At 40.7% G+C, this 58,743-nt stretch overlaps 1 protein-coding gene and 2 long non-coding RNA genes across 3 annotated transcripts; 1 reads left to right on the top strand and 2 right to left on the bottom strand.

Annotated features, from left to right (window-relative positions):
* Nucleotides 1-10,098: 10,098 nt before the first annotated feature.
* LOC137164754 (uncharacterized) lies at nucleotides 10,099-11,489 on the bottom strand. The gene is made up of 3 exons (XR_010923185.1): nucleotides 11,473-11,489; nucleotides 10,792-10,974; nucleotides 10,099-10,416 (listed from the first exon to the last, which is right to left on the bottom strand). It is a non-coding gene; the product is annotated as an uncharacterized lncRNA (long non-coding RNA).
* Nucleotides 11,490-11,647: 158 nt separating this feature from the next.
* Nucleotides 11,648-16,605, top strand: LOC137164753 (uncharacterized). The gene is made up of 4 exons (XR_010923184.1): nucleotides 11,648-11,710; nucleotides 15,301-15,452; nucleotides 15,956-16,062; nucleotides 16,160-16,605. It is a non-coding gene; the product is annotated as an uncharacterized lncRNA (long non-coding RNA).
* Nucleotides 16,606-30,146: 13,541 nt separating this feature from the next.
* Nucleotides 30,147-51,650, bottom strand: STYK1 (serine/threonine/tyrosine kinase 1). The gene is made up of 10 exons (XM_067565686.1): nucleotides 51,628-51,650; nucleotides 42,182-42,291; nucleotides 38,985-39,122; nucleotides 37,615-37,881; nucleotides 36,958-37,139; nucleotides 36,250-36,333; nucleotides 34,590-34,798; nucleotides 34,285-34,325; nucleotides 32,927-33,023; nucleotides 30,147-30,529 (listed from the first exon to the last, which is right to left on the bottom strand). Exons 1-10 carry the CDS (start codon nucleotides 51,648-51,650, stop codon nucleotides 30,325-30,327), a joined length of 1,356 nt encoding a protein of 451 aa, XP_067421787.1. The 3' UTR covers nucleotides 30,147-30,324.
* Between the last annotated feature and the right edge of the window lie 7,093 nt (nucleotides 51,651-58,743).

Below are 58,743 nucleotides of genomic sequence, written 5' to 3'. Positions count from 1 at the left end.
TTTTAATTTTAATTTAATTTTTAATTTTAATTTTAATTTTAATTTTAATTTTAATTTTAATTTTAATTTTAATTTTAATTTTAATTTTAATTTTAATTTTAATTTTAATTTTAATTTTAATTTTAATTTTAATTTTAATTTTAATTTTAATTTTAATTTTAATTTTAATTTTAATTTTAATTTTAATTTTAATTTTAATTTTAATTTTAATTTTAATTTTAATTTTAATTTTAATTTTAATTTTAATTTTAATTTTAATTTTAATTTTAATTTTAATTTTAATTTTAATTTTAATTTTAATTTTAATTTTAATTTTAATTTTAATTTTAATTTTAATTTTAATTTTAATTTTAATTTTAATTTTAATTTTTTAATTTTAATTTTAATTTTAATTTTAATTTTAATTTTAATTTTAATTTTAATTTTAATTTTAATTTTAATTTTAATTTTAATTTTAATTTTAATTTTAATTTTAATTTTAATTTTAATTTTAATTTTAATTTTAATTTTAATTTTAATTTTAATTTTAATTTTAATTTTAATTTTAATTTTAATTTTAATTTTAATTTTAATTTTAATTTTAATTTTAATTTTAATTTTAATTTTAATTTTAATTTTAATTTTAATTTTAATTTTAATTTTAATTTTAATTTTAATTTTAATTTTAATTTTAATTTTAATTTTAATTTTAATTTTAATTTTAATTTTAATTTTAATTTTAATTTTAATTTTAATTTTAATTTTAATTTTAATTTTAATTTTAATTTTAATTTTAATTTTAATTTTAATTTTAATTTTAATTTTAATTTTAATTTTAATTTTAATTTTAATTTTAATTTTAATTTTAATTTTAATTTTAATTTTAATTTTAATTTTAATTTTAATTTTAATTTTAATTTTAATTTTAATTTTAATTTTAATTTTAATTTTAATTTTAATTTTAATTTTAATTTTAATTTTAATTTTAATTTTAATTTTAATTTTAATTTTAATTTTAATTTTAATTTTAATTTTAATTTTAATTTTAATTTTAATTTTAATTTTAATTTTAATTTTAATTTTAATTTTAATTTTAATTTTAATTTTAATTTTTTTAATTTTAATTTTAATTTTAATTTTAATTTTAATTTTAATTTTAATTTTAATTTTAATTTTAATTTTAATTTTAATTTTAATTTTTTAATTTTAATTTTAATTTTAATTTTAATTTTAATTTTAATTTTAATTTTAATTTTAATTTTAATTTTAATTTTAATTTTAATTTTAATTTTAATTTTAATTTTAATTTTAATTTTAATTTTAATTTTAATTTTAATTTTAATTTTAATTTTAATTTTAATTTTAATTTTAATTTTAATTTTAATTTTAATTTTAATTTTAATTTTAATTTTAATTTTAATTTTAATTTTAATTTTAATTTTAATTTTAATTTTAATTTTAATTTTAATTTTAATTTTAATTTTAATTTTAATTTTAATTTTAATTTTAATTTTTTAATTTTAATTTTAATTTTAATTTTAATTTTAATTTTAATTTTAATTTTAATTTTAATTTTAATTTTAATTTTAATTTTAATTTTAATTTTAATTTTAATTTTAATTTTAATTTTAATTTTAATTTTAATTTTAATTTTAATTTTAATTTTAATTTTAATTTTAATTTTAATTTTAATTTTAATTTTAATTTTAATTTTAATTTTAATTTTAATTTTAATTTTAATTTTAATTTTAATTTTAATTTTAATTTTAATTTTAATTTTAATTTTAATTTTAATTTTAATTTTAATTTTAATTTTAATTTTAATTTTAATTTTAATTTTAATTTTAATTTTAATTTTAATTTTAATTTTAATTTTAATTTTAATTTTAATTTTAATTTTAATTTTAATTTTAATTTTAATTTTAATTTTAATTTTAATTTTAATTTTAATTTTAATTTTAATTTTAATTTTAATTTTAATTTTAATTTTAATTTTAATTTTAATTTTAATTTTAATTTTAATTTTAATTTTAATTTTAATTTTAATTTTAATTTTAATTTTAATTTTAATTTTAATTTTAATTTTAATTTTAATTTTAATTTTAATTTTAATTTTAATTTTAATTTTAATTTTAATTTTAATTTTAATTTTAATTTTAATTTTAATTTTAATTTTAATTTTAATTTTAATTTTAATTTTAATTTTAATTTTAATTTTAATTTTAATTTTAATTTTAATTTTAATTTTAATTTTAATTTTAATTTTAATTTTAATTTTAATTTTAATTTTAATTTTAATTTTAATTTTAATTTTAATTTTAATTTTAATTTTAATTTTAATTTTAATTTTTTAATTTTAATTTTAATTTTAATTTTAATTTTAATTTTAATTTTAATTTTAATTTTAATTTTAATTTTAATTTTAATTTTAATTTTTTTAATTTTAATTTTAATTTTAATTTTAATTTTAATTTTTAATTTTAATTTTAATTTTAATTTTTTTAATTTTAATTTTAATTTTAATTTTAATTTTAATTTTAATTTTAATTTTAATTTTAATTTTAATTTTAATTTTAATTTTAATTTTAATTTTAATTTTAATTTTAATTTTAATTTTAATTTTAATTTTAATTTTAATTTTAATTTTAATTTTAATTTTAATTTTTTTAATTTTAATTTTAATTTTAATTTTAATTTTAATTTTAATTTTAATTTTAATTTTAATTTTAATTTTAATTTTAATTTTAATTTTAATTTTAATTTTAATTTTAATTTTAATTTTAATTTTAATTTTAATTTTTTTAATTTTAATTTTAATTTTAATTTTAATTTTAATTTTAATTTTAATTTTAATTTTAATTTTAATTTTAATTTTAATTTTAATTTTAAATTTTAATTTTAATTTTAATTTTAATTTTAATTTTAATTTTAATTTTAATTTTAATTTTAATTTTAATTTTAATTTTAATTTTAATTTTAATTTTAATTTTAATTTTAATTTTAATTTTAATTTTAATTTTAATTTTAATTTTAATTTTAATTTTAATTTTAATTTTAATTTTAATTTTAATTTTAATTTTAATTTTAATTTTAATTTTAATTTTAATTTTAATTTTAATTTTAATTTTAATTTTAATTTTAATTTTAATTTTAATTTTAATTTTAATTTTAATTTTAATTTTAATTTTAATTTTAATTTTAATTTTAATTTTAATTTTAATTTTAATTTTAATTTTAATTTTAATTTTAATTTTAATTTTAATTTTAATTTTAATTTTAATTTTAATTTTAATTTTAATTTTAATTTTAATTTTAATTTTAATTTTAATTTTAATTTTAATTTTAATTTTAATTTTAATTTTAATTTTAATTTTAATTTTAATTTTAATTTTAATTTTAATTTTAATTTTAATTTTAATTTTAATTTTAATTTTAATTTTAATTTTAATTTTAATTTTAATTTTAATTTTAATTTTAATTTTAATTTTAATTTTAATTTTAATTTTAATTTTAATTTTAATTTTAATTTTAATTTTAATTTTAATTTTAATTTTAATTTTAATTTTAATTTTAATTTTAATTTTAATTTTAATTTTAATTTTAATTTTAATTTTAATTTTAATTTTAATTTTAATTTTAATTTTAATTTTAATTTTAATTTTAATTTTAATTTTAATTTTAATTTTAATTTTAATTTTAATTTTAATTTTAATTTTAATTTTAATTTTAATTTTAATTTTAATTTTAATTTTAATTTTAATTTTAATTTTAATTTTAATTTTAATTTTAATTTTAATTTTAATTTTAATTTTAATTTTAATTTTAATTTTAATTTTAATTTTAATTTTAATTTTAATTTTAATTTTAATTTTTTAATTTTAATTTTAATTTTAATTTTAATTTTAATTTTAATTTTAATTTTAATTTTAATTTTAATTTTAATTTTAATTTTAATTTTAATTTTAATTTTAATTTTAATTTTAATTTTAATTTTAATTTTAATTTTAATTTTAATTTTAATTTTAATTTTAATTTTAATTTTAATTTTAATTTTAATTTTAATTTTAATTTTAATTTTAATTTTAATTTTAATTTTAATTTTAATTTTAATTTTAATTTTAATTTTAATTTTAATTTTAATTTTAATTTTAATTTTAATTTTAATTTTAATTTTAATTTTAATTTTAATTTTAATTTTAATTTTAATTTTAATTTTAATTTTAATTTTAATTTTAATTTTAATTTTAATTTTAATTTTAATTTTAATTTTAATTTTAATTTTAATTTTAATTTTAATTTTAATTTTAATTTTAATTTTAATTTTAATTTTAATTTTAATTTTAATTTTAATTTTAATTTTAATTTTAATTTTAATTTTAATTTTAATTTTAATTTTAATTTTAATTTTAATTTTAATTTTAATTTTAATTTTAATTTTAATTTTAATTTTAATTTTAATTTTAATTTTAATTTTAATTTTAATTTTAATTTTAATTTTAATTTTAATTTTAATTTTAATTTTAATTTTAATTTTAATTTTAATTTTAATTTTAATTTTAATTTTAATTTTAATTTTAATTTTAATTTTAATTTTAATTTTAATTTTAATTTTAATTTTAATTTTAATTTTAATTTTAATTTTAATTTTAATTTTAATTTTAATTTTAATTTTAATTTTAATTTTAATTTTAATTTTAATTTTAATTTTAATTTTAATTTTAATTTTAATTTTAATTTTAATTTTAATTTTAATTTTAATTTTAATTTTAATTTTAATTTTAATTTTAATTTTAATTTTAATTTTAATTTTAATTTTAATTTTAATTTTAATTTTAATTTTAATTTTAATTTTAATTTTAATTTTAATTTTAATTTTAATTTTAATTTTAATTTTAATTTTAATTTTAATTTTAATTTTAATTTTAATTTTAATTTTAATTTTAATTTTAATTTTAATTTTAATTTTAATTTTAATTTTAATTTTTTTTAATTTTAATTTTAATTTTAATTTTAATTTTAATTTTAATTTTAATTTTAATTTTAATTTTAATTTTAATTTTAATTTTAATTTTAATTTTAATTTTAATTTTTTTAATTTTAATTTTAATTTTAATTTTAATTTTAATTTTAATTTTAATTTTAATTTTAATTTTAATTTTAATTTTAATTTTAATTTTAATTTTAATTTTAATTTTAATTTTAATTTTAATTTTAATTTTAATTTTAATTTTAATTTTAATTTTAATTTTAATTTTAATTTTAATTTTAATTTTAATTTTAATTTTAATTTTTTTTAATTTTAATTTTAATTTTAATTTTAATTTTAATTTTAATTTTAATTTTAATTTTAATTTTAATTTTAATTTTAATTTTAATTTTAATTTTAATTTTAATTTTAATTTTAATTTTAATTTTAATTTTAATTTTAATTTTAATTTTAATTTTAATTTTAATTTTAATTTTAATTTTAATTTTAATTTTAATTTTAATTTTAATTTTAATTTTAATTTTAATTTTAATTTTAATTTTAATTTTAATTTTAATTTTAATTTTAATTTTAATTTTAATTTTAATTTTAATTTTAATTTTAATTTTAAAATTTTAATTTTAATTTTAATTTTAATTTTAATTTTAATTTTAATTTTAATTTTAATTTTAATTTTAATTTTAATTTTAATTTTAATTTTAACCCTAATTTTAATTTTAACCGAATTTTAATTTTAACCCTAACCCAAACCCTAACCCTTTAATTTTAATTTTAAACCCAAACCCTAATTTTAACCCAAACCCTAATTTTAATTTTAATTTTAACCCTAACCCAGACCCAAACCCTAATTTTACCCCAAGACCCAAACCCTAATGACCAAACCCAAACCCTAACCCTGCAAACCCAAACCCTAATTTGCAAACCCTGGGACAACCCTAACCCTAACCCCAAACCCTAACCCTGCAAACCCAAACCCTAATTGCAACCCCAAACCCTAATGCTGCCAAACCCAAACCCTAACCCTGCAAACCCAAACCCTAATGCCAAACCCAAACCCTAATGCTGCAAACCCTAATGCTGCAAACCCTAACCCTAATGCTGCAAACCCTAATGCTGCAAACCCTAATGCTGCAAACCCAAACCCTAATGCTGCAAACCCAAACCCTAATGCTGCAAACCCAAACCCTAATGCTGCAAACCCAAACCCTAATGCTGCAAACCCAAACCCTAATGCTGCAAACCCAAACCCTGCAAACCCTAACCCTAATGCTGCAAACCCTAATGCTGCAAACCCAAACCCTGCAAACCCAAATCCTAAGGGGCCAGACCATGAGGCAATGGTATTAGGCGTATTGTCCCATCCCACCCATTTACCCCTTCCTGCACACTTTTGCACCATGTTTTGAAATCAGCAGAGACACACAAAGCAGTCATCTCAAAGTACATTTTTTATTTGGCAACACAACATTACAATACATCCACCATTGAACACTCTTATACAGCTGATACACATTAACATGTTAGGGTTACGTGACATCTTCAATTACCCTGGTCAACCTGCGGAACAACACATACACCTTCCTGTCCACTTACTCATTTGAAAACACGCTCTGCTCCCAGTACACAATCACACCCCACTACCACCTTTCCCACCGTGCAGTACAGCACACCACAACTAGCCTGCACGTTCCCTCCCCACCTCTTACATGGCCATAAAAGTTAAGTCAAAGACTGTCCGGGACAGCCCCAACCCTGGTGCGGTGCAGCGAAACAGCCGAAAGGCTGACAAATTGCAACAAACGTCAGCCTTGGGGCTGTTTGACTGCACCGCACCAGGGTTGATAATCATCACAGAGATGATTGACAATTGAAAATGCTACGAGGTGGATGACTCATAAGTCATCCGACCTAAATGCAAACCTGACTGATTACAAAAGTGCAAACAATACAGCAAAACATTCAATGTATTAACACATTACTATATCTATCTACGAAAGTTGTCAGATGACTGTCTGTCATACTAAACACAGATATAATGTGTTGACTATATCTATCTAAGTGACCCCCCCATGACAAAGACACAAGTGATGTAAAACACCCAAAACGTTACACATGACGCTACAGATGTCAACCACTTCAGCATGTTACAAATATTAATACCCCAAATACCAGTATCCTCAAATACTTGTAGATATTACAAATCTCTACACAATGACAAGCCCATTGCTCCATTACAACCTAGCCCTGAAATTCAGAAGACACTTCATATCAAACCCAGAAACACACATTATACATTTTAGCTCCCAAAAAAAATAAATATGAAAAGAAAGACACTGCAGTCTTCTCCTACAAACACTCATGTCACAGGGCGATCTTCAGCTTCAAACTCCTTACCCCTGCAATGACATAAAACATTTCTCAACACCTGCAACCACCACAGGGCTGCTGCAAAACATATCAAATACAACCAAATACACAACTGTGATACCCACTGCCATGCACCCAGTGGAAGACCTTAACTGTGCCACACACAAACATCAACATCAATACACATACACACCTAGCAAACTACTCAAGCGATCCATGACCACGGAACAAACTTCATCCTCAGCACACTTTCATTTCACCTGCTCTTTCCCAGAGTTCACCACATCATCGTACAGAACCTAGAAAGACAAGACACATCATGACAAAACCCTTGAAATTGCATAACAGACTCCATGCACAACCACTCAAATCCTCTCCAATTATAAATATGAAACCACACTTTCAAATATGCCCTTATCCCTTTCCCCACACTCCAAATAGGATGCTCACGTCCTCTCAAGGCAACCAGCACCGAGGGGAGGACACCACAGGGAGGGACCAGACACCTGTGATTCAAAGCCATGGCGGGAGGAGGGGACCTCGAAGAACGGAGCATCTCCACTGACCCCACACCCCCTGGCCCCGGGAGACAAAGTCTCCCCCCCCCCACCACACACACACACACACGGCCCCTCAACGAGGGCTCGGACCCGCCAACCCTTCAGCAGATACGTATCTTTTACGTGCGGAGAAGGGCAGCCTCGCCCCAGGCATCGCACTGGGACGTCTTGACCGAGCAGGAGCGCGTCCGCACGCACGCAGCGATGCCAGGACGCACGGACATCGGCTTCACGACCCTCGCCGTCACAGGGCGACTCGTTACCGGAGGTGGCAGCTCTGCAAATGAACAGAAGAGAAACAAATTTTCACATAAAGTTCTGCTCACGAGGCACAACACGCAAGGTAGGCAAGGGGAACCAAGGCGTCGTTCAGACAACACACCCCCGGCCAAACATCACCGTCCCCTCGGACTGCTCCCCACCTCCCATCGCTAAGTGGGATGCTCACGTCCTCTCGAGGCAACCGGCACCAAGGGGAGGACACCACAGGGAGGGACCGCACACCTGTGATTCAAAGCCGTGGTGGGAGGAGGAGACCTCGAAGAACGGAGCATCTCCACTGACCCCATGGCCCCTGACCACGGGAGAGAAAGGCTCCCCACACACCGGGCCCCTCAAAAAGGGCTCAAACCCGCCAGCCCTTCAGAAGATACATATCTTTTACGTGGGGACAGCGCCGGCCTCGCCCCAGGTATCGCAGTACGACGTCCTCACCGAGCGGGAGCGCATCCGCACGCACGCAGCGACGCCGGGACACAAGGACGGACGGACATCGCCTTCACAACCCTCGCCATCGCAGGACCACTCGCTACCGGAGGTGGCGGACTCTGCAAACAAACGGAAGGGGAACAATATTCACATCATGCTCCGCTCACGAGGCTCCACGTGGCACAATACGCAAAGTAAGCGACGCGAACCAAGGCGTCGTTCACACAACACACCCCCGGCCAAACATCACCGTCCCCTCGGACCGCTTCCCACCTCCCTTCCCTAAGTGGGATGCTCACGTCCTCTCGAGGCAACCGGCACCGAGGGGAGGACACCACAGGGAGGGACCGGACACCTGTGATTCAAAGCCGTGGTGGGAGGAGGGGACCTCGAAGAACGGAGCATCTCCACTGACCCCACACCCCCTGGCCCCGGGAGACAAAGGCTCCCCCCCACCACACACACACACACACACACACACACACACACACACAGCCCCTCAACCTCAACGAGGGCTCGGATCCGCCAACCCTTCAGCAGATACGTATCTTTTACGTGCGGAGAAGGGCAGCCTCGCCCCAGGCATCGCACTGGGACATCTTGACCGAGCGGGAGCGGGTCCGCACGCACGCAGTGATGCCAGGACATCGGCTTCACGACCCTCGCCGTCGCAGGGCGACTCGTTACCGGAGGTGGCAGCTCTGAAAATGAACAGAAGAGAAACAAATTTTCACGTGAAGTTCCGCGCACGAGGCACAACACGCAAGGTAGGCAAGGGGAACCAAGGCGTCGTTCAGACAACACACCCCCGGCCAAACATCACCGTCCCCTCGGACCGCTCCCCACCTCCCATCGCTAAGTGGGATGCTCACGTCCTGTCGAGGCAACCGGCACCGAGGGGAGGACACCACAGGGAGGGACCGGACACCTGTGATTCAAAGCCGTGGTGGGAGGAGGAGACCTCGAGGAACGGAGCATCTCCACTGACCCCACGCCCTGGGAGACAAAGGCTCCCCCCCACACACACACACGGCCCCTCAACCTCAACAAGGGCTTGGACCTGCCAACCCTTCAGCAGATACGTATCTTTTACGTGCGGAGAGGGGCAGCCTCGCCCCGGGCATCACACTGGGATGTCTTGACCGAGTGGGAGCGCGTCAGCACGCACGCAGCGACGCCGGGATACAAGGACAGACGGACTTCGCCTTCACAGCCCTCGCCATCGCAGGACCACTCGCTACCGGAGGTGGCGGACTCTGCAAACAAACAGAAGGGGAACAATATTCACGTCATGCTCCGCTCACGAGGCTCCACACGGCACAATACACAAAGTAAGCGACGCGAACCAAGGCGTCGTTCACACAACACACCCCCGGCCAAACATCACCGTCCCCTCGGACCACTCCCCACCTCCCTTCCCTAAGTGGGATGCTCACGTCCGCTCGAGGCAACCGGCACCGAGGGAAGGACACCACAGGGAGGGACCGCACACCTGTGATTCAAAGCCGTGGTGGGAGGAGGGGACCTCAAAGAACAGAGCATCTCCACTGACCCCATGCCCCCTGGCCCCGGGAGACAAAGGCTCCCCACACACCGGGCCCCTCAACAAGGGCTCAGACCCGCCAACCCTTCACCAGATACATATCTTTTACGGGCAGAGAGGGGCAGCCTTGCCCCGGGCATCGCACTGCGACGTCTTGACCTAGAGGCAGCGCGTCCGCACGCACGCAGCGACGCCGGGACACAAGGACGGACGGACATCGCCTTCACAACCCTCGCCATCGCAGGACCACTCGCTACCGGAGGTGGCGGACTCTGCAAACAAATGGAACGGGAACAATATTCACGTCATGCTCTGCTCACGAGGCTCCACGAGGCACAATACGCCAAGTAAGCGACGCGAACCAAGGCGTCGTTCACACAACACACCCCCGGCCAAACATCACCGTCCCCTCGGACCGCTCCCCACCTCCCTTCCCTAAGTGGGATGCTCACGTCCTCTCGAGGCAACCGGCACCGAGGGGAGGACACCACAGGGAGGGACCGGACACCTGTGATTCAAAGCCATGGTGGGAGGAGGGGATCTCGAAGAACGGAGCATCTCCACCAACCCCGCAGCTCCTGGCCCCTGGCCCTGGGAGACAAAGGCTCCCCCCCACGCCTGGCCCCTCAACACGGTCTTGGACCTACCAACCCTTCAGCAGATACATATCTTTTACGTGCAGACAGCCGCAGCTTTGCCCCATGCATCACAGTGGGGCATCTTCACCGAGCACAAATGCCAGACACGTAAATACAGCAATGCCAGGACAGACAGATGTCCTCTTCACAACCCTTCCCGTCACAGGGCGACTCACTACCGGACATGGAAGCCTATGGAAACAAACACAGAAAGAACAATTATGAACAAGTTTTGAAGCTGATCTTCACTCACACGGCTCCACTCAGCTGAATATTCAATAGAAGCAAGGGGAATGAAGTCACATTAAGAGAAAACACTGCATTTGGTAGGGACAGGTCCAGTAATGTTCAATTGGAAAGACTCCAACCCATACAGAAGACTGCTATGCTTTCAAAAGAGTCCAATGCTATTGACATATTACTGATACAGCTTCTGGTAAAAACACATTTATAGTGTCAGAAATAACCCACAATTTTTTCCCCCAAAGAAAAACTACATAATGCATTAATCAGGCACAGTGTGCCCCACCTGAAAACATGGAAAAGTACACTACACACAACTAAAGAAACAAATACATTACACTATCTACAAACACATCCCATATTCTAAAATGACAAAAATAACACATGCCACCTTAAACTGCTAACCCACAACAATACTTTCCAGGATACCAAGTTCCATACAGATACCTTGTTGCATCTCCTTGGAGCACCAAGAGGCTGAATGACTGCCTCTCACAGGAGGCCAGCTTAAATACCCCTCAAGCTCCACCCCAATTTCCCAGCATACCTTGCAAGCCAAAGGAAGCTATAAAAAGAAGCTCATGGCACCCAGAAACCCTTTCATTCATTCTTACATCAGCAGCAGCAAGATGTGCTCACCTTCATTGCAATTCAAATTGACAGAGGATTCAAACATTCTCACCAGGTAAGACTATGGTTATCTTATTTCATAATTCCTAAAATGAAGACACTGCCAGCAGGGTGGGGTACTGTCAGGGGTTGCCACAAGGGTTTGTTTGGACTACAAAGGGGCATTTGGAGGGTGCTGGGGAGGGGGGAAGATGCCTATCACCTGACTCTCAAGATTGAGGGCAGTGTCACTCCGGATCATAGTGGCAGGGGAGCTGACACAGGCCAGGCACACAGGTCAGTCAGTACCTCCTTCCAAGCCTCTCCCTGTCCCTAGTGCCTGCGTTGGTAATATCCAGCAGCTGAACCTGCACAGCAGGAACCAAGATACAAATCAGCTGCACATGCAGGATAGGGACCCATCAGGGAGCACACCAATCAGGACTCTTTCTGAGGTGCAACAGCTACTCCACAAACTCCCAGACATTGCCTCTTATTTGATACATCCACCTGGACAGAGGATCAAAAAAGAGGCCATGTCCAGGAAAACCCAGACCAATGGTAACCCTTCCAGGCTGACCAATTCTCCCAGCATGTCAGAGACACTCCCATTTGAAATTCAAAACAATCCCCCTTCAAATGTCCTCACTTGCATTAAAACACAGTTCTGTGTAAGATAATGTGTTAGCTACACTTATACTCCAGCCTCTCTCTCTAAAGCACAGAGGCAAAATGACAAATGTACATATGCGGCTGACACACAACACTGCATTTCATTTACTAGCCCTCTGCTCTTAACACTACAAATCAGGGACTACCAGCAACTAGGGTGACCAACTTTCTAATCTGTGAAAAAAAGACCCTGAGCACCAGAACAGGCTCCACTACTTCCCCGGGGCCCCTTCTCTACAGATCTCATCCCCTCCAGGCTCCACCACCACCATCACCCCCTGCTCTCTCCACCTCCTGCCCCTTGCCATCTGACCAGGGCTCAGGGTGGGGCTGACTGGGACCTGGGAGGCGACGCCAGGCTCCTGTGGATTGGGGCAATAACTGGGGCGGGGAAGGAGAGCTGTAACTGGGGCAAAACACCACGGGGGAGCCACACTCTAGGGTTGGGGGAGTGACTGGGGCAGGGGATGGAGACCTGCACTCCAGGGATACGGCCTGAGTGGGGCAGGATGGGAGAAGGGGAGCTATGCTCTGTGCGTGCAGGGGAAGGGGTAGGGCAGGATGGGGGAGAAGAGCTTTGCTCCGTGGGCACAGCGCAGTGACTGGGGCAGGATGGAGGAGGGGGGGCAGTGTCTGGGGAAGGCAGGACTGGGGAAGGGAAGCAGTGACTGGGTCAGGACGGGAGAAGGGGAGCTGTTCTTTGACCTTGGATGGCAGTGACTGGGGCAGGACAGGGGTCGGGGAGCCATGCTCCAGGGATGCGGGATTGACTGGGGCAGGATGGGGGAGGGGAAGCAGTGACTGGGTCAGGATGGGAAAAGGGGAGCTGTGCTCTGTGGGTACAGGGGAGTGACTGAGCAGGATGGCGGCGGGGGAGCCACGCTCCATGGATGGGGGTGTGATTTTGGCAGTAGACGGGAGGGGGTCAGGCATGACAGGGGAGAAGAGCTTTGCTCTCTGGGTGCAGGGGAGTGATTGGGGCGGGATGGAGGAGGGAGACCAGTGTCTGGGGGAGGCAGGACGGGGGAGGGGGAGCAGTGACTGTGGCAGGATGGGAGAAGGGGAGCTGTGCTCTGTGTGTGGAGAGGAGTGACTGCGGCAGGACAGGGGACGTGGAGCCACGCTCCATGGATGGGGGAACGATTTCGAAAAGACAGGGGATGTGGAGCAGTGTCTGGGTCAGGATGGGAGAAGGGGAGCCGTGCTGTGTGTGTGCAGGGGAGTAACTGGAGCCGGATGGGGTAGGGGGAGCTGTGCTCTGTGGGTACAGGGGAGTGACTGGGGCATGGTGGGGAAAGGGGAGCTGTGCTCTGTGGGTAGAGAGGGAGCAGTGACTGGGGCAGGACAGGGGAAGAGGAGCTATGCTCTCTGCATGGAGGGGAGTGACTGGGTCAGGCCGGGATGGAGGAGCAGTGTCTGGGGCAGGCAGGATGGGGAAGGGGAAGCAGTGACTGGCTCAGGACGGGAGAAGGGGAGCCATGCTCTGTGGGTGCAGGGGAGTTACTGGGCAGGACAGGGGACGGGGAAACCACACTCCAGGGATAGGGGAGTGATTTGGGGAAGACAGGGGAGGGGGAGCAGTGTCTGGCTCAGGGTGGGAGAAGGGGAGCCGTGCTCTGTGGTGCAGGGGAGTGACTGGGGCATAATCCAATGTGGCCCGAAAATTCCCTGGCTCACACCTTAATAAAATGTGCTGTGCACATCTATAATAATTGTGTATTATCTAATGCAAAGTATGTCACATTAGAGGTGTTTGGAATGCTCATGATGCACTGGTCATTATTGTTATAGTATGTTGCTTGCAATTTGATAGCTATAGTTATGAGGCTGCATGATGTAATATTCCCAAAGATGTGTCCGCATGGCTTAAAACATGTCCAGACAAAACTCTCCAGGAGCAGAAGGGCAGCTCATCAAGGTGTGTATAGGACAAACCCAGATCAGTGTTCCAGGAACAAAGGACTGGCCTGGGCATCAATGGAGGAGGATCAATTGGACTCTCGAGTGAGTCACCTCCCTTCCTTCCGTCAGTTTGGAACTATGAGGAGGTAATACTCACTGACTCAGAACATGAATGAGGCCATATAAGGACATTGTTTGTCACATGACTCGGGGGGGGGGCAAAACCCCAAAGGAGAGAAGGACTATTATAAAAAGGGGAGTCAGTTGCCATGCTCTCTCTTCCAGCTCGATCACCAAATAACTGAAGTGCTGACCAGCCAGCCTGTGGTGAGAAACACCAAAGTTTTTAAAGTTGCTGAAAGTGTTAAGCTTAGTTTAGAATGCATTTTGCTCTTGTTTATTTTGACCAAATCTCACTTACTTTCCTCTGACTTATAATCACTTACAATTCTTCTGCATTTAATGAATTTGTTTGTTTGCTTTACTTAAAGTACTGTGCTTGCTTTCAAGTGTGTTGGAGACTTCACTGGGAGCAACAAGACTGGTGCATATCAATTTCTTTGTTAAATTGGCAAACTTATATGAGCTTAATTGTTTAGTGGGCAGAACTGAATATTGTAAGATGGAGGTTCCTAGGGTTGTATCTGGGATGGGGGTATTTGCTAGTGTCATTCTGGTGCATAATCCAAGGAGTTGCTGACTAGAACCACTCACTAAGTTGGGAGCTGCCTACATGCTGGAAGTTGTGTGTGAACAGCCCAGGAGTGGGGGTTCTCACAGCAGAGCAGCGTAAGACAGGCTTCAGGAGTAGGGGATTGGGCTGACACAGCAATTTACCAGTCCACATTGCACCAGGAAAATGGCATAGTATAATATGCTCATCGCTATGGTATCTGACTGCTCACTATCAAACCTGTGGTAGTAGTAATTATTTTACATATTGGAAATCTAGAGGGTACAGTATCAACAGGTCAGCAACAGCACTTGCAGGTCTCATGATGGCTTGGATGTGGTCTAAAAACACTATCAAATTGCATGATCATGAGCAACACAGAAATAAAATCAATCTATAAAATGTATTTCCTGTTGAAGGAGACAACTGCAGTCTTTGCCCAGAAAACTGGGTACAGCATGAAAAAGATTGTTACCACTTTCCTACTGAATGGAGAACTTGGCAAGAGAGTAAAGATTATTGCTTTTCTCAGGGCTCCAGACTTTTGAAGATACACAGCAAGAAAAAACAGGTAAAATGCAATTTTGGGGACTTTTTGCATAGTTCAGACTACAAACAGCAGATTAATCAGTGATCCGGAGAACAATATTTAACTTCAATATATTACACTTTCTACTTGCTATACAGAATGTACCGTTGGCATGAAAGGCTTGATTCTCTTTTCACATTGGTGGAAATCTGAAGTAACTTCACTAAATTCAGAATCTGCCCTAATAGCCTGTGGGTTAGAGCTCTGTAGTGTTATATAGAAGAACCTGATTTGACTCCATGTTCGGGTATCTCGGTTTCCAGGTTCAACAGGTCTAGGAGTACTGCAATTACAGTTCATTCGGCTCTTAGAAAAGCAGGTCCTCACGGATCTCTTCAGTGACTCTCATCAATTATTAAGCAGCACTGTCAATCTCCCCCCAGAAAGGCCCACTTATTCAGAAAGAGCAGGTGATAAAAGGATAGAGTGAAAGGTCCAAATATTGATGTGAGACTAAGACAATTTTTTTTATTGTTCCCATACAGGATTTCATAAAGCCTCTAGCATTTTCTTATCACTGGATCGGATTATCCCATAATGGGATCAATGAACCCTGGGTTTGAATGGATGGCACAGCTCTAACCTTCAACTTGTAAGTCTCTATCATATCTAGTTAGAAGCATTAATAACAACTTCTGATTTTGGCATGTGACTTACATAGTCACAGTACATGTATGTTTCATTTCCAGGTTTGCAGAACATCCAGATTTTAATAGCAGTAACGGTGCTGCTTTCAGAACTGGAGAAGCCCACGCCTATGGTTGTGCGTAACCAAAACTCCGTATATGTGAGCAGAGGGCTGCTTAAATGAAGCCTGTTATATCAGCATAAAGAAGACTGGAGAGAGACACTGAAGCTTCCTCAGGGGGCCTCAGTGCATCACTGAGGCATAACAATTCATGGAGCTCCTGTTAACTGGAGCTTTTATGCTGCCTTCTAACAAGGTGTGGCATGTGCTCCCCTACTTGTCTGACCATGGACCTGCTTCTCCCCACCCCTTACCCCCACCAGGTGCCTGAGGTAGGAGCAGATCTTGTTATGCAGGGAAAAGCAAGAAACCATTCCCTGCATGCTCATGCAGAAGCTGATCAAAAATCTTGTCCATAATAAATAATCTCCATTTTCTGACAGATTTTCATCCCACCTGATAATTGCTAGTTGTATATAGATGGTTCTCATTACCTAGAGATGTGCATAGACAATTAGAAAATTCAGCCATTTCTTGAGAAAGTGCATTGCAGCCAGTACATCAAAAGCATCACATCCTGATACTGGAGGGAAAACAACAAAGAGATGGACTTGGTTATATAAGGCCTTATCTATACTAGTAATCTTTGATCAATAATTTTCCACTAGTGCAGCTCCTCCAGTAGCAGTAATGATGGAGGCTGTAGTGTAAATAGGACACAGGGTTTTTACCACTGTGTCATTCATCCTGCTCACTTGGATTGCCATCCACCTGGTTCAGTGGGTGGGAGAACTGACAGGATCAGCTGGGTGGTGGATAGCCTGAGAAGGATGAGTGAGGGGAAGAGGGCATGATGGAAGAATGCAAGGATGGGTCCCTCCTCGTCGAGCAGCAATCTGTCTTCCATTGGCCAGCCAGAAGGAGCTGAAAGCTAATTGGCCCCTCTCACCATCCCTGTCCACCCCACCACATTAATTTAAGTCTTTGCCTTGGGAAGAAGACACAACATTGGAGTCCACCACTCCAACACTGTCAATACCACAAAAAGAGGTCCAAGAAAGAATATAGTGCCTGCCCTGATAGGTGCCACAGTTCGGAAACAGATCCATGCTGGCATAAAAGATTCCCTTTCACCTTAGAAATACCAGGGTGCACAGGAGTTACAGCAATATAACTCATTTCACACAAAGATTCTAGGAATTAAGATTGACAATTGACTAAAATCACTTTGGAAACAAATAGGGGGGGAAATTAGGTCAGATTTGGGGCCAATGGACCATGTCAGAGATGCCTGAAATTATAAAACTAAAAGTCCTTTTGTCCTGAATACAGGCAGCACATATCAACCACCAGCCTATATCAGAAACTTCATGTACTGTTCCAGCTGGAATATTGAAAAGTGCCTATTTTGACTTCCCAACAGGGTGACCCAGTCTGATTGTGACAAGTTTGCATAGGAGTTCCACTCTGCGGTTTCTCGCTGAAGTCTGTTTTTGAAGTTTATTTGTAGACGTATGGCAACTTTCAATGTCTTTCCAGTGTCCTGGGAGATTGAAGTGCTCTCCAACTGGTTTATGGATGTTACCATTTTTTATGTCTGATTTGTGTCCATTTATTCTTTTGCGTAGTGACAGTCCGGTTTGGCCAATGTACATGGCAGGGGGCATTGCTGGCACATGATGGCACATATTACATTAGTAGATGTGCAGGTGAATGAGCTCCTGATGGTGTGGCTGATGTGGTTAGGACCAGTGATGGTGTCACTAGAGTCGATGTGCGGGCAGAGCTGGCAACGGGGTTTGTTGCAGGGATAGGTTCCTGGGTTAGTGTTCTTCTTGTATGGTGTACAGTTGCTGGTGATTATTTGCTTCAGGTAGGGGGCCTGTCGATAAGCAAGGATAGGCCTGCCTCCCACGGCTTGAGCAAGTGAGGGATCATCTGCTAGGATAGGTTGTAGATCCTTAATGATGTTTGGAGAAATTTTAGTTGGGGACTGTAGGTGATGGCCAGTGGTGTTCTGTTGTTTTCTTTGTTGGGTCTGTCCTGTAGTAGGTGACTTCTGGGTACCTGTCTGGCTCTGTCAATTTGTTTCTTCACCTCCCCAGGTGGAACACATATGCAAACTTGACACAATCAGACTGGGTATGAACAGGGACTTGGAATGGTTCTCTCATTACAAGAAGTAATTGTCACTGTTCACACATTCTCACCTCTAATCAGTGGTTGTGAATAGGCCTCATCTACCCTAACTGAACTGACTTTGTTAGCACTTGCCCTCCCCATTGTTGTTTCTCACCCTTGGATGTATATATACACCTCCTATCTGTGGTTTCCACTTCATGTTTCTGATGAAGTGGGTTGCAGCCCATGAAAGCTTATGCCTGCAGGAATTTGTTAGTTTTTAAGGTGCTACAGGACTCTCGTTGTTTTTCCTATGGACTTCGGTTCCTTTCCACTGCATGTTTATGGTTAGGGCACTTCCCTTGACCTCTAGCAGGACCCTTGCCTGTGGCTAGATATGGGTACATCCAGTACCCCTGTCACTGGCCTATAAGTATATGGCAGACTGTTTTTGGTTTTCCTCTAGGAATTCATAATCTGACAGATATATCCCAGCCACTGCCTACATTTCTCCAAGTGCTAAGATACCACCAAAATTTACTCCTAGTGCTTTCATTTTTAAAGTTTCTTAGACAGTTGCCATATTATGGGCAGGTCTTACTAGTCCTGTCTAAACTGACCAGATTTTTGTTGTTAAAAAAGAGTCCTGCTTTTCTATTATAATACTGTAATTGAGTGGGCTATGCTGGGCATGGCTTGGGGAGGACCATATACAGGACAGTCTCAGGAGCAAAAAAAAAAAAAAAAAGAGGATAAAATTAGTTTTTCTTCTTCCATTAACTAAATCCATCTAGTTGCAAGGTTCTAAAACTTCCTCTGCAGATAAGCATGACATGAACTTAGAACAACTTCTTAATTTTTATATTAAAAGAAAATCTTCAGTGATTGGTGGTAACAATTTAGGGTCACATGATCTCCTCTGTGCTACAAAAGTGCAAAAAGATTCTAAAATGTAATACAAAACTGAGCTTTGTAAATTAATAAATATGATGCTTCTACTAATAAAAAGTTTGTAGTAATCAACAGCGGGCATAGCTACAAATATTTATTGAAGAAGCTGCAGAACTCTGCATACTTTGTAGCTGTGGAATGCTTTACTACCGTATACATAGCAGAATCTATGGTAAAGGGCCATGAGGTACAGAAATACATAGCAATTTTTTCAAGATCTTTGTGTCACTGTTCAGAGCAACCAAACCTGTACACCTCCTCTATGGTTCAGCAAAGGCACCCACTCAAGGCTCCTGGCTCCTCAGCCATCAGCTCTCTTGGGTAGAGATGTGCGTCTTTGTCCCTCCTGAGTGGATTATTTCTGGACTGCAGAGCTCCATGCATAAACTGTGACCTCCCCTGCAAAGTCAGACTGTCTAAACCATCCTGCTTTTCTTTTATCCTTGGAGACAGTATACGATGTAATTGCCCACAGTTGTTACCACACAGCTATTTCTAAGCAAACACATTCATCCTTAAGGTGAAAGCATTACAGAGAAACATATTAAAAATAAAAGAATCTATATGCTTACTAATAAGCTTACCAGAGATCACCCCCAACTCCAACAGGGGCTTTGGCCAGTGAACAGGTATTCAAACACTGCACAGACGTTTCTCCTGTGGTTACAAGTTCATCACAGTTTTTGCTCAGAACTAGCACACCCAGTTTTATGGGGCCTCTGTAAGCCAAAGTCCTTCCAATCTTCCCCTAAGGATTGGGGCATCCTTTGGAGCAAAGATCCTGTCTGTTCACTGGATCAAAATAAGGCTCTGAGTCAGTTTGAACTCAGGCTATTTGTTCAGAAGTCCTTTATTTGTCTGTCGGTCCCCGGAAATAGTTTGACTCAGTATATGCTAGACTATCCAAGTGGTTGCATCTTTCTGGAAGTGGTACAACCTGGCTGAATCGGCCTAATCACCTCCCACTGTTCTTAGTTCCTGGAAGCTGTGGTCCCATTTCCCCATGGAATTACTAACAATCCATGGCCCACAATGACATAAACTTAGTTCAGTAAGGTTTTCCCAGGATATTCTTATATCTGTCACACTTTACATTCAAAGATGCATTTGAAAATGTCCACTGAATTCTTATCTACCCACAGAAACATTCTTATTTTCCTAGATAAAGGTGCAGATTTTTGCCTATAACAAATTAATGCTATACGATAAAACTCGTAGTTGGAAGGTCTGATATTTTCCATCTTTTGCATTGACTCTTTCAGGGTCTGATCCCCACTGAAGTCAATGGGAGTCTCGGATCAGACCCTCAAACAACACAATCATTAAATCTACAGGAGGATGACATTTTCAATATTTACAACTTCATTTTTTCCCCCTGACATTGCAAATTTCAGTGAATACACAAGTTAGATTTTTTGACATTCTCAAGAAAAATTTTCCCCGTTTTTCAACCATCTCTATAGCTGATTGAAACATTTTGAAATTGAAAATGTTGATGTTTTTGTAAAAAATTTATATTTTAATGAGAAATTGGATTTTTTTTGTGAAAATTATGGCCTATGTTACTATGCTTATCTCTAACTTAATTTTGTCATTCACTTCAGTCCACTACTGTAGCTTGACACTCCGATCCCAACGTAAATTTGCAGGACTGGGTAATTAGAAAAAAAGGCACTTTTTAATTGTAGATTGAGCAGATTTGCTCCGAAATCACTCAAACACAATAAATATGAGACTCCACAATGACATTTCTACAATCATTTCTAAGAGCAAAACAGCAGTTAAATTAAGTATATTAATCATTTGCACCAGCAGCCGCTGGGTTTTTTGGTCCTAGCCTGAAATGCCAAAATAATACAAGAGACAGATAGTTCCTGTGGTGTTTCCATCCTCAGAGGTTTTTAAGGCCGGGCTTGACAAAGCCCTGGATGGGATGATTTAGTTGGGGTTGGTCCTGCTTTGAGCAGGGGATTGGACTAGATGATCTCTTGAGGTCCCTTCCAACCCTAACCTACTATGATTCTATATCTAGCCCAACAAGAAGAAGAAAGCACTGGAAAATTAATGTTTAAAGCCTGCTTTCTCACAATATTTACAGACATGAAAAGTTCAACTTTTGCCTGCTTATCCAAATTAAGCCTTCAATCCTTTTCTCATAATGTGGTATGTGGGCCACATCCAATACTACTGTATGGCCCTGAGGATGTCACATGGGCCACAGCTGTGTGCTGATTGGGCCACAAGCAGCCCATCGGCCACAGGTTGAGAAGCACTGCACTAAGTATAAGTGGTAACACATACATAAGCCAAAATAATCCATATATATATATATAATGGATTCAATCCTCTCCCATGCTGGTAATAGAGATATATGTTGTATATAGAGCTGGTTGGAGAAAGTTTCATAGTACCATATTTTGTTAGAATCAAGGCTTCAAATAAATGAATACCCCAATTTTTTTTTAAAAAAGGAAAAAATCAGTAAGACAAAAAAATGTCACCATGGATAAACAAAATGAAGGATGCTGTTAGAGACAAAAAGGCATCCTTTAAAAACTATAAATCAAATCCTACTGAGGAAAATTGAAAGGAGCATACATTTTGGCAATCCAAGTGCAAAAATATAATTAGGAAAGTCAAAAAAGAATCCTAAACTAGAAGCCTAACTTCAGTACCAGGCAAATTGCTTAAATTGATAGTAAAGAACAGAATCATCAGACACACAGATGAACACGATTTGTTGGGGAAGAGTGAACATGGCTTTTGTAAAAGGAAATCATACCTCACCAATCTATTAATATTCTTTGAGAGGATCAGCAAACATGTGGACAAGGGTGATCCAGTGGATACAGTGTACTTAGGCTTTCAGAAAGCCTTTGCCAAGGTCCAACATCAAAAGCTCTTAAGCAAAGTAAGCAGTCATGGGATAAGGGGGAAGATCTTCTCATGGATCAGTAATGGTTAAAAGATAGGAAACAAAGGGTAGGAATAAATGGTCAGTTTTCACAGTAGAGAGAGATGAACAGCAGGTCCCCGAAGGATCTGCATTGTGACTAGTGCTGTTCAACATATTCATAAATGATCTGGAAAAGGGGTAAAAAGTGAGGTGCAAAGTTTGTAGATGATACAAAATTACTCAAGATAGTTAAGTCCAGCTAACTGCGAAGAGTTACAAAGTGATCTCATAATACTGGGTCACTGGGCAACAAAATAGCAGATGAAGTTTAAGAAAATGCAAAGTAAAGCACATTTGAAATCATAATCCTAACTATCTATGCAAAATGATGGGGTCTAAATTAGAGGTTACCACTCTAAAAAGAGATCTTGGAGCCATTGTGGATAGTTCTCTAAAAAAATCTGCTCAATGTGCAACAGCAGTCAAAAAAAGCTAACAGGATGTTGGGAAAAGGATAGATAATGAAACAGAACATATCATAAGGCCACTATATAAATCTATGGTATGTCACTGTGATGTGATGTATCAACCCCACACTAGTGAGGTGAGGATTAAGGAACTGCTCTGGATGCAAGAAGGCAGGACTGACAGCAAACCCAGCCAAATGTCACTGTAGGAGAGTAAAGAGTTAAAAGCTGGGCAAGTGGTCAGGCCTAAGTTACAGGGAACACGGTCACGGCACAGGCAAACCTTGTTTCTGCTAATTGGTGTGAATTCTAGTTAGAGCAGTGTTTCTTAACCTGGGGGTTTAGAGGGGTCGCAAGTGCAGAGCTGGTATTGGGGGTGGCAAGAAAGGCAATTGCCTGGAGCCACAGGGGCGCCATGAAACTAAGTTACATGCCTCAGCCCCGTGGGGGTGAGACTCAGGCTTCAGGGGTACAGTAGTTTGGAAAGGTTAAGAACCACTGAGTTAGTCTGTTATCTCTCTTCTTTTCCTCCCTTCCTGGCCATCTGTGCAGGGGATAAGTTTATCACTACTCCTGCACAAGGCCTTTGATAGGAAGAAAGTATTATCTTCCTTCTCCCCCTGGCATACCTTTACTTCAAAGAATGTTAGTGTAAAATTTATAAGTTTTAAGGTGCTGTCCCTGACCTCCGTATGGTAATCCTGTAAACAACAAACAGAGACGGATATAATTATATTCATTTTATAGTTAATATTCATTTTATAGGTGTTAATGTAACCAAATAAGAGTTCTATGGGGAGTTGCTGGAAATGTACACATTTACATACTGTTATGGATAAAAGAATTGTAAAGTAATCCCCTCGTTGCTCACTCGCAGCGTCGAGGTGGAGTGCGCAGGCAGTAAAGGGTTCTGTCTCCCCAATCCACCCCCAGGACAACCTGTTTGGTTATTTCTAACAGTCACCTGTGACAAAGAGAAGTAACGTACCTTGGGGACACTGTGGGGGAGGGACAGTTACGTCCCCTTGTGAGTAAGGTCCAAGCCTTGAGCAACAGCTAGCCCTCTCCACCAAGAAACAAGTATGGTAGTTTCCCAGACTAGTGGTTTGTTATAGGTGCTTTGTGCCATTTTTTTTTGCCACATAGCTGCCAAAAAAGTCCCCGGCCAAGGAAAGTGCAGTGGACTGAGGACTGTGAAAGAGCTTTCCAGACCTTGAAGGACCGACTAAGTCAGGGGCCCATTCTCTTCCATCCCAATTTTGCAAGGCAATTCATCCTCCAGACAGGTACCTCCAAGATGAGTCTTGGGGCCATACTGTCCCAGGAGATGGATGACAAGGGTTAGGGTTAGGGTACTTGAGCAGGAAGCTGTTCCCCTAGGAAAAAAAACAATTCTACAATTGAGAAGGAGGCACTGGTGGTGAAGTGGGCAGTCAAGACCTTACATTACTATCTGCTGAGAAACTTCTTTCTGCCCCTTTGCTAGCTCACTGCAATGAAAGAGACCAATGCCTGGACCATGCGAAGCAAGGCACCAAGGCACCTCTCCTTGCAACCATATGAGAGTTGCAAGTGCAATATGGAGTGCAGAGTCCTCCACTTAGGAAGGAAGAATCCCATGCACAGCTATAGACTGGGGACCGACGAGCTGGGCAGCAGCTCTGCAGAAAAGGACCTGGGGGTACAGTGGATAAGAAGATGGATATGAGTCAGCAGTGTGCCCTGGTTGTCAAGAAGGCTAATGGCATATTGGGCTGCATTAGGAGGGGCATTGCCAGCAGGTCATGGGAAGTGATTATTCCCCTCTATTCGGCATTGGTGAGGCCGCATTTAGAATATTGTGTCCAGTTTTGGGCCCCCCACTACAAAAAGGATGTGGACAAGTTGGAGAGAGTCCAGCGGAGGGCAACCAAAATGATTAGGGGGCTGGAGCACAGGACTTATGAGGAGAGGCTGAGGGAACTGGGCTTGTTTAGTCTGCAAAAGAGAAGAATGAGGGGGGATTTGATAGCGGCCTTTAACTACCTGAAAGGGGGTTCCAGGGAGGATGGGGCTAGGCTGTTCTCGGTGGTGGCAGATGACAGAACAAGGAGCAACGGTCTCAAGTTGCAGGGCGGGAGGTCTAGGTTGGACATTAGGAAAAAGTTTTTTACTAGGAGGGTGGTGAAGCACTGGAATGGGTTACCTAGGAAGGTGGTAGACTCTCCATCTTTAGAGGTTTTTAAGGTGCGGCTTGACAAAGCCCTGGCTGGGATGATTTAGCTGAGGTTAGTCCTGCTCTGAGCAGGGGGTTGGACTAGATGACCTCCTGAGGTCCCTTCCAACTCTAATATTCTATGATTCTATGACTTTCAGGTACTTCATTGCCCAGGATAGGCACATGTCAGCACTGATTTCTTCTCATGAGTGGTGGGAGCATTCAAAAAGGGAACAGCTCAGCTCAGTCTGGGTTGACACAGCAGGAGTGCAGTTGGGTGCAGCAGCCTCCTGCTGAGAAGCTGCTGGGACTCAGCCTCCTAGCCAAGCTGCTGGAAGCCTGTCAACTGCAGGAGCCAAGGGTGACAACCCTCTGTCACCAGGGAAAAGGATGCTGGAGGCAAACCTGCGAGGAGGCCACGAGGGATTCCAAGACAAAGCCGTGACACTGACAGAGGTACAGGAAAGAGGGATAGGAAGTGACCCAGGGAGTGTGAGGAAGGGCACCACATATAGGGCCTACTGCTTCGAAGGGCCCTGGGTCAGAACCTGATGAAGTAGGGTGGGCCTGGCTTCCCCACCTCCTCCTTGGGACTACAGCCACTAGGCAGAGTGGCCCTTGACTCTCACCATTGGGCAACCCTGCCATGAACTGTAGCCACTAGGCAAAGTGGCCCTGGACACTCGCCACTACGTAGTACTGCCAGCCTAGGGCACACAGGAATCCCCCTCTCCCCCCCAACAACCACTCATTCTACAAAGTCTGACATGGTGGATAAACATTCCTCTATGACCAATATGGTTTCTCTCTGAATTATTATAATTGGCTCCTGTCATACAAGAGCCTAGTTTTATAGCATGATTATTTTTACTTCTTTAAAGAAACATATCTGTTTCTTTATAACACATACAGTAGAGACACTTTGATCTAGAAAATAAGATAAGATGTGTTTCTACCTGTTCTGTAGGAGTGGGAGAATCCTTTTTACAGGAATTCAATGTTATTCAATAGAACTCACCCTGTTGGAAAGGAAATCCTCTTTAGAAAAAATGGAATTGTATTTCTCCTTGCTTAGCCTTATCTAAATTTTTCCAGATATTTTATCAAACTATTCAGCAACTTGATATAACTCCGCTGATGTCACTGGAATTACTCGTGATGTATGTGAGATCAGAATGAGACCTTTTGTATATGAGCTGAACCTCAACCACATTTTAATAAAATGGACCTGGTTCTTCACTGCCTTGAACAGTTATTTACACTTTAGCAGAGGGTTTACACTGGCTTTGCATGCAGTATCAGCTCAGAATTCTTCACTCCCACCAGCGGTAGCATTTTACACCCATTGTGCATTATACTAGGGGAATTATCAGATGCTGCCTTAAGGCAGATTTAATTTAAGAGGAGCCAAGGACCTGAAAGAGTGTAGTCAGACACTATTCTCTTTTTCCACTGTTTGAACAGCTCCAAGGACTTTCCAGGAATATCCTGCAGTGTGAACATCTCTAAGTGAATGCTTGAGGATATCTTTAAATTGAAAATGGTAGCCCCTACTCTGATGTGAACCATAATATAGTTATGTCCAATGAATATCTTCTAATGTGGCTATCCCTAGAAATCTTGGTTCTCTTATTAAGAACTGCAGCAACAGCACCTCAGTAGCTTTTAAGTGATCAAAAACTTTAACTTTGGAGAACTAATCAGATGAGTCAAGGCAACGGCCGATGCCTGTAATGAGTTTAGAGTTCAGAAACCTGTCTTTTTATATAGATAAGATCAAAGCTCTGCTACATTCAGATGAGTTATATTTCTGAAACTCCTGCTTGGAACAGGCAAACAGAACAACAACATGAAATAATTCTTCACTAAACTGTTGGGTGAGTTTATTTTTGGCTTGCAGGGAGAGGTACTGTCATCGCCAGCCTGTAAATTGTTAATAGTATCCTCAGTAAGATCAGCAAAGAAATGAATGAACAGGCAAGATGCAAATGTGCATCCCTGTCTGGTATGAAAAGAGCATGACACAGGACCTGGGATCACAAAGTTACGTGAGTTATTATTAAAGCTCTGACACTGAATTCAGGGATGTACAAGCCAGAAAAATGCAGTCCCTGCTCCAAACAGTATACAATTTAATAAACAGAAGCAGAGAAGTGGGGAATCACTCAGAAACCCCAAAGAAGGGAGAATTTAAGAGATTTTAAAAGAAGTTTGGTTTGGTTCACTTTTGGAGCTGTCACAGAAGAAGTCAGAGGGACTTGAATGCAGGAAGGATGGACCAGGATGGAGGAGATGTTCCATTCATACAGCACAGCATGGAAAAAAAGTTGCAGAAACAAAAGTGGGACAATGAAATGAACATGGCATTGAGATTGGAACTGGTAGCTGAATGGGACAGGAAAGAGACACAGTCAAAGAGGAAAGAAAGGAAATAGGCTGAAGTGAGATTGTTAAAGATTTTGAATGTGATTAATTGAGGTTTAAACTGCTAGAAGGATATTTCCTGACCAAAATATGTAACTAAGAATAGCACATGCTTACGCCTAAGAACATGCTAGTATGACAGGGTGCATTGACACAGCTGTGTATGTATGTGTGTGACCTGGGGAGCTATAAGCGGATTATACAGGTTAGGTGTGAAGGGGATTAACAGAGATTCACAGGCAGGGAGATGCTAGCATGGCCTTTGTTTATCCTGGGCCAGGCTGTTTGCCTTATGTTTGGTTATCACCAGCACAATTTTCCTCCCACTTACCAGGGCAAGCAATTTCTTTAGTTTTTAAAAATAACTTCTACTTTCTCCATTGCAATGATCCTAGTATTAATAACATTGATTTTGCCATGTGACTGGCTTGAATGTCCATCTTTCCATCCCAAACTGACAGTAGATTGCACAGCTCTGTTGGAAGCAGGCTATGTTGAGATTTAGAAAAACTCTCACCTACAATTGCCCAAACCTGGTGCACATCGAAGCCATGACATTTCCATTCTAGGTCGTATAAAGAAGATAGTTTGAATTTCTCTGCTGCAATCATAAACAGTGTCAATGAGTCTGTGCAAAAGAACATGGGTAGTACTCAACTAATCACTTCAGAACAATCATCAGCCAGTCAGAGTACACCCACCAGCCACTGCTATTGTGATTTCCATTCATAATTATGGAGGAAGCTGAACTCTGCTGCATTATTTGGAAATCTCTCCAAGACCATCAGATGAAAGGCACTATGTACATGCAAAGTATTATTATGCAAAAAATAAAAGCAAAGAGTCTGCTCTTGCAAAACTTTAGTCACATGAAAAAAGCCTTCTTCACAGCAGTAGGCCCATTGAGTTCTATGGGACTATTCACATGACTAAGGATTGTTCAAATTACCAAGGGTTTGCAGGAGTGGGCCCTGAGTAATTTCCTCTGTGACTTCTGTTATTATTGCCAATGTTTACATGCTCAATAAGATCTCTTTCCCTACAGCCCTGCTTAACATTACTGCTGGGTGCCTACAGGGATGATACAGTCCTGTGTTGTCACATCACTTTGTTATCATAGAAAGTATTGCGGTGTCATCACAAGCTCAGTTGAATGGGCCTGGTGATTCAAACTGATTTACAGCAGTGTGAGAGGAAAATCAGGCCCTCCAACTGAAGATAGACTATATGAAGAGGAGGAGATGTGTATAGGAGCAGCAAACGCTCTGAACCTTAACCACATTGCTATGCTACAATGAGGAGAGTTAAAAAAACTAAGAGCCTGATTCCAATTCATTGAAGTCAATGTCAAAAAAAGACCGCCCAAACACTGATTTCAATGAGTGCACGCATGGGATCAAAATAAATAGACTCACAGACTTTAAGGCCAAAAGGGACTATCTTGATCATCTAGTCTGACTTCCTGTACATTGCAGGCCACAGAACCTCACTCACCCACTCCTGAAATAGACCCCTAAGTTCTGGCTGAGTTACTCAAGTTCTCAAATCATAGTTTAAAGACTTCAAGTTACTGAAAATTCACCATTTACACTAGTTTAAACCTGTAAGTCACCCATGCTGCAGAAGAAAGCTAAAAATCCCAGGGTCTCTGCCAATCTGACCCAGGGCAAAATTCCTTCCTGACCCCAAATATGATGGTCAAGTGGATCCTGAGCATATGGACAAGACCCAGCAGTCAGACACCTGGGAAAGAATTCTCTGTGGTAACTCAGAGTCTCCCATCTAGTGTTCCATCATCGGCTGCTGGGGATATGTGCAGTCACCGGTTGGCTAGATGCCATTGTAGGCAGTCTCATCATACCAACCCCTCCATAAACTTGTCAAGCTCAGTCTTGAAGCCAGTTAGATTTCTGGCCCTCATGGCATCCCTGGAAGGCTGTTCCAGCTCTTCACTCCTCTGATGGTCAGAAACGTTCATCTAATTTCATGCCTCAGCTTGTTGAGGGCCATTTGTATCCATTTGTTCTTGTGTCCACACTGGCACTTAACTTAAACAATTCCTCTCCCTCCCTGGTATTTATCCCTCTGATGTATTGATACTGACCCATCATATCTCCCCTCAGCCTTTGTTTGGTTAGGCTAAACAAGCCAAGGCCTTTGAGTCTCCTCTCATAAGGAGAGGTTTTTCATTCCTCTGAACATCCAAGTAGCCCTTTAGTAGTTCGAGTTTGAATTCATTTTTCTTAAACATAGGAGACCAGAACTGCACACAATATTCCAGATGAGGTCTCACCAGAGCCATGTATAAAGGTACTAACACTTCACTATCTCTACTGGAAGTACCTTGCTGACGCATCCTAGGACTGCATTAGCCTTTTTCACGGCTGCATCACATCGGTGGCTTAGTTATCCTGTGATCAACCAATACACGCGAATCTTTCTCCTCCTCTGTCACTTCCAACTGGTAAGTCCCCAGTTCATAGCAAAAAATTCTTGTTGCTTGTCCTTGTCATGGGTTGGCTGTGTGTTCCAGACCAACGTTACCACCTAATGATGATACTCCAAGGTATAACTCCTAATGGCAAAGGTACAATGCCTTGGCTAGCGGCTATAGTTTGTGGTAGCGTTGTCCAAAGATGAGTCAAAAGGCTACCTTGCTATAACTCAGGGAAGTGTTGTCCATTGGTGAGAGTCCAAGGAACGCCTCACCTAGCAGCTATAGCTCAGGTAACTACTGGGGTGAGAGGAGAGTAGAGGAACCCAGGCCCACCCTACTCCACAGGGTTCCAAGTCAGGCCCCTTTGAAACAGTAGCCCTTGTACCGGGCCTAGGATCTGATACCTCTAAGTGCACTCCCTGGGTCACTTCCTATCCTTGTTCCAGTCCCTCCGATGTCATCATGGATTGGACTTGGCAAGCTGGGAGTCCCCTCCAGATCCTAGTGTTTATTTCAGAACCTCCCACGCTCTTAACTATATTCTGCATTTTAAAAAAATTAGAGGAACCCCTCCAACACACACTCCATTCTGAGTTCCAGGGGGGTCAGTCTCTCGTATCCCAAGAGGGGTAAAGTTAGAGATCCAGTCCTGCCTAGTACATGGAGACATGCTTCAGAGCACAGAGTAGTCCCTGGTGAGACTCGCCAAATCAACGCCAGCCACGGCAGCATATAGTTCAGGCACCACCAGCTCAGGCACCTGCAGCACCACTTGGTCATTGCTGCTCTTGGCTGCTGTTTGCAGGCGCTGGATCAGCTGTGTGGGGGAGGGCCGGTCCGTTGCATTCCACTGCCAGCAGGACTTCATGATACCATACCTGTAGTGGTGAGAAACCAAGAATGAGACACAAGGACAAAATTATGCTACAAAATAATCCCAACCCCTCACTGAAAACTCTGGAAACCACACCTTGATCTCACATGCATAAGGGACCTTTGAAATCTGCACACTTGCTAGTATTAGAATTCACCTAATGATGAGAATGGAATGGGCGGGAGGGGCTATGTTCTTTAAGTCTTACCATTGTCTTCCTTATTGAGAGAGCTACTAGGACTCCTTGTTGAATACCAAAGGGCTCTTTTGTTCAGGACTGATGTCAGCATAGGAGGTTCTGTACCGCTAGGAGACTTGGTATTATGAATCATTAATCATTTAAGGGAGAATTCTCTTATTTCCTTCAGGGAAGGGACAAGTTATCATCAAGAGGCTCCTGTACCATTTGGAAGAACTGATCACTGCTTGGACGTTTCCTCTCATTTCTGAGAGTCAAGAAAACCAGGTTCAAATGGGGTAGAGCAGATGGAATGACAGCACAACAGGACAGATGGGAGGTCAAAGTGGCAAGAAGAGACATCAAGAGAAGGAAAGAGACTTTGGGACATTCAAAGTTTCATACAGTAGCGTTCCAAAGAGTTTAAAGAGTTCTATCCGAGCATATCCTTTCCATCCTCCCACATCTCCCCAGCCAATAAATGATTGCTGCCTAGTCTATTCTCCGGGCTTTTTTTGAGTCCTAGTTTTAAGTGTCCCAAATAACTGGCTTCTTCCATTTCCTTAGGAAAGACTATTCTACAGTCTGATAGGGCCTGATTTGTAAAGGTATTTAGGTACTCCTAACTCCCACTGAAATCTATGGGAGTTAGGCATCTAAGTATCATTTTTAAAAATCGGTCCCATAGTTCCTCGCTATTATTTAATGTTCCCCGATATCCAGCCTCAACTTTCTCTTTACTCACTTTCATCCAATTTAGCCCTTGCAATACATTATTTACTTTGGTACTGATAAAAGAGAGAATCTCCCTTACTATTTACATCCTACAAATAATCCAGTCAGTTCTATCTACTCAAGATAGAGAACCTAAGAACATAAGAATGGCCATACTGGGTCAGACCAATGGTCCATCTAGCCCAGTAGACTTTCTTCTGACAATGGCCAATGCCAGATGCTTCAAAAGGAGTGAACAGAACAGGGCAATTATCAAGTGATCCACCTCCTGTCGCTCAGTCCCAGCTTCTAGCAATCAGAGATTTAAGGACACCCAGAGCATAGGATTGCATCTCTGATCACCATGGCTAATAGCCATGGATGAACATATCTAATTCTTTTTTGAACCCAGTTATACTTTTGGCCTTCACAACATCCCCTGGCCATGAGTTCCACAGTTTGACTGTGCATTGTGTGAAGAAGTACTTCACTGTGTTTGTTATAAACCTGCTGCCTATTAATTTCATTGGGTGACCCTTGTTTTTTGTGTTATGTGAAGGGGTAAATGATTCATGAAAAGGGATTCATGATTTTATAGACTTCTATCATATCCCTCCTTAAAGGTCTCTTTTCCAAGCTGAACAGTCCCAGTCTTTTTAATCTCTTCTCATATGGAAGCTGTCCCATACCTCATATCATTTCTGTTGCCTTTCTCTGTAATTTTTCCAGTTTTAATATATCTTTTCTGAGCAACGATGACCAGAACTACACATAGAATTCAAGGTGTGGACATACCATGGATTTATATAGTGGAATTATGATATTTTCTGTTTTATCTATCCCTTTCCTATTGGTTCCTAACCTTTCTATTTTAATCTTTCCTATACTCCTTTAAGCATTCTCTGAATTCCTCTCCTGTCTGTCAATATTTTTCTGGTAGTGAAGTGCTGAGGGATGTATGCAATATTACAGATATAGACTGAGACAGAAAAAAGAAGAAACCCCCCAGCAAGCAGTAGAAAGGACAATGTGTGATCTTTGTAGGTGTTTGTAAATACTGTAAGACAGTGGTGTGCAAACTGGGGAAGTGCGCCCCTCTGGGTGGGGTGTAAGAGGCTCTCTGAGAGGGAAAAAAGAAACTGGGATCCTGTGGGTCCCGCAGGACCCACTGCCATAATAGCAGGAGCAGAATAAAAATAGAGTGGATATTGCAGGGCAGGATGGGAGCAGGATTAATAAAATAGTCTTCCCTCACCGCAAACAACATGAAAACACCAGCCAGCAGCTGTCACTCTCCAGCCATCCAGCTCTAAAAGAAGCACCGCCACCAGTAGCAACAAAAAAGTAAGGGATTACTTCAGATTACAAGTAGTGGAAGGTGGTGTGACAAATTCTGTGACTAGTAAGAGGGGTTCACCGCTGCAGTAAGAGCTTCTCTATGCAACTCTGAGATGGAAGCAAAATATAAGCCCCACCACTCAGATTAGATTGGAAGAGAAAGCCTCTTACATAGTTGGCTGGCAGGTGGAGGGCCTCTTCATGACCTTCCATCTCTGAAGGTGCTGCAGGATATCAGAAGGTGGCACCTCAGGAAATGGTGGAGCCCCTGGAAGGGAAAAATGAACAACAAAAGTTAAAACTATCAGGGAAAATGATTTCCAGGTTCCAGCTCCTACATGAGACCTCTATCCTTTCCAATTACAAATGAACTAGAGAAGGTCTGATGCCAACTTTCCTTTCCTCTCAGAGACATGCTAAGTGATGAGTCATGAAAGATTAACACCTGGGGGCTGGACAGGTTAATGGCACAGAGTAAAGGTAACATCTGTAGCTATAGTACCCTGGGTATGTGCCCAGGTTTTCCCAGGATCATTCCTTTAAGGTCTCTGTCCCAGATGAAATGGTTTGGATGTCCCTGGTTTTTTGCACCTCAAAAGTGACAGCCCTAAACCACAGTGTGGAATTGTGCAGCATAAAGGGACCAGATGGAATAGAGAAAAGAAGGTGAGGAATAAGGGTGACACAAGGTGGCCACACACATGAACTGCAGTTTTTTAATCCCTTAAATTCTTTATTATTTTTTGATCTTTCCTATCTCTCTCTCTTTCCCATGTTTTTCAGGACACAAAAAGAGATGCGCATTTTTAGATCTAGCTTAAGTTTCATCCTTATTTGGGGATATAAATAGAACTGCTTGAAAGGCCCGTCTAAAAATGTGCTTAATATCAGAAATGGAATCTGTCGGAATGAGATAGAACAGAGTTTAAAGAATGGGATATGGAATCTTTAATTTCTAGGGCAATACTTCCAGACTAACTAGGGGGACTGGATGCCTCAGGAGGATCGTGGACTAGGGTACAGAGCCTCTCTTTTTTAAGTTTTCTGATGCTAGATGAGTAGATGCAGAAAGTTATTCTCATCTGAAGGCTGTTCTGTTGTCCCTGTGAAATGAGTTGTAGAGGTCTCAGTCCAGTTCCTAGAAAAGAGAGGTGACCATCTGACAAAAAAGACATGATGGCTATTTGCCACACTCTCTTGGTTCTGATGTTGCATGCAGCAGCAGTAGATTATAGCCCATCTTTTTTCTGTAGCCACACTGCCAGTGTAATTCAGGCCCATAAGTCAAAATTTTCAACCTTGGGTGCGTAAGATTGGGCACCTGAATCTATATTTATGCTCCTAAATAAGTTTTCTGAGGTAAATCCCATTGACAGAAAATCCAAAAGGAGCAGTGGATGATCCACACCTTTGAAAGAAATCAAGTTGTTTATTTAAATGCCTAATTGTAAGCATTCAAGTTTGAGACTTAGCCTGAGCCATCCCTCGGCACTGCCTCCTTTCCCTAGGATTTTATTTTTTCTCCTTACCTAAGGTGATCATCTCATAGAGTAAGATTCCAAAGGACCATCTGCAAGAAAACATAATGTCAGTTTCACTGGCAGCTGTTATTCCCATCTTTAGCTTGAAAGCAATTGAAAAAAGCAAGATAGTAATTTAAACATGTGATAACAATATGAGTGTGAGTTGGGGAGGTGAGTAGAGGGAGGAAGGGGTGAACTGCCAGGTGGAGCGCAGTGCTGGAAGCAAGGGTGAGCTCTACAGTGGAGAACAGCGTTGTGTGAGGAACTGAAAGTGACAGCCAGATATAGTTTCACTGCAGACCAAACCGTACATGTCTGCCTTGATGCTGGGAGGTTTCTTTAGTAGCCGCTCTGGTGCTTGCCATTTAAGTGGCACAATCTGCATGACACAGCTGGTGCTATAGATTTGGGTTTCATAGGCCAGGCCCAGCCCACAGACCTTGGCAGTGAAGTCATACTTGATCAGGACGTTTCTGGCTGCCACATCGCCATGGAACAGCTTCTTCTGCTGGAGAAAATCCTGGCAAGTTGGAAAAAGGGGAAGAGTCAGTGGTTTTTCTTTTTAACTGACTGAAAAATTCAATTAATTTATGCCCTTTGCCCCCACCAATGGGTGAATGAACCACAGTGATCTGGGCCCTTGACAACCAACCAGGAGGTGGGTGTATCTGGCACACCTGCATAATACCACAAGGAGCTTTTACGAGAGGCATATCTCCAGTGGTTAGACCAAGAAGGTCCAACTTCATGCAAAGACCTATCATCCTTCCCTCGGCCCTTTGGCCTTCCATGCAATATTCCCAAGGAAACTCACTTCACCTACCACCACTGAAAGCAGCCACCTATGGTGAATATCCACCAGCAGGGGCAACATCTAATCCACCAAAGGTGGTGGGAAAATCCACCAATAGAGGTCCTTGCTCCTACTGAAGGGAAAATCCACCAGTCAGCAGATACCCACTATTACTCGGTGAGAAAATCTGCCAAAAGAGTGAAATTCACTAATCGAGAGACCTTTCTCTTCCACTGAGAGGGAACATCTATTCTAACTAATAAGAAGTGGGAAGGTGAATCCATCCAGTGAGGGAATCCAGTCCTACTGAAAGGGAAAATCCACCAATGGGGAAACCCATTGTCCTCCTATCATTCCCCTGTTGCTTTTGTCTTTGCTTCTCCTTTTCTTTGCTACAGCACCTTCACTCATGAAATTAAAGGATGTCTCCTGAATAAAGATGGACAAAGAGAATGGCATTTGGGGTTTCTCTAATAATATTCTGTACAGTACTGTTATTGTATTTGTGAGATTCACAAATCTTTTTCTAGTTGGGTGAAATATTTGTATTACACTAGTGCCTAAAGGCATCAACTAAGATCAGCCCCTCCTTGTGCTAGGCACTGTACAAACACATAGTAAGAGACACTCCAGCCCCAGAGGATAGACTTACAATCTTACAGACTTACAGAGACATACTATTGTCCCCATTTTATAGACAGGGAACTGATACAGACAGAAATTAAATTACTTGCCTAAATTTGTGACAAAGCTGGCCATTGAACCCTGATGTTATGAGTTTTAATCCAGTGCCTTAACTACAATACCATCCTTCCTCCATTTTTATTTTTAAGAGAAACTCTTCTATTTCTTGGGAACTTTCATTTTTAAACTAGTTTTTTTAATTAAATGTCAGCTTGTGCTATTACAGATTCTTGAATGAAAGTAATTCCTGACCTGTTTCAAGGATTAATAGAAACAGGCAGTAATAGTGTCTTATCAGATCTAGAAGGAACTAAAACTTTTTTGCTTCCTATTCAAATCTAGCACAGATGATATTTTCGTGGATTATAAATTTGAAAGAATGAAGTTCCTCCAGGTTGGCCTCTGATGTTAGAGTGGGTTTCTCTTTCTTTGTCTCTCCATACTGTGATAAATGAATCAAGAAGGAAATATATAAATGCAGTTTTGAGACTTACCAAAGCAGCTGCAACCTGCTGCCCAACTTTATATACCTGCCTCTCCGTGAGGTCATACGGGATACCATCCATGGTCATTACATCCTAGAGAAAGAGAAGCAGAGAGCACATTAAACAAATGCCACAGCAGAGAAAAAGAGGGGGAATGATGCTTCTTTCTAATGAGATTTTGGCTTCAGCCAATGATACCATATCTATCTAACCCTTCCATCCTACTACAGGCATTACTCCTCATATGCACCCCAATGGCACTTTGGCATTTTTTGCCTTGATTGAGATTGTTATTCTTTAAGAACATTTATAATGCTCAGGTACTGCATCAAACACAAACATGGAAGAGGTAAAGATGTGAACAGTGTTAAGCAATTGAAGGGCTGATGCAGATACATGGAAGGTGCTGATGAGGTGGATGAGTAGAAGGAGTGGGTGGCTGGTGGAGTAGGTGAGTGATCTAGTGGGGATAGCTGCTGGGTAAGTGGCAAGGAAGGGGAAATGGGACGGGTGGGAATGGCTAGGTGGAAATATATATACATAAATAAGCAGGAGTTGTATCATGAACGGAGGGATAATTAGAGAAGCCTGTAGATGGATGGATTAAAAGAACCACACATGATATGGATATCTTCTTCAATAGATGTAGGTAAGAAACAGACAGAGGTAGAGGATAGTCATGGTAATTGGTTTCGTTATTCACTTCCTCAAACTCACCCTGCGGCAGGTCCACAGGAAGTTCAGGAGGTCCCCATAGGACACATCCTCCAGGATTATATAAAGAGGTAGCTGGTCTATACAACATCCTATCAATTCAACCATGTTATCATGACGACCAAGGGACTGGTGGAACTTAATCCTTCCCAGGAAATCCTTCACCTCCCTGGGTCCGGCAGGATCTGAAAGTACCAGAAAAAAGACAGTATCACCACAAGGAGGCAAAGAAGAGCAAAGACCCTACTAAATATTCTCAACATGCAATGCAACCTCCTTTAACGTGCTAAATCCTGCTAAAACCAAAGCTTAACCATGACTATCTGACATGATGATGAACACTACTTGTGATTTTCTACAGTGAATGCAATATTGTGGTCAACATCTTGTTGTCTCACATCTTTACACGCATGTTCAAATGTGATCAAATTCTGTAGTGAAGTCAAGGCCATAGAGAGAGACTGAGAAGTAGAGGGAGAGAGAAAGGAATCACTGTGGGATGCACACAAGAGATTAGGGTAGCTCAGAGCAGAGAAAGGGGCAACCACCAAGAATGGAAAAAAGGACTCAGAGCTAGAGAAAGTGGAATTTCTAGTGGATACACACAAGCAGATAACAGAGAAGTGTATACAAATGGAGCATTCCTGCCACCTCTGTTACCCTGTAAGGATTTCAGGATGACTGTCTTAGTCTTCCCAGGGTTCTCAGTCCCCAGTTCTGCTCTGTAGATGCCCCCAAAACTGCCATTGTGTATCAGCTCCAAGGACCCTGGTGTAAGTCTGTCTCGTGGTATCTCCAGCTCCTTCAGAGTCAAGGCTGCAGATCTTAGTAGACTCTCCACAGTTGTCTCACTCAGCTGGATGTAGGTGTTCCCTGACTCACTGGGCTCCTGCTGGTTCTTGTCCTTTGCTGACAGTGGGGCAACTGCTGCTTGCAAAAATAAAAGCCACATGAGATAAAAGAACTTTCTTCTTTTACATTTTGCCCTTGGCCATGAACCGTTTCCTTTGGCTCACACTCTATTGTGTTTTTCAGAATAATAGGTGGGGAAGTTTTATTTGCTCTCAGCTAGGTCAGCCAACAAGGAGGCACAGGACTTTGGTTCCCCAAGACTCCCACCTCACTTGACTGAGAGGCAGGAGAAACTGAGACCTGAAATTTCTGGTGTATGTAACTACGAAACCCTTGTTTTCCAGGTATTGCATCTTTATATATCTAAGAACTCTGCCTGTGGGTAGATGCAGAAGCCATTTTGTTCTCAGAATTGCTACAGATTGTTACAAAGAAGAGACACACTGTGTCCTTAGAAACTTTACTTTTGTTCTTTCTTAATTCCCTTAATATATATCAATTAATAAATACCAAATAACTTTAGACTGGTAGTACTTGTTTTATACCCATGCACAAAGAGCAGAACAAACTCAAATCTGGGTTTCTTGCTTTAACCACTTTGCAATGCATGCCGATTCTGTAGTGTTGCCAGTCACAATTGAGTGGACTCCTGGGAATTGGCCTCTATAACTGGGAATCAAACCTGTGACTCTCACACAGGCTGCATATGCCAGCCAACCCAGTCTCACAGTGCTCCTAGCCATAGGACACCATGGGACCTGAACCTGGGTCCTCTGTAATGCAGAGCATTGACCCCTAGGTGGCACTGTGCCCACCCTACCATGGCCCTGAAGGAAGTGAGAGACTACAGCTTGAAACCATGTCCTCTGCATGGCAATGCAGAGAGCTAACTAATGGGCTGGGTCTATAGCGTAGAAAGGTCTCGAGTGATTTTCCCACTATATCCTCTACCTCTGCTCACAGAGGTCTAAGCACCTGAATCCTCTCTGTGCTGCAACCTCCATCATTGCTACCACTGGTGGAGCTGTACTAGTGGGGAACTAGAGGTTCCAGTTTTCTTAATGTAGACAAGGCCACTGAATACCAAGCTCAGACTCTTCAGTTCTCCTAGTCCCTGACAGCCCTGGGGGTGGGAATGAGAGACTTGCAATTGAACCCAACTGTCTCCCCTTTGTTACCTTGGTGTCTGGGTAGTTGCTGTTGCTTCGACCTCCAGCTTCGATAGCGGAGCCAAAGGATCACGCCTAACAGGATAACAAAGACACCCACCAAGAGGACTGGGATGATGATGACTTCAGTCTGGTACTCACGCACCACTGTCAATGGAAAAAGAAAATGGGAAACAAGGCGTAACCATTACTGCCAGAGGGACCATAGGGTGTACAACACTCTCATGCTCTACCGAGTCTGTACAACTCCATAACAATAGTCCACACTAGCAATTTTCAACATGAAGGAGCAATCTATCCCTGCTGTGCTCATTGCAATAGTATCTAAGCACCTTATCAACTGTTAGCCTGATTTCCAGAGGTGCTGAGAACCTAAGACTCCCACTGAAGTCAATGGAAGTTCTGCACCTCTGAATATCAGGCCACTTCTTTAGGTGCCTTGTGGTGGATGGGGTCTCCTTTAATCCCCCCCAGACCACAGTTTGGATTGCTTCTTTCCTATGACACTCTCAGATTCTTACCTTTGCTTGGGGTATACAAGAATATCTCTACAAATATAACAACACGCACACACACACCTTTCCCCCACTCCAGGGGCAGCGAAGACCAAAAGAAAGAAAAGGGAAACACAAGATGTTCTGTCTCTTGGGTAAATCTCTGTCACTCCTCTGGGGTCCAGTTTGTCTGTAGACATTTTATTGTCCTGATCAGGGTCAGAGTCCTTCCCTAGACCCCCACTCCTTTTTGGCAAAAACCCACTCTGTACCTGATCCAGACAGTCCCTTAGGCAGTTGGGTCAATAACTGCCTCCCTCTTCACTAATCTATTTCTGTAATCAGCTGTCTCTGAGGCACAGTAGTCTTCCCCACTTACCAACCCTTAGATTGGGGTTCCCTTCTTAAGATTCTCCCTCTACGCAGAGCAAGCCTTGCAGGTGTGTGGCCAAAGAGCTCATTAGCTTCCTCCTTGCTAGGGTGAGGTCATGCCTCCCTGCCACATAGCTGTATATGAAGACTGAAAGTGTTAGCCAGTACATTTAGGGATCACTCATCAATGAAAGGCAGCTGGCTCTGGGGTGCAGCCTGCCAGCCATTCTGTGTCAGCAATGCTGTACAATAGTGTAACGGAGGTGAAGTGAATGACTTCTCCCATTAAAACACAAGAGTAGGATTTTAGGGAGAAAGGGTAAATTAACTGGTTTGGAATTTGGCCAGAATGTTGGGGTTAACATTCTTACTCACTTGGGTCACACCACTCTGGGATGCTGCCATTTTCATGGAAGGTGATAAGCACCTTCAACTCCCAATGACATTAACAAGGGCTGATGGCTTGGCACCTAACACTATTGGTCCCTTGAAAAGTATCATGGGATCTTTAGAGACCACATGTGGTCAAGACCTCATCTATGTGTCGCAACCAAAAGATGATGTCCCTTAACCTCCTGTAGGAGTACTGACTTCAGTAGTGATTCAGCAAGAACAGACTCCCCTAAGGAGTCACAAATGGCATTTCTTGCAGCACTGGGTTTCCCTTGGTAGTCTGCCTAGCTGCCTATCATAGAAACTTAAGTCGACCTATATTAGATTAATTTACAGCCTCATGTCCACACTGCTCTCCTTGGCTGGTGGTGTGTGTTCTCACCAGGTGTGCTTCCACTGACCTAAGAGGAGGGCTGTCCCCCTTCCACTCCCTGCTGGGGCTTCTCCCCTCCCTGTTATCTCCTGGGAACCAGAAGAAGCTGCCCAGGGCTTCTAACCCACATGGAGCAGGGTTCAGCTGCCCCACGAAGTAGCTTTGTCAACTTCACCGCTCCATATCAATTTCCATGAGCCCTGAAATTGACAAGACTGGGGGCTCTGGTGGGGTGCGGGGGAGTGTGAAGCCACTGAGCTTCTTGCTCTGACTCACAGCTGGGGGCAGTGATTGACATCCCGGCTCCCAGCTAGAGTGGGAATCTGAAGCTACCTGCGCTTCTCACTCCAGCTCTCATCTGGGGAGCAAGCAAAGCTGCCTGGGCTTCTTGTCTCCCACAAGCTCCCAGCCCAGTGGGGTCCAGCCACCCAGCTCTCCAGGCGAGCAGGGAACAGCTGGGTTCTACCTGCCCCACTTCCTTGTCAATTTCGGGCTCCTACCCTAAAACTGATAAGACAGCCAACAGCAGATGTAAGGGAGGCAATATCCACACAGACACTGTGGCTCAGTCTACACTTACCTGGCGATTCGGCAGCAGTTGACAGGAGTTACGCAAAGTACACAGAGTAGCTTGCATGACTCCCATCGACTGCTGTACTTCTGTTCTGCGTGGTGTCTTCACTGCACTGCACTCAGGGGGACGCAGCGCTGCGCCACTTGAGGAGGTGGTTTTAGTACGTCGACTTCCTGATCGATTGAGCAGGTCTACACTGCAGCCATCAGTGTAGACATACCCTCTGTTGCTCTAACTACAGCGACATAAGCGTTACACCTCTCGTGGAAGTGGAGTTATGATGTCAGTGTAGTATGCCACTTGCATCTGTTGGAGAAAGGCTGTAGTGTGTACACTGACATAATTAGATCAACATAAGCTGCCTTATGTGAACCTAACTCTGTAGTGTAGCCCAGCCCCTTAGATATCCATCACCATTTTTTCTAGGCACTGTTCTATAACTCTTCCATCAAATGCCATCCAAGGTCAACCCTGATTAACTGCACCAGAACAGATAAGGCTGCTAAGCCTGCGGCTGCAAGACAACCTAATGAGAATGTCTGTGTGTTGTTTATTGCTGATACGCCAGTGCTACTGGTGTGAGAACAGCACTGATTTGGGTTGATTCAGAGCTCTGTGGTGATAATAAAATTGAGCCCCTAGTGAAATTATTATACCTTCCTCTTAACCCTGATCGGGACCTTCCTCCTGCTTAACAGGAACTCTCCATCCATCGTTCCCCTGTCCTTCCTACCCAGCCTTATACACCAGTGCTGGAAACATATTATTTGTTCTCCATGCTGAGTGAAAAAATCAATACACTCAGATGGAAAGGCAAAATAGATGAGGGCAGGTGTGAGGAAGAGGTCACACATTGGGACTTACTGCCGGGGAGACCCAATGAAATCACTCTCTGGAGGTGAATGTGGCTCACATTTGACTGAGCAGGTCCTGCTGCTCAGTTAGTGAGACCTGAACACATACAAATAAAAGGAAAAGAGACAGTGGCCTTGAATCTTACCACATAACTTGTCACTGCTGTTGCATTCCAGTAGCATCCGTCTGAGTCTCCTTACGTCCCCTGCCATCATCAGATCGATGTGAGCATATCCTTCACCACTGGAATTTCCACTGCACAGATATGAAGAACGTTACCATAAAAACACTGGCAGGATCAGATGGTTGCTGGCAAGTGAGTGAGAAGCTATGCTATTCACTTTCTTGGTCATTAGTTCAAATCCACACTCACATTAGTGGGAGGAAGCAGCTCAGAGAATCTGAGGCTTGGAGAGCCATGAACACCTAGGGGTTAATGGACTAATATGGCATAGCCAGAATCAATTTCTGGTTATGGTATCTCAGAACAAGAGCAGAGAACAGTTATTAAGACATTGTTCTGCAAAGCCATGTGGGAGACTCAGGTACCTCTCATTCCTCAGGCTGGCACACATGCACAAGTTAAGAGCCATTAGTTGACTTATATTTTAAAATTATTTGGGATGCCAGAATAAGTCAGTCTTTTATCTCCAGACCTATAAACATCAGACGCATATGCACAATACAATATGTCACACCATTCTACCTGTCAATCCTGACCAGAGCACTTGCCAGGATCTATGTTATTGCACTATGAACATATATTAAGAAACAGCAGCCTTCTTATTAAGGTCTCTAGTACTGATTCCATATTACAGACATAGTCAGATCTGTAAGGAAGCTTCATAAATGTGATACATTAAACTTGTAATTCTCTCTAATGTCCACTGGAGAACACTTACACCTGACATTCTGCACAATACGCAAATATGCACCTTTACACCTGTAATTCCACACACTCCCTAGGTGAGACCCTTTACACCTGTAATTATGTACAATGCATGGAAATTTCTATAACTACCAGGTGTGCACCCCTGCATACTAGAGTAGAGTCACCAATATACCTGTTGCTTTGTGCTCTCTGGCATTGCAAAGCAGCTGTAAACCCTGTTTAACCATCCCATTAATACAGATTTACAGTTGTTTTGTATTACTGGAGATCCATAAAGCCAGGTACTGGTGAGTCTGGCCATGATGCTTTGTAGTATCTAGGTGTGACAAATATAGCTGTAATTCTGTATAATATGCAAGGGTACAGTTTTATACCAATAATTCTGTTTATCATAGTTGTTTGGCTGCATATCCACACTTTTAAAAGATCAATTTACAAGTATTTGAACCATCAAATAATGTGACAGCATACCTATAACTTTACAATATCATCTGTGCAACAGCGACATCATCTGGCTATTTTTTATTATTCATAATTGCTTAGGCCCAACTCTGTTTTTTTTACTTGTACATATTTCACATTCTATCTGTTTTTAAATTCTCTCACCTGAATTCCAAAGACAGGGCTATCGTGTATACATTTGTGATATTCTGGCATGTGACTATTTACCATGTCAATAATTCTTACTAACAAATTTGCAACAGCTCCAATACCAATATTAGTAAACATTTCCAGGTATGTGTCAGCTTACTGGCAAAACTATGAAACATATAAGCATATGAGTCAGTTGGCATAGGATGTTATGAACCTTGCAAGACAACATAGCTGTAATTCCTACACATAGAGTGAATAATGAAAAATGTTTCTCTTGTAAATAATGGATCCTTTTGATTATTTATTGACTGAAACATCAATTGGTAAAGCTCAAATTTGGTTTATTAATCAAAGACTAGACAGCTAAGATCAAACAGCACAAACTGAAATGGTTAATTTACCAATCTGGAGTACCAGGCTTCCCAACCCACACTGATCTGCATTTCAGCACTTTCAGTGGACTTTTATAGACAAGATGTTTATCCCAAATTGCAATTTGTGGCAAATGACATGACTGGTACCATTCAATCACTGACAAAGGTCAATCCTGTTGTCAATGGTTTATATATTCCATTTCCTCTAAATTTCCAGCATAACAAAATATCACAATAGTGTAACTTTTTAACCGCTGAGTTTGTGTGGGAATAAAACAATAGTTTTAACCAATTAAACATTAATGTTACCTTTATAACTAATATTTCCTATGCAGCTGTGAGATATACTATGTTTTCCATATAGTCCTTTCTTATGGTTTCAGTTAAAATAAGAGTTAAACACAAACATAGTTTTTGCAAACACAGCTAATCATAAAACATAAAAAAATTTAAACAGCTGGAAAAAATAGGTTATAACCAGGATATATTTTATGCTCTATAAGCAATATCAAATCTGCTGCCTAAAAATTCTCTATTGTCTCTCTCAACCTGACTTTGCAAAACTTCTTGAGGAATCTTGCTTGACACTTCTTTAGCATAGTCATGAGAAACACTTAGGTTTCGGCCTGCATGGCAACACTATAAAAGATTCTGTTCAATTCTAATTTAAGTTCAATTTGACCATGTTCACATCAGAAAATCATAGAAGATTAGGGTTGGAAGGAACCTCAGGAGGTCATCCAGTCCAACCTCCTGCTCAAAGCAGGACCAACCCCAACTAAATCATCCTAGCTAGGGCTTTGTCAAGCCACACCTTAAAAACCTCTAAGGATGGAGATTCCACCACCTCCTTAGGTAACACACTCCAGTGCTTCACCACCTTCCTAGCGGAGAAAAAGCTTTTCCTAATATCCAATCTAGACCTCCCCCATTGCAACTTGAGACTATTGCTCCTAGCTCTGTCATCTACTACCACTGAGAAAAGCCTAGCTCCATCCTTCCTGGAGCCCCCTTTCGGGTACTTAAAGGCTGCTATCAAATCCCCCCTCATTCTTGTATTCTGCAGACTAAACAAGCCTAGTTCCCTCAGCCTCAGTCATGTGCTCCAGCCCCCTAATTGTTTTTGTTCCCTCCACTGGATTCTCTCCAATTTGTCCACATCTTTCCTGTAGAGGGGTTCCCAAACTGGACACTCCAAATGTGGCCTCACCAGTGCCGAATGGGGGGAATAATCAATTCCTTCAATCTGCTGGCAATGGTCCTACTAATGCACCCCAATCTGCTGTTAGCCTTCTTTGCAATAAGGGCATACTATTGACTCATATCCAGCTTCTTGTCGACTGTTACCCCCCAGGTCCTTTTCTGCAGAACTGCTGCCTAGCCAGTCAGTCCCCAGTTTATCGCAATGCATGGGATTCTTTCATCCTAAGTGCAGGACTCCGCACCTACCCTCACTGAACCTCATCAGATTTCTTTCGGTCCAATCTTCCAATTTGTCTAGGTCACTCTGTATCCCATCCCTATCATCAGCATATCTATCACTCCCCTCAGCTTAGTGTGATCTGCAAACCTGCTGCAGCTGCAATCCACTCCATCCTCCAGATCATTAATGAAGATGTTGAACGAAACTGGTCCCAGGACTGATCCCCTGGGGCACTCTGCTTCTTACCGGCTTCCAACTAGACATTGAGCTGTTGATCACTACCCGTTGAGCCCAATGATCTAGCCAGCTTTTTACCCACCTTATAGTCTATTCATCCAACCCATACTTCTTTAACTTGTTGGCAAGAATATTTCAAGAGACCATATCAGAAGTTTTGCTAAAGTTAATATATATCATGTCCACCACTTTCCCTACATCCACAGAGCCAGTCAACTTATCATAGAAGGCAATCAGGTTGGTCAGGCATGACTTGCCCTTGGTGAATCCATGCTGACTGTTCCTGATCACCTTCCTCTCTTCCAAGTGCCTCAAAATGGATTCCTTCAGGACCTGTTCCATGATTTTTCCAGGGACTGAGTTGAGGCTGACTGGTTCGTGGTTCCCAGGATGTTCCTTCTTCCGTTTTTTGAAGATGGGCACTAGATTTGCCTTTTTCCAATTGTCTGGGACCTCCCCCAATCATCACAAGTTCTCAAAGATAATAGCCAATGGCTCTACAATCCCTCAGCACCCTCGGAAGCATTGCATCCAAACCCATGGACTTGTGCATGTCCAGCCTTTCTAAATAGTCCTGAACCTGTTCTTTCAGCACTGAGAGCTGCTCATCTCCTCCCCATTCTGTGCTACCCAGTGCAGTAGACTGGGAGCTGACCTTGTCTGTGAAGACAGAGGCAAAAAAAGCATTGAGTACTTCAGCTTTTTCCACATCATCTATCACTAGGTTGCCTCCCCCATTCTGTAAAGAGCCCGCACTTTCCCTGACCTTCTTCTTACTAACATACCTGTAGAAACCCTTCTGGTTACCCTTCACATTCCTTGATAGCTGCAACTCCAATTGTGCTTTGGCCTTTCTGATTTCACTCCGGTATGCTCAAGCACCATTTTTATACTCCCTAGTCATCTGAGCAAGTTTCCATTTCTTTTAAGCTTCCTTTTTGTGTTTAATCTCACAGAACATTTCTTTGTTAAGCCAAGCTGATCGCCTGCCATATTTGCTATTATTTCTGCACATCGGGATGGTTTGTTCCTGAACCCTCAATAAGGTTTGTTTTTTTTAAATATAGCCAGCTGTCTTGGACTTCTTTCCCCCTCATATTAACCTTGCAGGGGTTCCTGCCCATCAGTTTCCTGAGGGAGTCAAAGTCTGCTTTTCTGAGGTCCAGGGTCCATATTCTGCTATTCTCCTGTCTTCCTTTTGTCAGGATCTTGAACTCGACCATCTCATGGTCACTGCTGCCTAGGTTGCCACCCACTTCTACTTCCCCTACCAAATCTTCCCTCTTTGTGAGCAGCAGGTCAAGAGGAGCATGGCCCCGAGTTGGGTCCTCCAGCACTTGCAACAGGAAGTTGTCCACAATACTCTCCAAAAATCTTCCTGGATTGTCTGTGCACTGCTGTATTGCTCTTCCAGCAGATGTCAGGGTGATTGAAGTCCCCCATGAGAATCAGGTCTTGTGATCTGGAAACTTGCATTAGTTGTCTGAAGAAAGCCTCTTCTACCTCATCCTCCTGGTCTGGTGGTCCATAACAGATGTCCACCACAATGTCATCCATTTTTATTTGCTTACTGCGAATATTTATGCAAACATCTATTTACAACCAATATTCAGGGGAAACCTATGCCTATGCAAATGTTTTTATAGGAATATAAGTGTTTTCCTGTTTGCTCATGGGAGAATGTATATGTGCATTGAAGGGCTCCTGGTGCCATTCTAAATTTTCTTTCTTTCTTTGAGATTGAAGGTACAAGGAGATAGAGAGAAAGAGAAAAAAGAGTGAACAGAGATAGAAAATGACTATAGTGAATGTCAATGGGTGGCAGAAAATGGAGATCAGAATTCGATCAGTGCTCTTGGAGTGGGTCACAACATAGCAGTGGGATAGTATTCATGAAAGCCTTGATCACAGCCCTGACACTGGTGCAATTTGAGTCAAATGAGAAAGACAAAAATGTGTGCCACCCTCCCTTTGTAGCTATACCTGGTCATGCACACATGGGGCCAGATTCTCAACTGGTGCAAAATGGCATAACCCCAATGGAGTTGCACTGATTTACACCAGGTGAGGCTCTGGCCCATTATATCTAAATTGTTTGAGAGAATTACTGTGATGAATGGTGTAAGCAAACAGAAAAGTGAGTACATTCATTCACTCTACTTGTATTGCAGCAGTGGGACTCTGTTCACAAAACTCATGATCAGAAGCCTGGCCCTGAGAACCCACTAAGTCATTTCATACAGATCATTACACAGCTGCTAGGGCCTTAATCCTGCAAGTCCTTGCATGATTTAGAGCAGACTGTGGACAGCTGCTGCATTTCAACACAATTGTTAGTGCTGTACTGTGTCCTTGCAGACACAAATAAGCTTTATAGCACTTGGTACAGAAAACACTCAACAGAGCTGTTTCTGGGATTCATTGACAGGTGGGTGTTTGACCCTGCATAGGAAAAGAGATGGGGAGAGACAGAGGGGGATGCAACTGGGGGCTGCAATGTTCTGAGGTCAGACTAGATCATCACAATGGTCCCTTCTGGTCTAAAGTCTAAAGGCTATAAGCAGCAGTTTGGAAATTCCCAGATAGAGTTGTATTTCATTTTTATTCTCTTCCTGCTCAGCACAAAAGCAGATTCACCTGTTCTCAGGGAGTGGCTCCAAAGTGAGCAAATCATTGAACAAAGTCAACCAGAAGGACAATTGTTACTGAAAAATCAATAAGATCAACCCAAACATTTCAGCCCTACCTTGTAAGCAAGCAATCTAAGTAAATCCACCTCAGATAGAATACATACATACTGTCATAGACATATACATGGACAGTCACTAATCGGTACAATCTGAGGCACTTTATTCCCAGTTACACACAAATAAATACATGCATGCATGCTTCATCCAGATCCACACAGAAAAAAATGCACATTCACATTTACATAAATGTATATGAACAAACTCTCACACATATAACATACACACACCCAGAGACATGCGTGTGCACACAGACTTATACCTACACACAGGTAGGGTTGTTAAGGTGCTCAGAGCCAAACAAATTCACACAAGCATATAGACACAAAGGCTGTATCAACATCAGCCCTTTCTCTGAAAAAAAATCCCAATGTTGCTAACACTGGTGAACTCCATCAGTGATAGTTGTGGCAGGAGCATTAATACAGGAAGTTGCCATTTTAATTACTATGTTGTCCACCCAGGATCAGGGCAGGTCTTCACAAGCTGGTGGCAAAATAGCCAGCAGCAACCAGTTCCTTATTTGCACTGGCACTCCCACTGTTGCTCCTTTTGGTGGAACTGCACTGCTGTTAGCAATGGAAAGAATGTTTCTCCATAAAAGGGCTGGTTTAGTCAAGTCCATTCACACAACAGCCCCTCCAATAAAACTGAACCAAGGGGACAAGGGTGTAAAATCTAGGACCCCATTCCAACTAAAACAAAATTTATAAAAAACTTCTGAAACACCTTTCAGCATTATTTTCAATGTAAAGTATAAATTGATTCTAGTAGTAGTTGGCACTTTACATGGGCCATTGTTCTGATCTTGCAATATAGCAATTCCTGTCTATGATCCCAGCTCTGAAGCGCAGCATGAATATTAACTGATTGATCACAAAGCTCCCAGTGCAGTAGATAAGCATTATTATCCCCCTTTTACAGGCATAGGAACAGAAAAGATTATATGGAATTTAACATTTCCCAATTCCCAGTTCCATTCTCAATACACTCTTTGCTAATTAATTGCATAACAAACATGAAACTGTCTCCAGAGGCATGAACTGCTCAACTTACCTGGTGTTTAAAAAGAGTTTAAGTAAATGAGTCCCTGAGGGACTGGCTGGCTTAGCAGAATTGCTACCTGTATATAGAACTTGCACTTTTAGGTAGCCAAACTGAATCCAGCTCAGCTCAGTTCAGAATTGACAGAAAGTTGTTACCATCAGATAGCTTTTGAGTGGTTTGTATGAAATGATTTGGTAGGTCTCAGTCCAGTTCTTGCTATTTCAAGTGTTCACATCACAAATATAGGATTACAACACATACTAACTGGCCTCTTGCTGACAGTCTCAGCAGAGAGACCAAATACTGAACAGACTCTAAAGACTAACCTACCCGGTGCCTTAAAAATGGTCCCTCCAAGATCAGGGTTAAGGCACATTAGGAGAGGGAGAGTGAGGAAACTTGCATTGCCACTGCATATGCTGTATCTCTTCTATGAATAAACACAGCACTTCAGTCTACAGGGATGTAACTTTGCACCAGCACCATGTTCTCACAAATGTTGCAAAAGACAAATTAAATAAAAGACACCTTCTCTCTAACAACAATACAAAGGTATTTGTTGAACTAAATATTATTCCAGATAGTGTGTGTAGACATACAAATGTGAATTTATATAGAGATTTACAAATATGTAATAGACAGAAAGCCAGAGCTACAGTGATCACCCATAAAAACGCTTTTAATTCCAAGGAAATTACCTGATTCTCAGAGTACTGGTGCTACTTACTAGTCCTTTCCTCAACAGCAGAGACTAGAATGAATTCATCTTTTGTTCTTTGCTCAGTAAGGAAGATGACAAAGCTCTGGCTGGGATGATTTAGTTCGGTTTGGTCCTACTTTGAGCAGGGGGTTGGACTAGATACCTCCTGAGGTCCCTTCCAACTCTAAACTTCTATGATTCTATGACTGCAGCTGACGCTTATGAAAGCAGCTATGAGGCCCTTGAGTCAGCTGCAGCAAGGCAGCAAAGGATGTTCTGGCAATATCTGAGAACAGATATTGACAGAAAACTTACAAGTGAAGGGTTTTTTCAAGAATCTAATTTATTATACACAAACAAGCATTCACCATCAAACCTGAGTAGCATATTTATACAAGCATAGGCAACAGAGATAGTATTTTAGTTTCATACAGTGTGTCTCACTGAGCTTCTCCCATCAGTTTAGGTACTCTGCCTCCCCGAGAAGCGGTAGCTATGTCAATGGGAGAAGATAGGATTACAGTCAGGATAACTGCATCACTCAGGGTGGGGATTTACCACATCCCTGAGAGATGAAATTATACCAACATACATTTATAGTGTAGGCCAGGTCTGGGATTCCAGTCTCCTTTGTCTCTGTTAGGTGAAGGGATGTAACATTCTGGGTACGGATGTGAGGGAGCTGGAGATAAGGGGCAGTCCCATTTGTAATATTGCTTTGAATAAGTGTGGCACTGGCAACTAGTGCAGTCGCAGGCAAATTGTTGGGCAAGCCGTTCTGTCGTCTCTTTTGAACCTTTCTGTACACAATGAAAACTTCTCTTTGGAACTGTCTGCCCTCCATTCTCCTTTCCTTCTCCTTTCAGAAATAGTCCTGCTTCAGCTCCTAGTCCTTCTGCCTGGCCCTGTCCTGTCTGTCAGAGGTGGCTCTTGTTTTCTTCTCTTTAACCCAGAACATTTGGTCAGAGTCTCTATGCCTGTGTCTGTGCATATCCACAAATAGTTCTTCCCTGTTTTTCATCTTCCTGGACCTGAGGTTTCTTATCCATTCCACCACTGTGAATCCCATTCACTTACCCTCACACCTGCTCTGGGACATTAATAGCCCAGTAGTAGACAGTGTAATAAAAATAAGAAATGATATGTAATAACGAGACCAACAGCCCATTCTTACCTCAGAATGCTGAGGAGTAAAATAAAAGTGACACTTCAGTTCGGTTTCGAATTTCAGGACCTTCTTACAAAGCACTTTCTCATTGAACTAACAATGGTAAGAACATAAAATTAGAATTCATACCTAACACTTCTCATAATAAATGAATTGGTGGTGTGAGGTTATTGTGAAAATAGAAGCAAATAAATGGTTTGGAAGGGAAGAGAAGCTGTGGAGGGCAGTGTAAATAGATTTTTAAAAGGTTACATTTTGGAGGTAACCACGGCTCTCAGAAAAACTCTGTGCCCAGAGTCCAAGCAAAAGAAAGAATAGAAACTTTCAAGAGAAAGAGGGAAAATGCTGCTAGGCTTGCAACAAGCCTGTAGTCCATGGAGCAAGAAGTATTATCCTCTTCATCCCTCACCTCTCATTGCAAGGTGCTTCCATCTTATTATGCAGCACTGAAGGGCAAGTTCTGATAATTCAGTTCAGCTCGTCATAAAATGGGCATGCTTTCTGCCCTGAATCAGATATATGTGATGTAAAGCTAATGTAAATTAGATCAGAATCGGATCCATAGCTATGCATCACACACACTTAACACAGAACTTATAGACAATGTGTACAGCATCTCTTTACACTAGCGTTTTCAACTCCCTTGTTTCTGATGGACAGACCTTAATTTTGTGCAAAAATCTTCCTCTTTAAAAAGGTCCCCTAGAAGTCATTTAACTTAAAAAGAACTGAGATGCATATACCTTAAACCCCTCATTTCTTCCCTACTCCCACCCCGCTGCCCCAACATCACCATTATCACTGGCATTTACAAAGACAGGTATTCTCAGTACAAACAACTGAATAGCTAAAGAGCCACATCATAAAGTAGGTGACATATGAGTAAAATTTCTTTCAAATATTTAAATATACATCATCTATAATCTTCCAGCAGAGTTTTCTCTTGCCTACCTGAGTTACACCCCTTCTACTTCTTTTCCTGAAGTTCCAATCTGCTGCTTCTTTCCAGTTTATCCTAGGCGTCTCACAACAGTGCTGATGGCTATGTTGCGTTTCCTGGGACTAGTTCCTCCCCAGTGATTTTCTTACCCTGGACCTGCCCAACTTCCCTTCTTTGCTCCTCAAAGTCTTCTCAGCTGTCTCCCCAGAGAGATCATGTGATAGTATTTCTAACATACCGGCTGACTGGTACACACACACACTCGTAAAACAAGTCTGCCTGGCTCCTCCACATACACATACCCCCTGCAGCTTTGACAGCAAAGGCCAGAGAGAGTCCCTAGGGCGGGGACCTCAGAACATAGAGAGCAAGAAAGAGAGGCAGACACAAACACAGAGGAACAGAGGCATAGAGAAAGAATGAAAAAGAAAAACTGGGGAACAAGAAAACTCGAAAAGTCACACACTACTGCTGTGTTTTTTCAAAAAGAACTGATGCACAGAATAACGAATCTGTATAAGAAAACCCAAGAGGCTAAAGGCTCCAGACATCAGGGAACCTTTCTCAGGTAGAACAGATCCTGAGGGACAATATGCAGAGATTTTTCCAAATATTTATTCTATGGTTTTTTTTCCCCTTTGTGGGCGAATTAATGACTCGGAGAGGTAGACAAAGATTGAGAGCACTGGGTAAGCTGGCCATATAGTCAGAGGCAGTGCAAGCTTTCTTCACATATAGACCTGGCCTCTTCACCTCAGTCCTACTCTGCAGCCCCACTGCTATTCCAGTCCTGGGCTCCCCACACAGCTATGTCAATTCCCCTCAACCATGACCTGCCAAAACCCTTCATCTCAATCCAGCTATTTCAGTTCTTAGGGCTTTCACAAAGCACTACCAATGCATCTCATTTCTGATTACTAACTAGCAGCACTGCCTGCCATTCAAGTCTTATGTTACACACCTAGCTCAGTGAGTGCACCTCAATCCTGATCTGCAGCGCCCACACCTATTCCAGCTACAGAAATCACCTCAGCTGCCACTGTAAAACCTTCCATTAGAGTTCATATTATGTTATCTGGTTATGCAACTATGTACAGGATATTTGCTGAGCTATTTAATAAAAGTGGGTGGTGGTTAAACTACAATAGGAAATTACATATCACCTGATGTTGAGACAGAGTCCATATCCTAGCCAATGACATGCTGCAGGTGGCTCTGGAGAGATATACATGCTGATATGATCACAACCAATCACTCGGAGCAGAATCAACTTTTTCCCTATTAACAGTTTTGTTGTGTGCCTATGATTTTCTTTTGGGTAGATTTTAGTGGTGCTAAAAGGCGATGGTTTGACAACTCTGGAGACTGAGATAGTTGATTTATCCACGGAAGAGAAACAGCACAGAAGGTGGCAGTGTTCCCTGCACCTTCCCCAGCCATTGTGCCTTAGCCTTTCACTGTACAGCCTGCCTGTGGGAAGTAAGAAAGAGAGTTGTTGGTTCTCTAGTCCATCATTGCTTTGTCTTTTTAATAAAACTCGCAGCAAAGGAAAAATTAGTGTCAGTTAAAGTGTTTTTTATAATGATTCTTGTTCACTGAGAACCAGTGAAGCCTTATCTGCATTGAAGATTTGCTCCAGTTACAGACATTGATATAACTGCACCAGTGCAGACCCCAGGTGCTATTCCTTATTAACATTAGTGCAAGAGCTGGTGAGTTGAATCTGAGGGGTGTTTCTTCTGAGAAGACACCAGGAACTCTATTGTACACCCAGTTCCCTATTGGAAGGTGGTAGAAAGAGCAGATGAATCCTAAGGTTCAGTTCCCTATTTAATCAGGGTTAAGGGTCTGTGAGGTGATACCTATCGTTACATTTTTTATGGGGAACATGTTCAAGATTCCTGTTTCTGTTAATAGACAACATGCTTCCCTTCTTCCTATCTCATTTCTTCCACCTCCTGACTTTAGGAAGAATGATGGGAGAGATGAGAGGTTCATAGTCTAAGCCTGCTTTTGAGAAGCTGCTGCTGCTATTGTTATTGATTTCCCCCTTTAAATCTACTTCCTGCGCTCTTCCAGTCAGACTGGTTGAAGGAGGTGTTTGCAGGGTTTAAAGTTCAGATCTCAGGATATGGTGCCCCCCACCCTGTTCCACTCCTCTGCTCCTCTTCCTGTTTGGTTCAACAAACATTTCTGCTGGGAGAAAACTTCTCTCTCTCTCTCTCTCTCTCTTCACATCACAAAGAAAACACAGCATTGTTTAAATACTTTTTTTTTAAGTAAGTATTTTTAGCTCTGGTGAAAGGTACTGGCTTGACAGCCCTGCCAACTCAAGCTATGCATTGATCTCAGAACAGCTACAGCACAAGCAGTGACAATGCAAACTACACAGACATACACCATCCCTGTCGATATGCTTATAGAAATGAGAGGGTAATTCAGTCACTGGGCCATTTCAGTCCTTGGCCTCTCCAATCAGACTGCCAACAAGAATGCCAGTTTTGATAGTCCAGCCTCTAATGGCTAACTGTCCACATTACAAACACTAATAACAATCATTCTCTTCCCCCCAGATTATTTCAGAAGGATATGAACAACCATTAGACAGGAACAATTTAAAGTATCTAGCAGCATGGAATTGGAGTGGAACCAATGCCCTGGAAGTGAAATGTCTACATCCCAATCCTAAATCCCAATGAGGTATTAATTTCCCTTGCAACCAGACTGGAATCAGTAATTTAGAGGTGACAGGTTCCCTGGCCCACTCCCACAGCCCAGTTTGATGCTGAATTAAAACAAATGCCCTACATTTGAAAGGCTCTACAGCTAATTCACTGATCACCCTGAGCCTCCACAACATAGGGTCAGATGGATGGCAGTGTCTTAAAGGTGAAAGGTTCCACACCCACTCCCTGATCTCCATGAGCCAGCTGTTCCTTCATGAACTGAGTCAGAGTTAGAATAGATGATTTAAAAGTGAAAGACTCCCACGGTTCTCCTGAGCCATTGTCCTCCTTCATGCAATCCAACTAGGATCACAGCAAATCTTCTTTAAATCTGAACTGAAGATAACAGTACAATTGGTGTTCTAACATTTAGATTTTTCTTGGAAACTTTGCTGTTGTCACGGTCTCCACTTCACCCTCTCACCTTTTACTGATTAGAAATGTCTAAAGAGAGGGAGCAGAATTACCTGGAAGATAAAGAAAAGAGTATGAAGTTTCTCCTTATAGAAATTTAAAGATGGAAATACCTATTATGTATCTTGTGCATTCTATCTATCTCAGCCAATGAAAGATCATTCAGTATATTCTCCAGTGCTTTGTCCATTTTTGGTTTAAATGAATCATAAGAACATAAGAATGAACATACTGGATCAGACTAATGGACAAGTGCCAGACACTTCAGAGGGAATGAACAGAACAGGGCAATTATCAAGTGATTATACGCTGTTCTCCAGTCCCAGCTTCTGGCAGTCAGAGATTTAGGGACACCCAGAGCATAGGGTTGCATCCCTGACCATCTTGGCTAGTGGCCATTAATGGACATATCCTCCATGAACATATTTAATTCTTTTTTGACCCCAGTTATAGTTTTGGCCCTCACAAATCATAAGACTCTCCACTACACTTCCCTGTCAAAATAGATCCCATCGTTACTAAATCTTTTCTGATATCCAACCTGAAATTTCCTTTGCCCAATTTCTTTCCATTTACTATCAGTTACAGGTGTGGATCTTAAAAATTCCATCTGTCTGAGGATTTCCTGCAAAGCAAATTCCACTTAATAGCATTACATTCTTGTAAAGAAGACACTCCATGCTTATAGAGTAGGTGGAATTTTAAGACTTCAGGAATGCATTTCTCCTTCACTAGTCTAAAAATGAATGTCAGCATCCTCAGCATTTGCATCTTACTGATAGTCATCAAGGGGCAGAGAGGAGAACTCCAATCTAGTATGCTACCAAAATATTATTCCATGTCTATGCTGATCCCTATATGTGAGAAACAAACTTCTAAACCAACATTTTTAGAGTAAATTTCCTTCTTAAGAAAAATATCAGACTGAAATTCATTGGCAACTGAAATCCCCCAATACTTTACAAGAATAAATGCAGTAAAGAGACAGTGCAAGCTACTTGTGTACTCTCACTATCATTCCCACACACAATACTGATGAGGTGCCTTATCTCTGCCCCAGATGGAGCACTCAAAGGCTGATAGGGGAATTATTTGTATCTCTTTCAGGCAGTGACCTCTCCACTGAGACTGCCAACCAAGGGGCTGGCTGTGGTAGTGATTTTTTTGTAAAATGGATGCTTGTCAGCTGGTAATTAGAATGAGACCTGAAACCCATGAACATTACCCCTTACCTGAAATAGGTGATCAGTTTCAGGAAACTGTTCAAAACCAGTATGAGGGGAATGGGATTAGATTAGGAAACAGGATGCAGTGTCTTTTGCCTGTAGGTTACTGGTTCCAATCTGTATGTTGATTGATAGTGATTAGATGTTGTCATCTAACAAGCCATTGGGAGAGTGGTATGAAATATGTTGGGCCTCTCAGACCAGTTCCTAATTGGCCACATGGCCACATTAAAAACAAAAACAACAAACCCCCTCATCATTGCACCTGGCACAAATGAGTTCTCTTATCTCAGCAGAGACACCATAAACTAAATGACCTTTGGAAAATAAACTTCCATGTTAGGGTTCAGGAACATTAGTAGGAGGTGGTGTGTGAGGAGGGGGGATGAAGGTTACAGTCTCACTGCCTGCACTGTACTCATTTGGAGAGTGAACAGAAGACATAAATCTCCAGAGCTGTCAATTGACACTCTCCGCAGCATCAAATTTTCCTAAAATAAAATAGATGATAGATCATGCAATCGAACCTGGGTGAGCAAGCATATTTGTGCCCCTAGAGGCAACGTGTGGGGTCACATGTCCCCCCCAGATTTCTAGCTTCCATTTAGCACAAAACTGTGGAGCACACCTCCCTAGGGGGATGTGCCCGACAGTTTGAAAACCATTGCCCTCTGTAAGGAGCCAGCAGATCGGAAGCTGGTGGGAGCCACTCAGCCTGTGTGGGCCCCTGGCTCTCCGTGCTGTGGGAGCCGGAGTGCTGGTTTGCTGCCCAGCAGCCTCCCCTGTCCTGCTCCCTGAGCCGGGACACCACTGCATGGCCAGGCACTCCCCAAGCAGGGCAGGTGACACAGCTCCGAATTGCACCCCTGACACACTCTAGCCTCCGTCCCGAAGGAGCCTGGTATCAACCAGCGACACCCCCTGGAGATGGCTCCTGCCCATGGACCCTGGATGCCTTCAGATGCTCCCTGAGGCTCTTCCTGCATTACTCATCCCCCCAGGCTCTCAGAAGCCTGGTCACACCCCACTTACCATCCAGGAGCCTGCCAGTGCAGTTGGGTCATTCTCCCCACACTCCCTGCACACAGAGCAGAACTGTCCCTTGCTGCCCTGGGCTGCCCTGCTCCAGCCCCATGGCTGCTGGGCTTGCAGTCACACAGCCCAAACTCTAAGCTCGCCTGTGTGAGCCTGATGCCCAGCCCAGGTGCTGGGGGCAGGTGGCTACTGCTGACAGAGAGGACTTGCCCCCAGCTCCAGAAACCAAGGCCATGAGAACAGAGCAACCCCTAGGGTCACCATATTTCTAGTTCCCCAATAGAGGACACTGCAGGGAGGAGGGGGAGTGGTAGTACATTTGGGGGGTGCTAGAGGAGGTATTTGGGGGTGTTGGAGGTGTGTGAGTGTGTACTGGGAAGGGATAAGTGGGGAAATACTGGGAAGGGGTAAGTGTGGGACTGCTGGAAAGGAGTGTGTGTACTGGAAGGAGTTATTTGGTGGGGTGCTGGAAGTGTGTGTGTGTACTGAGAGGGGCTATTTGGGGGGTGCTGGAGCAGTGTGCGTGTACTGGGAGGGGCTATTTGGGGGGTGCTGGAGCGAGGTGCGTGTACTGGGAGGGGTATCTGGGGTGCTGGGTGTGTGTGTGTGTATTGGGAGTGGGCATTTGGGAGGTGATGGAAGGGATACCTGTGGCAGGGATACCCTCTGGAGGTGGGAGGAAGTGTCACACTCCCTGTCACAGTGGCAGGGCAGCTGGTGCAGAACCAGAACATCATGCCAGCCCATCAGTCAGCACCTACCTGCAGTTTCTCCCAGGGAATGGAGCTGGAGGCTGAGTGTAGAAAGTAAACCTTTTAATAACAGGAAGTAAGTAACATAGCACTGGTTTGACAAACAGAATTCATGAACTCAATGAGCCAAACCCACCCCAGAGTACGGGGCCTTGTCCTTCGCTTCTCCCTTCTTGCTTTCCCCTGTACTGATCATCATAGTTGCAATGTCCATCTCTCGGTTGGGTCTCAGCCAGTTTCCTTTGGACACAGGCTTGACCAGGCCTCTTCCGCTGCTGTCTCCTTCCGACTCCGGGACTCCCCGAGTACCCGTTGCTGGCTCCCGCCATCTGCAGGCACTGACCGCTCATGGCTCCCACCATCTGCAGGCACCCGCTATCTGCTGACGCTGACCGCTGTTGCTCCTGCCACCTGCAGGCACTGACTGATCCT

The sequence above is a fragment of the Emydura macquarii genome, unplaced genomic scaffold (assembly GCF_026122565.2).
Source record: "Emydura macquarii macquarii isolate MOO-44397 ecotype Brisbane River unplaced genomic scaffold, CSIRO-AGI_Emac_v2 contig_2694, whole genome shotgun sequence".
NCBI classification, from domain to species: Eukaryota; Metazoa; Chordata; order Testudines; family Chelidae; genus Emydura; species Emydura macquarii.
Note: the sequence above shows the minus strand (reverse complement) of the source record. Positions and strands in the feature narration are given on the sequence as shown.

Bases quoted from the DNA above. Each gene is read 5' to 3' on its own strand.
- STYK1 (XM_067565686.1), bottom strand. From the start codon at position 51,650: ATGGAAGCACCTTGCAATGAGAG. The intron at 39,123-42,181 runs GTAAGATTCAAG...TTCCATTGACAG, and splicing joins CAGCAGTGACAAGTTATGTG to TGGTGCGTGAGTACCAGACT. The intron at 30,530-32,926 runs GTAAGAGGCTTT...TCACCACTACAG, and splicing joins TCCACCTGCCAGCCAACTAT to GTATGGTATCATGAAGTCCT.